General features: G+C 45.5%; 2 long non-coding RNA genes across 2 annotated transcripts; one reads left to right on the top strand and one right to left on the bottom strand.

The window, feature by feature from the left end:
• Positions 1–24,582: 24,582 nt before the first annotated feature.
• LOC131403267 (uncharacterized) lies at positions 24,583–25,700 on the bottom strand. The gene is made up of 3 exons (XR_009219351.1): positions 25,550–25,700; positions 25,080–25,183; positions 24,583–24,594 (listed from the first exon to the last, which is right to left on the bottom strand). It is a non-coding gene; the product is annotated as an uncharacterized LOC131403267 (long non-coding RNA).
• A 16,879-nt stretch (positions 25,701–42,579) lies between these two features.
• On the top strand, positions 42,580–46,968 carry LOC131403270 (uncharacterized). The gene is made up of 3 exons (XR_009219355.1): positions 42,580–42,924; positions 44,820–44,997; positions 46,856–46,968. It is a non-coding gene; the product is annotated as an uncharacterized LOC131403270 (long non-coding RNA).
• Positions 46,969–72,089: the final 25,121 nt, after the last annotated feature.

Genomic DNA, 72,089 nt, shown 5'->3' with positions numbered 1-72,089 from the left:
AACAACCGCTGCCTACGGCAGATTGGCACCATTCCTCAGAAGCAGGATGTAAAGAGAGTGAAAGGAAGAAAATGTAAAAGAAGATACATTATCCTTGATACCCCCAAGCCAGGTCTGTATCTCATCTAAGCTTGATTCCGGGAGGGCCTCATTACTCTTTATTTTTATTTTGACAGAAGCATTTCATGTGGGAAAATCACATTTTAGATTCACCTCAGCTGAACTTATATTTGTTGAGCACCCAGCTTCTCACAGCCTTTCAAATAGTCACATAGGATCCATTTGCCTGCAGAGAAGGCAGACGTGCCTGTTACAGTGAGATCTTGTGTTAACTATCACATAAGCAACCACAGAAATTACTCAAGGGCTCGGTTAGATGCTATGGTCATCATTACCTACTCATAAAAAGACTTCCAGAAGCCAAACACAGAGTTCAAAAACGTCATTTCAGCTCATGTTGAGTCTATAGAGCATTTTTATATTCTTTAAGATAAAGAAACAATAATTTAAACTACAATATTTTTGCTGATGTAGATTTTAATTTTGATACCATTATATGGCAGATGTTTTAGTCTGCACAAAATGCCCTGTCATTTCCCATGAACGCTGAAGATGGGTCAAGTTTGTTTGCAAACTGGCTGCTGGCTCATGGACAAAAATGAGCCAGCTGTAACACTTCCATCACGTAATCCTAAATGTGAAAAACTGTCCCTCACCATAAGAAGAAATCAAGTGCTGTGGGTGCTCTCTAAGTCTTTCAGCAGCGGTTTTGTTCCCAATCTTAAGTAAAGCATAAATCACACGTTGACGACTTCACAGTTGTGACAGGTTGGTAAGTCGACGTTCTTGTGTATAGTCGGCAAATGGAAACATCATACAAATATTAATGCTTAGAAAATAAAGAACTAAGTTCCTTAAAATGACATTAAAGGGTCTTCAGAATCTGACCTGAATTTACTGTCATGACAGTGTCTCTAACCCCACCCTTGAGTCTTATCAGAATATTCACCGTTTCCACACAGGCCATAAGCAGCATCTTTGCCTCCATCTATGCTGAGATAGGTTCTGCCACCTACCACAGTCCATCACTGAAATCCCACCCATTTCAAATAAACCCTAATCATTGTCCTCTGGCCCCATTCTCTACCTATGTTTCCATATGACTCTGCTTATGCAATTATCATGATATTCATCACACTAACTTAAACTGGCTTGCATACTGAAACTCCTGGTGAACCATAAGCTTCATGAAAATAGGTGTCACATCACAGCCAATTCTTTTTAAATTGACTAAGCCTATTCATGAACCTCCTGCTTGTGTGTCAGGCACTGTGGCTGGTACTAAAGGTACAACAGTAAAGGGCAGGGTCTCTGGTTTCAGGAAGCCCACATTTTAATATAAAAGATAGATAGGAAAACAAATACTATAAAGCTGTGATAACATTATGCATAAGAGGCATAAAAAATAATCAGCCTCCATTTACCTAAGGAAGTGAACCCTGAACTAATATCAAAGTGAACCCTTCTTAAATATCAAAGAGGAATTTTTCAAGCTGAGATATGCCAGAGGTTGTTGCAGGTGAAGAAAACTTGTGTAACCACGTTAAAGCAAAAGTGTACATGCTGAGGCTAGACGAGATGATTAAAGTACAAGAGATACAGATGCTGTATGAGTGACAGATGTAAACTAGGTTAGAAAGGACTTAAGTTTTATTCTGAAAAAACTTGGGAACTTTGTAGAGTTTTAAGTGGGTTAAATATTTTTTCTAGCCATGGGGAGGATGGATTTCAGTAGGACAACACTACAGACAGAGATCACTCAGGAGGTTGTTGAAAGGACTCAAGAGAGAAGGAATCAGAGCTGCAGTGGGGCATCCAAGGGGAAGATATGGAAGCACACTTGGAGACATATATGAGAAACATAGCAAATACTTGTTGAACAAGTGCACGAATGAACGAAGGCGAGGATTCTACCTCCAGGATGGCAGCACGAGGAGCTCCATGGACACATTCCTGAGCAAAACAATCATAACTGTTGAAATTATTTGAAAAAACTACAATTTAAAGTCTTTGGAAATGTCCCCAAAGGTACACAGCAAATGCAAGAACATTTGCTTAACAAAACCTGCTAGATCTCAGCAGGAACAGTGAGAGTGCTTGATACACGAGCCACAGCTCACCATCCCATCTCAGCATGACAGAAACTCCACTCTGCATGTATGTGGCCAGAAAGACAGGGCTCCCAGTCAAGGGCTACAGATCTCCTGGGGGGAGGAGGCCACATACACCAACATACAGAAGGAGAGAAAAGGAAGGAAATACGTGAAGAAATAATGTTTGAAAACTTCCCATATTTGATAAAAAATATTAATCTAAATATCCAAGTAGCTCAACAAACTCCAAACAGAATAAATGCAATGCAAAGAGACCCACACTGAGACACATCATAATAAAAAGGTGAAGGTCAAGATGAAATGTTGAAAGCAGAAAGAGAAAAATGACTCAGTCTGTACAAGGGACCCAGATAAGATTAACAGCTGACTTCTCATGAGAAACTGTGGAGTTCAAAAGCCAGTCAGATGATATATTCAAAGAGCTGAAAGAAAGAAAAAAAAATTGTCAACCAAGAATCTTATATCCAGCAAAATTGTCTCTCAAAATGGAAAGTAAAATTAAAATATTCATTCACAGATAAACAAAAACCAAGAGAATTGTTGCTGGCAGACCCACTTGATAAGAAATGTTGTTTAATCTGAATGCAAGTAATGCCTGGTAGTAACTCAATAAACACAAAGAAACAAGAACCAGTTAAGGGACTTTTGTAAATATAAAAGATAATATAAATGCATATTTCTTCTTTATTCTCTTATCTGACTTAAATTTAAATTGCATGAAACAGCATGTAAATGATTTTATTGTTGGTCCTATAGCATATAGAAATGTAATATATTTGACAATAATAGCACCAAGGAGGTGGGTGGGATCAAAGTTGTAAATAAGGAGGAAGGAAATGACACCAGATGCTAACTTGTATCCAAGGGAATAAATGAAGAGAACCAGAACTGTTAAATTACAAGGTTAATGTAACAAACCCTGCAAATATACATTTGCTCTCCTCTCTTCTCTCAGCTTCTATAAATGATATAAAATTGCATAAAGTAATAATTATAACAATATATTGTTGGGTTTGTAATATACATAAATGTCATACGTATAACAATGATAGCTTGAGAGGGAAAAAGGAGCTAGAGCTACAAAGGAATAACATTTTTATATCTCACTGGTATTAAATTAGTATAGATCTCAAGTAGATTCTGATAAGTTAAGACATATGTGGTGAGCTCCAGAGCCACCACTATGAAAATTAGTCAAGAAATATAGTGAAAAATCATTAAAGAAATTAAAATGTTACAAGAGAACAGTTTAACGATGCAAATGAAAGTAGTAATGGAGGAACAAAAATACTATAGACATATATGAAACAAAAGTAAAGTATCAGACATAAACCCAACTCTATCAATAATAACATTAAATGTGAGTGAATTAAATAATCCAATCAAAAAGCAAAGATTGTCAGACTAGATAAAGAAAACAAGACCCACTCTATGCTGTCTACAGGAGACATACTTTGATTTCACAGATAGAAATAGGTTGAATTCAAAGAATGGAAAAAAGATAAATCATTCAAAAACAACCTTAAGAAAGCTGGAATGGTATACTAACAATGGTATACTAGACAAACTAGACTTTAAAACAACAAAAAAAGTTACTAGGGATAAAAGGGACATTTTGTAATGATCAAAGAGTTAATCTATCACTAAACAATAACAATAATAAACATATGTACCTACAGTAGACAAATTACTGACCTGCTAAAGATAACCGTACCATAATTTCCACAACTTGGAAATGTTTTACATTACACAGCCAAGGAGATTTTGCAGGTGTGATTTAGTTAGGGATCTTGAGATAGAGAATATCTTGGATTACCCAATGTAATCACAAGGGTCTTTGTGAGTGAGAAGCAGATTTGGAGTCAGACAGTGAGAGACTGGAAGATGTCATGCCACTGGCTTTGAAGATGGAGGTTGATGCCATGAGAGAAGGAATGCGGGAAGCGTCTATAAACTAGAAAATGTAATGAAATTGATTCTACCCTAGAGTCTGCAGAAAAAACACAACCCTGCCAACAACTGGATGTTAGGACTTTTGCTCTCAATAACTAAGATAATATATTTGCATTGTTTTAAAACTCTGAGTTTCTGGTAATGTGTTACAGCAGCAATAGGAAACTAATATAGATTTTGATACCAGAAGTGGAGAACTACTGTAAGAAATACTGGCTTTGAAATTGGGAAGCGGGCAGAGGAACGAAAAATTTTATGGAACATCATAGAAAAGGGCTAGATTGCTGGAGGAGATCATTAATAGAACTACAGAAGTTAAAGACTCTACTGGTAAGGACTCAGAAGGCAGTGAGTAGCATGGGAGAGGAAGCATATATCACCTTAGAGAATAACTAAATCACCATAAACTGATTGTAGGTGGAAATATGCACATTAGAAATGATCCTGACGAGGGCTCAGAAGGAAGTGAGGAGAATGGTAGCGGAAAACGGAAAACTATATAGCACTAGAGAATAACTAAATCTTCATAAACAGACTGTAGGAGAAATGTGGACATTCAAAGCATAGCTGGTGAGGGCTCAGGGGGAAATGGGGAACATGTTATTGGAAACTGGAAGAAAGGAAAACCTTGTAATACAGTGGCAGAGAGCTGAGCTGAATTGTGTCCTACAGTTACATGGGAAGCAGACTTGTAGGTGATGAACTTGAGTATTTGCCTTAGGAGATTTCCTAAAAAAGCGTGGAAGATGCAGCTGGTTTTCCCTTGCTACTTAGAGTAAAATGTGCAAAAACAAACAAACAAAAAAGATAGATCACTATTTGGCAAAAAGGAACCAGGATTTAATGATTTGGGAAATTTTCAACCCATCCAGATTGCAAAAGACTCTAAAATTTGCAGATTCACACTTAGGAAAGTGTGCTATGGAGAGAATGTCAAGGGTGTGGCTGAACAACGCTCCAATATAGGCCTAAAGCAAGGTTAACATGAGGGAAGCCATATTGTAACTTAGAATAACCTCTAACCAACCCTCCCAGCTGTATATGGTTTAACTTACACATAGCCTAGGTGATAAATAGCTACTCTTCAGGAAATATACACACTCTGCAGATTATAATCCTGGCTGATGCATTGTGATACATGACAACTTTGTTCTGTTGAGCTTCTTAGGAATATGGTGACCTCCTCAGAGAAGAACATCTATGCTGCCATCCACCACGATGACAACTGAAAGACCTGGTGTGGCGCCTCTGGTCGCTGATGCCAGACGGTCAACATACCTGAGCCCCTCCTTCATAGCCCACTAGCCCTATATAACGGCTTGAACTGGGTGCTTGTTTAAGATGTTCTTTGGGACATGAGTCCACCATCTTCCAATTTTGCTGGCTAATCTAATAAATCCCTTTCTCGACCACCGACTTATCTTGCAATTGATTGACGTTAGTGTTGTGGTGAGCAGAATGACCCCTTGCTCGGTTACACTTCTGCTAGTGCCTCAAAAGGATGAAAATGTCAGAGTATTCAATTTCACAGACAGGTCTTTGAAGCGATGAAGTGTGTGACTCATGGATCTCGTCAGCCATCTCAGCAGAAACTGAAGATAGAGATGGGGTTATCAGGAAAGTTCTGTACAGGAAGGTCTGTATAAAAAAGTGCATTTATGTAACATTCACAGGAGACCCACAAGGTCCTCAAAGATGTTACACCTGTGAAAAACTGAAGGCTTGGACTAAAAAGAACAGAGAGAAGATGAATAAAAGAAGGCTCTCAGACTTCCAACATCCACAATCAGAAAACAGGCTGATAAAACTACTCAGCTGAAACACGTGAAGGCAGCCTTTAGGAACTAGAAAAGGCAACAAAATAAATTCTTCTTCAGGACCTCCAGAGGAAACGCAGCCCTGTTGACACTTTAATTTTATGACTTCTGATTTGCAAAACTGTAAGATAGTAAATTCACACTGTTTTAAGGCACTAAGTGCTTGGTAATTTTAGCAGCAATATAGGAAGCTAATACAGCATCTACAATGTTGCTCCAAAACACACAAAGCAAAAATTGACAAAACTGAAGGTAGAAATAGACAATTCAACAGTAATAGTTGGATACTTCAATACTTCATTTTAAATATGAACAGAACTACAAGACAGAAGATTAGTAAGGCAGTAGAAACTTTGAACCACACTATAAACCAACAAGATCTAACAGACATCTAAAAAACACTTGACTCAACAACAGCAGAGTAGACATTCTTCTCAAGTGCACATGGAACATACTCTAGAAGAGACCATATGCTAGGCCATACAACAAGTGTGATGTTGTGATATAATAAGAAATGTATATTTGGTCTTTGTCCTTGGTTCCTGGCACAGAGCTTCTAAAATCTTTGTAATTTCCAAACTGGTAACAGTAACAGGAGCATATTTTGTTATAATATTTTGTTTTTATTCCCAGCTCCTGGCTAGCTCCAGACTGATAAAGGTGAAAGCAGCACCTTTTGTTATTCATACAAAGCCCCTTTCCAGCACCTCTGAGTTTCTGTTAATGAGGTGACTTTTGGAAAGCCCTAAGGATGGGGGCCTGGTTGCCAGGGAAACTAATTATGTGATTAAAGAGTTGGAACTTCAGGTCCACCCTCAACCTCTGGGGAGGGGAGAGGAGCTGGAGATTGAGTGAGTTACCAATGTCCAATGATGTAATGAATCATGGGTATATAATGGAGCCTCAACAAAAACCCTAAATGAAGACATTCAGAGAGCTCCTGGATTGCTAACACATAGAAGTTCTGAGAGGGTGATTTGCCTGCCATGGAAACTCCATGCCCCTTCCCTCCTTTTCCCTATGCAACTCTTGATCTGGTTACATTCTCAGTAAAAATCCTTTATAATAAACTGGTAAATGTAAGTAAGTATTGCCCTGAGTTCTGTGAGCTGTTTCAGCAAATTATTGACCCCAAGAAGGGAGTTGTGGAATCCCCAATTTATAGGCAGTCAGTCAGAAGTACAGGTGACAACCTGGAACTTGTGATTGGCATCTGAAGTCAAGGCAACTGAGCCCTTAACCTATGGAGTCTGTATCAACTCCATGCAGTTACTGTCAAAATTGAGTTAACTTGTAGTACAACCAGTTAGTGTCCTCCAAGAATTGGAGAATTGCTTGGTATAAAACCCCACACACATTTGGCTTCAGAAGTGTTGTTGTGAGTAGAGAGAAACAGGAAATTTTCCTTTTTTGTTTTTGGTGTGGATGATTGGCCCTGACCTAACACTTGTTGCCAATCTTCCTCTTTTTGCTTGAGGAAGATTATTGCTGACTAACATCTGTGCTAATCTTCCTCTATTTTGTATATGGGACACCGCCACAGTATGGCTTAATGAGCAGTGTGTAGGTCCGTGCCCAGGATGCAAACCCCAGCTGGCCGAAGCAGAGCACGCAAACTAGGCCACTGAGCTGGCCCCAAGAAGTTATCCTTTTAACAAGCCTCAATAAGCTTAAAAGGATTGAAATTATAGAAAGTGTCATCTCCAACAAAAATGGAATTATATTAGAAATCAGTAACAAAAGAAATTTTTGAAATTCACAAATATGTGAAAATTAAACAACCTACTCCTAACTGAGCAATGGATCAAAGAAAAAAATCACAGGGGAAATTTAAAATATTTTGAAATAAGTAAAAATGAAGACACAACCTAAAACAACTTATGAGACTCAGCAAAAGCAGTGCACATAGGGAAATTCATAGCTACTCTTAAAAAAGAAAAAAGAGAGCCTGGCCCCGTGACATAGTGGTTAAGTGTGCGTGCTCTACTGCTGGCGGCCTGGGTTCGGATACTGGGCGTGCACTGATGCACCGCTTGTCAGGCCGTGCTGTGGCGGCATCCCATATAAAGTGGAGGAAGACAGGCACAGATGTTAGCCCAGCGCCAGTCTTCCTCAGCAAAAAGAGGAGGATTGGCATGGATGTTAGCTCAGGGCTAATATTCCTTACAAGAAAAAAAAGAAAAAAGATCTCAAATCAGTAACCTAACCTTCCAACTGGACAAAGTAGACCAAAATAAACCTAAAACATGCAGAGGGAGGAAGTAACAAATATTAGGATGGAAATAAATGAAATAGAGAATAGCAAAACAATAGAGAAAAATCAGTGAATCCAAAGGTTTGTTCTTCGAAAATATCAGGAAAATCAAGAAACCTGTAGCTAGACTGACCAAGAAAAGAAAAGCCTTAAATTGCTAAAATCATGAATGAAAATGGAAACAGATCTAGAAAACTTACAAGAATAAAAATGATAACAAGAGGATACTATGTACATGTGATATAAGCTAATTAGACCACTCAGATGAAATGACCAAATACCTATAAAGACACAAACTACAAAAACTTATTCAAGAAGAAACAGAAAATTTGAATAATCCTATAACAAGCAAAGAGATTAAATTAGTAATAAAAAAACTACCTACAAAGAAAAACTCAGGCCTAGATGACATCTACCAAACATTTAAAGAAGAATTAATACCAATTCTTCACAAACTCTTCCAAAAAATAAAAGAGAGAGGACTACTACTCAACTTCTTCCTAAGACCAGTATTACCCTAATATCAAAACCAGGCAAAGACATTGCAAAAAAGAAAACCACAGATCAATATTTCTTATGAATATAGATGTAAAAGTTCACAGAAAATAGGACTAGAAAACTGAATCAGGCAAGGTATAAGAAAAATTATATGCCACAACCAAGTGGGATCAATTCTAGGAATGCAAGATTAGTTCAACATCTGAAAATTAATTAATGTCATACATCATACCAATAAAATAGAATAAAAAATAAAAACCATGTTATCATTGCAATAGATGCGGAAAAAGCATTTGACAAAATCCAACATTCTTTCATGATTTAAAAAAAAAACAAAACTCAGAAAACTGGGAATAGAAAGAAATGACCTCAGCCTCATAAAAGGCATCCAGGAAAACCCCAGAGCTGACAGCTTCCTTGATGGTGAAAGTGGAAGTTTACCCTCTAGGACCAGGAACAAGACATGGGCATCTGCTACATCACTCCCATTTTTGTACTAGAGATTACAGCCAGGGTGATCAAACAATACTTTTAGTGGTTTCCTAGGCCTGCAGAGATGGCAGGGGGTGGGGAAGGGAGATGATAGCTAAAGAGTATGGGGTTTCTCCATCAACAAAACGAAAAGACAACCTAACAATTGGGAGAAGATATTTGCAAACCATACATCTGATAAGGGCTTAATCTCCAAAATATATAAAGAACTCATGCATCTCAACAATAAAAAAACTACCAACCCAATTAAAAAATGGGCAAAAGACCTGAACAGACATTTCTCCAAAGAAGATATACAGATGGCCAACAGACACATGAAAAGATGTTCAAAATCACTAACTATCAGGGAAATGCAAATCAAAACTACAATGAGATATCACCTCACGCCCGTCAGAATGGCTATAATTAACAAGACAGGAAACAATATGTGTCGGAGAGGATGTGGAGAAAAGGGAACTCTCATACACTGCTGGTGGGAGTGCAAACTGGTGCAGCCACTATGGAAAACAGTATGGAGATTCCTCAAAAAATCAAGGATAGAACTACCATATGATCCAGCTATTCCACTGCTGGGTATTTATCCAAAGAACTTGAAAACACCAATTTGCAAAGGTACATGCATCCCTGTGTTCATTGCAGCGTTATTCACAATAGCCAAGACTTGGAAGCAACCTAAGTGCCCATCAAAGGACAAATGGATAAAGAAGATGTGGTATATATACACAATGGAATACTACTCAGCCATAAGAAACGATGAAATCCAGGCATTTGTGACAACATGGATGGACATTGAGGGTATAATGCAAAGTGAAATAAGTCAGAGGGACAAGGTCAAATACCGTATGATTTCCTTCATTAAGTAGTAGATAATAACAACAATAAACAAACACATAGGGACAGAGATTGGATTGGTGGTTACCAGAGGGGAAGGGGGGAGGGAGGAGGGTGAAAGGGATAATTCGGTACATGTGTGTGGTGATGGGTTGTAATTAGTATTTTGGTGGGGAACATGATGTAGTCCATGCAGAAATAGAAGTACAATGATGTACACCTGAAATTTTTACAATGTTATAAACCAATTAAAAAAAAAAAAAAGAGTATGGGGTTTCTTTTTGTAGTGAGGAAAATGTTCTAAAATTGACTGTGGTGATGGTCACACAATTCTTTGAGTGTACTAAAAACAATTGAGTCACACACTTTAAATGGGTGAATTGTATGAATTATATGTCAATAAAACTGTTTAAAAGTGCATATGAATCCTCATAGATTTAAATGATAACCTAGCCAAAGCTAATTCATTTAATGCTATTCATTTAATTCTATTCCCATAAAGGATGTAGATCAAAACACTAAAATAAACAGACGGTTAGATGCACCCCTTGCTAATTACCTCTTAATATGGCAGGCTTCTGTTTCCCTCGCGTTCTGATCTTACATAGTGAGAGGGCACATGTGTGCCTTTGGGGGTGTGTGGTGGAGGGTACAAGATGATTGGTGATTCGTGTTCCACAGCAAGCCACAGAACAACTGGCCCTGTGGGATGGTGGCAGGCCCAGACACTGGGGCTTGTTTCCTAGGTGTTAATATTTGTTACAACTTTCAATAAGGTATCTTCTTGTTTTAAGACCTACTGTCTTCTCACTTAAAGAGGTTTCACAGAAGGACAAAGTGTACAAATGGACAGTCTTGCTGTCTGTATGGATTCCACACTCACCAGAATAGGCTGGCTTGGAAAACAGGCCGATGCAGTTCCTCCATGGCTGCAGAGTTGTCCTGCTGACCCAACTCCTGATGTGCAGACAGCCCGTGAATTGCTAGAAAATGCAGTGACTTCTGCCTCTGATTCCCCTTTTATGGAGGAAGGAAGTGGATAATTCAATCAGTGGATAATCCAGAGGAGACATCCTGTCTCTTATCAATGGGATTTCAGAGATTCCTAAAGCTTTATACCTAAACACAAAAATGTTGGGTGATTGACACTGTCAGATACTGTTGATAGATGAAAAAATTTACTACAATTGTGTGGGGAGGTGGTATTTGCAGTTTCTATTTCCTTTTTCTTCCACTATGGATACCTTCTGTAAAAATAGGAATGGAAGTTTATATGTACAAAAATGTCCATACAACTTATGTTTTAATAGGAAAAATAGAGACTGTGTAAACGTTTAACAATAAAAGAATGTCCAAAATATTTATTAACACGTCTCTAGAATATATCACACGTCTCATGTAATTACTCTTTCCCTTCCCTTTAACCTAAATAATTAATGTTCCTTTACTCTCTTTACTTCACTGATGTTGATTTAACTCTTTTATTATTCCATTATTTCCTCTATAAACTTATTACTTGAAATCATATAGAAGTCTTTGTTTAATTGCACTAATGGTTAAATCCTGAATCTTTAATACAGTCTAATACAAATAATTACTTTTACCACCTCCCCCAAATGCTAATACCTTCAACAGTTTCAATTCTATTTTTAAGCTTCCTGACATTTGTATTACTGTTTTTATGCATTTTATACTACATATATTTTAAACTCCATGAGAGATTTCTAGAATTACTTCACAAAATAAAATTCATTTATATTTATTTATAAATTATAAATTATCCTTTCCTTTCCTCTTCAGTCCTTTCTGCATTCCTGGTTTTCAACCTGGGATTATATTCCTTTCGGTGTGATAACTCACTCCAGTATTTTATCTAATTCAAGGCTACTAACAACGAAAAGTTTCACTTTAAGTTTTTCTAGAACTTCTTTATTTGGGGCACTACTGCTGCTGGGTGTAGAATTCTGGTTTGACGTGAGATTTCATTTAGCATTTTAAAAATGCTGCTCTGTTGATGTCTATCTTATTTTCTTTATGGTTAGAAGTCACCAATTGGCCTTTTTCTTGCTTATTTGGCATCTATAATCCCTAAAACCCTTTACATTAACTTTGGCTTTTAGACCATAGTTTAGTTCATTAATATTTCCTGTGTAGTCACTCTGCTTAGGGAATGCTGAATTAATTGAATCTGTGGATTGATGTCTTTCATCGACTTGGAACATGCTTGTGTATTTTCACTTCTGACATCAATTCCTCCCCATGTTCTCTCAACTCCCCTTTTAATCACACCCCATGTGTTTTCTAATTCTACCCTGAATTTTCCAATGTCATTGACCCTATGATTTTCTTGGGAGATTTGCTCTTGAACTGTCTTCCATTTTAGTAAACCAGCCTTTTGCTGAAATCAATGTCTTCTTAATTCCTTAAATTCTTAATTTGACTTCTAACATAAACACAATATATAACTTGAATTTTTTTTAAAAAAGAGCTAGCAGAGCAGTTTGACAATAAGGAGAAAATGATTTACTTTTGATACAATAAAACTCAAATAGATAGGAGAAAATTATAAATTGGATCATATTAAGATATATGAGGAGCCAGTATTCATTAAAACTCACCAGTAAGACAGAGTGGGTGGAAAACCTGAGTATCTTGTTCTTTGTACTGATGTGGACTACATTTTGAAATGATAATATTTAGATTTCTTGGGTTAAATAAAAATGTTATAAAATCCAGTTTCATCTGTTTGTATTTACTTTCTTTAACATGTCTTCTGGAAAATTGAAATGACATAGGTCATGTTGTGATATCTCTGTAGGTCTTGGTTGGATAGAGGCATGATGTGATGGTTAATTTTAGGTGTCAACTTGACTAGACTCAGGATTGCCCAGATAGACTGTGAAGCATTATTTCTGGGTGTGCTTGTGAGGATGTTTCTGGAAGAGATTAGCATTTGACTCCATAGTCTACATAAACAAACCCACCATCACTAGTGTGGGGGAGCATCATCTGATCTGTTGAGGGCTCAATAGAACAAAAAGCAAAGAAAGGCTGAATCCATTGTCTCTTCCTGACTTGGGATGTCCTTCTTTTCCTGCACTTGGACATCAGAGGTCCTGGTTGTCAGGCCTTCAGACTTTGACTGAATTATATCACTGGTTTCTCTTGTTCTCCAGCTTGCAGATGGCAGATTGTGGGACTTCTCAACCTCCATAACCTTGTGAGCCAATTCCTACAATAAATCTCCACTTCTATATGTTTATATATATTCTATGGTTCTATTTCTCTAGAGAATCCTGACTAATACACATGGATAACAAAGTGCATATTAAGTGAACATGGAGGAACTTTCCTAAGGCATAGGAGGCTCCCCCAAGCCCCAGGAGGAAGCAACTCATCCCATCCAGGCAGCAGGCATGAGCACGTTCACACACACACACACACAAACCCAAGTAATTTGAAAATGTGCTCAAGCTCAAACTCTCACTCTCTGCCTTATTGTTCATCACAGCAGTGATTTCTACATGGCATGTTATACATCCTTTGCCATTTATTATCTATTTCCTCCCACTAAGACTAAATCAAGCAGGCACAGTCAGTCTGTTTAGTTATTTTGTAGATCACAGGTTTTATACCAGAGCTTTGCGTGTAGTAAACGCTCTAAAAATCGAATGACCAAATAGTTTTCCCTCCAAACTGGAACATATCAGGGAATGAAAAGGGTAGTGCTAATAATTATGATAAGACAACAGAAGAAATATGTGGTGAAGACAGAAATAGAGGTTTTAAAATTAAGATGAACTAATCACTTTTGCATTTTAAACAGGTCATTGTGACTAGAATCTCATGATTGGATTACGAGGAGAAAGGATTTGGAATCTTAAGCTACTCTTGCTAATTTATTGCAGTGTACCACTCTAAATGTGGTATCTTTGCACAAGAGTAGTTAAGTTGAGGGGCCGGCCCCGTGGCTTAGCGGTTAAGTGCTGGCACTCTGCTGCTGGTGGCTGGGGTTCGGATCCTGGGTGCACACCAATGTACCGCTTTTCTGGCCATGCTGAGGCCGTGTCCCACATACAGCAACTAGAAGGATGTGCAACTATGACATACAACTATCTGCTGGGGCTTTGAGGAAAAAAACGAGGAGGAGTGGCAATAGATGTCAGCTCAGAGCTGGTCTTCCTCAGCAAAAAGAGGAGGATTAGCATGGATGATAGCTCAGGGCTGATCTTTCTCGGAAAAAATAAAAAAACAGTAGTTACGTGGATGGAATTAAAATATTTCATGAAGAAATGTTTTAGTGTTTGAATTTTACATGTATATAAATATAAAATATATATTGTACACATAACATATGTGAGCCCTTTCTGTGTACAAAGCCATATGTGAACACTATAGTGGGAAAAGTTGGAAAATCCATATTAGTCTTGTCTTCATGGAATATCTAATTTAGTGAGAACGAATTAAATCTTGAAAGAAATAGATAATAATGCACATATAACTAAAATAGAAAGAAAATCAACACAGAGGTAAAATGGAGTTTTGTAATTTAGGTTACTAGAGCAGGAGACATCCCTGTGTGGAAATGATATTTTGTATGAGATCTGAAAGGTGATTAGAAATAAATTAGAAGTGGATAACCTGTAGGTAGCTTCAGAAGGGTGCATGGATGGTTCATTGATTGGTGAGTTTGGGGTGGCAGGCTGTGCAGAGTGACACCCAGGGGTAGACAGCTTATTACCACAAATAAGTGAGTTTGGGGACACTGAGAGAGAAGCAAATTATTTGAGGATGTGATTTGTTGAAGTTGGGACCTGGTCATTGTGAGTTGAGTCATCACTGATGTGGTGAGTGGGCAGGTAGATAAATGGGTCTGGGGGTCAGAGTTAGGTCTCTGTTGATTATTTGGACATGTTTGGCTCATTAGTGGTATTTGAAGCCAGGGAAATGTATGGGTTTTGCCCAAGAAGGAGGGTGCAGATGGGGAACAGGTGTCAGAGCAGGGCTCACTTCCAGGAATCATCCATCGTTGTGGGGTGGTCATAAAGGTAAGCAAGGATGTTGCTCAGGAAGTTTAGACAGGCAAGAACAGGACAGTGTAGGGTGGTGGATCCCAAAGACAAATCAGCTTTTAAAAGGACATTGCTGTCCTCAATGTCACCTGCTACTGCAGAGCATGTCAGACAAATCATGAAAAGTCCCCAGTTGATTAGAAAGAGACACGGCTTGTGAGGTTAGCAAGAGAAGCATCCACAGAATGGGGATGGGATTGGGTGGGCACTGTGGAAACAGAGGCATTGGGATATATGTGAACTTTTTGCAATGTATGCCTGGCAGGAGGAGGAAAGTAGGGGCGTGGAGGGTGAGGACTATTAGGAATTCTGGATGAGAGATTCGTTTGTAGATGGTAGAGATTTGTGCATATTTGAAACTTGAGGGATGATTCCAGTAGGGAAGTTATGGAAAGCACAACAAATATTGAGGGCATAATGTCATTGAAATGGAAGGATAAGATAAAAATCAGAGTGGTTTCAGCCAAAAAATCAATTTCTTTGGATATAACAACAGAAAGGGTGTGATAAATGAATTCCTTATGAGGAATATTTGTAGATCTGATGACTAGAGAGTGAAATAGTTCTTGTCTGGTGGTTTACAATTTATCTGTGAAATATGGAGGATGTCGGAATATAGAGATTTATGGAACTCAAGAAATGGAAAGAATTGAGCAGGGCATTCAGGAAGCATTAGAGCATGCATATAAGTCCATTGGTTGCTGTTGATTCTCTGTTGGGATCCACAGGTTTCTGGTGCATTCTCTCTTCAGTGCAAGTGTCAACATGGCATGGCAGGTATTTGAAATCATCTTAAGTGTGCAGGGTGGATATGATGGCAATAAGTAATCTTGGAGTATGGTCAGTGGATGACTGAAATGATGCACTGTGAATCTGAGGTTACTAGAAAGGAGTATGAGAAGAAAAAGAGTGGTTTGTGAAGATATTCCTACTGGAGTAATCTAGTTTATTGAAGAATGATTATTTAGAGTGGATTTATTTGTGTAAAAACTGGAAATGTGGAAATTTGTGGTGGGAATATGGTGTTTGTGAATTACTGATTTGTGAGCAGGAGAATTTTGGGTGAAGATAGGATCGGGGTGTGGAAGTGGATGACTAATAATGGAATAGTGAATAATTTCATTAGAGATGAGGCACTAAAAGGATCTATGGAGTCCTTGGAAGTCGTGTGTCCCAATAACAGTTGGCTGTGGGGAACCAGCATGTGTGAATTTGACCATGACAGAGAGAGGAGGAGAGGAACATCCTGAAGCAAGATGGCGGAGGGAAGTTGGTCTGGATTTGACACTAGATAATGACCTGGCTATTTCTGTCCTTGTCTCACCTCAGCTTGATGGTGTCACTGAATCCTGTTCTCCACATGTGGTCCCTGTACCAGCAGGATCAACATCACCTCTTAGAAATGAAAAGTCTCCATTCCTTCCCTAGACCTACTTGGGTTGAGGTCCAGCACTCTGAGTTTTAAAAACCGTCCAATGATTGTGATGCACAGTGTGAATTGAGACGCATGTGTCCAGGGAGAGAAGGAGGGTGGAATATCTATGTGAGCTGAGAACGATCTCCATGGATGGTAATCTTCATCCTCCATTTTGTTCAAATTTCAGATTTTATTTTGTTTTGAAAGAGAAAGCTCAAAAAACATGCCCCAACTTCATAGTGGAAACAGTAAGACCGTGAAACTAAACCCAATCAGAAAACTGAAGTTCTACGCACCCTGAAGCCTAAGCAGCTGTATATTCCAGAGGCCAGTTACTGGACTAACTGCCCATCCTGGCGGTGAGGTCAGATGCAGTCAGTGGGAGGAGACCTTGAAGAAGCCGCAGAAAGTCTGTGGATACAGTAGACTGCAGGGACTCCAGGCCTGCAGCAGTGAAGGAGAACTCTTACGTTCTTTGGAGTCGCAAATACCTTCTAAACGGTCGCACAGACTGGCCCATGTGAATCTCTGGACCATGCTGGGGCCGAGGGATCTGCACACCAGCCCTGAGCCCACCCGGGCCACTGTCCATATTGGGCAGAGATGAGTCCAGGGATGGGTCTGGGTCGCTCACAGCCCCTCTGCAGGCAACAGGCATCTTCTAGAGATATCAGTGGACAGACACAGAAAGTGAAGAAAAGCATGGGACAGACTGACGGTGACCTCGAGGACAGACGAGATTGCCGGGGAGGCAGAGAGAGCAAGGAGCCAAGAAAGGCATCCTGAAAACATAGTGAGGAAAGCAACATCAGTTCTAAAGAAAAGGAGAGTGGTGCCGATGAGAAATTCCCCATGAGACAGGCTTGACTCTCACAGCATCTCTTTGTAACGGCCATCATGATCTTGACCTTTCATGGTAAACCTCAATTATTATTTACCATGAGTTTTCTCCTTTTTATATTAAAATTGATAGGAGAATTGAAGCTGAGGAATTAGTGTTTTGAAGTTACATTTGTATTTTCTAGAACTTACACTCAATGAAGACATGATACCTACTTGAACAAGATTTGTCTGTTAATTTATATTAAATCCGATTCCATAAATTTTATTGTGATTTTGCTTTTTTTTTTTTTTTGCTGAGGAAGATTCACCGTGAGCTAACATCTGTTGCCAATCTTCCTCTACTTTGTGTGTGGGTCACCGTCACGGCATGGCTGCTAATGAGTATTGTAGGTCCGTGCCTGGTAACTGAACCTGGGCCACCAAAGCAGAACATGTCAAACTTAACCACCTGGCCAGGGGCCAGCACTATGATTGTGCATCTAATTATAACATAAAATCCATCAATCTTCTCTTCATGGTCACATGGTAATTCAGACATAGGTGATTTCAATATCATGAATTAAGTATCTCTTATCTGTTACCTGGCAAACTTGTGCAGCTTTGATTTTGGAATATTAAAAATGAGCATACCCCCGGGGGCATTATTCTCCACTTAAGAGAAGCTTGCAGCAGGCTCATTGCCTTCCTTCCCACACTAGATCCAGAGTCGTGGAAATGTGTTCGCCTTGCACACAGCACAGAGCACAAAGGAATTACTCCACAAACACGTGATAAGTGAATAACTGGTGGGATCATCAGGTCATTCACAGAAGCCAGACTGAGAGAGAGCTTCCTTAGGTCAGGAAGGAGAAGCATTCCTTTATATTTGTGAGGTTTTAATTTGTAACGTTGTAATATGAAAAACAACTATACTACATTTATCAAAATTGTGTTCTGAAGGTTTTCAAAAATCTCTAAATCTCGGAAGAGAAAAATCAATCTCTGTGAATCTGTTACTTGCTTCAAAGATTGTCAACTCGTATACCATCTGGCTTTGTTTATCCTCACACCAAGTCCCCAAGAATTAACCAGAAGAGATGGCTGAGAGCACATCATTTCAGCTGTAAATATTTCCGTTTCTCTTACAGATGAGGGATTTTGGAACACAAACACAATAATATTATCACACACAAAAATAAAAATGTCATTCGGATAATCAACTGTCCAGTCAGTATCCCAAGTCTCCCAGTTTTGTCAAGGTTATTTCCTGGTTTTACATTTTATTTGAGTCTGGATCGTCATGAAACCCTTCTTTTGCAATTGGTTGATCTGTTTCTGAAGTCACTTTTAATCTCTTAGTAGTTCATGCATCTTGGGATTTGGGTGGGATATGAGTGTGTGTGTTTGTGTGTCTACACCGATGCGTGAACTCTTTCTTTCCTGGATGGCAGTGTCCTGAAAGGAAGGACCTGGGCTGTGGGAAACAGGATTTCTACTCTGCTTCAGGCTGAACTGAAAAGGCATCCGTGGGTGACACTTGCAGCCTTCAGAAAGGAGGGGGAAGAAGTACCAAGGAATTCAAGACAATGGCCCTTGTCTTACAGGGTATTTCCAGGGCATGATGTTCAAAATGCCAGGTGCTAAGACTTTAGCTCCACGTTATTGGGTGGATTCTCAGCATGAGCTCTGAGCTGTGTCTGTTCACCACCCACGTGGGGAGCATTTCAGTATTTTAATTGGTAAGGTTGTGTCTGTTGTGTCTGTGGTGTCTGAGATTGGTGGCATTCCCCTTCTGGACCCACTTCTATACCTGCCCCTCTCCTGCCTCATCTTTCAAAACTCCCAACAGGAAAGTTTCACATCCCTGTAACACAAATCCACATATCCTCAGCACAGACTGGGGAAAAGAACACAGCAGTCCCAGGGACTAAGTGCTCTATTCGCACCGGCCCAGTTGCCACTTTGGGACAAGTCAGTAACAACACGACTGAGTATGTAAACGAGTGATTGTCTAAGACCATGGACCTCAGAACCACATGGGCCCAGATGTCACCCAGGGCAGCAAGGGACGGTGTGGGTCATTCAGTGGACAGGATTAAGGTCTATTGTCCTGGCAAACCAGAGCTCACCCCTGATCCATCAGGCCCAGCCAGGGAGGAATGGCCACGATGTACCTGACAGAGAGGCTGGGGGCCTTCTAGGGAATTTCTGCCCAAAAAGAATCATACAAGGAAGTGCGGGGATGCTGGAAATCCTAGTTCACAGGGAGCAGTGAGGTTTACGGAACAAAGTCCTGTTGTAGCTTTAAAAGCTGCATCATGAATCTTTCCCTCTGGATATGAAACAAGCGGGAAAAGGAGTTCCTAGGGCGTGGGCCAGGATCCCAGGTTTCCAGTCTAGGCGAAGGGTGAACAGGGAGGACTAGAGGCGGCCTGATGGGGATGTCCTGTCGGCCCTTAGTCCATCTGCACATGGTGTTCCTTTGGCCTAGTCTCTTCCACATGCAAACTTTTATCTTTTTACATTTTTCCTCATTCAGTGTTGATGCAAATCCAGAGACTGGTTAGAAAACGGCAATTTCCAATATCTGATCAAAGAAACATCAACAAGAGAAGCAAAAAACATTCCTTCTTCCTGGAAAGCTGTAGAAAGACAGCCGCTGTCCTAGGGAAGGACATGGTCCTGGTAAGTACTATTTGAAAGACACCCACATTTCAGTGGTTGTTGCTCTGCCTGGGAAAGTTCCTCCAACCTCTAGATCCAGGGAGATCTGAGGGGCTGTCTCTGCTCCTGGCCCAGGTGAACCACACTGAAATGCACCTGTCCTCTGAGGAAGGGGGACTTAAGGGTTTCATTCAGTAGCCAGGGAGGAGGCTGGCCCTCCTCCCTTCTCCCACATACAATAAGCTGTGACCATACACAAGATCTTCATTCAAGGAGGAAAGTGAGATTCTGTGTCTCATTTACATGAGCATAAGAAGTGAAAGAACCACACCACAACACCCAGGCTGTGAAAGAAACAGGATATAATGTAAGAGTCAAATCTACCATTTACTATTAAAGAAATAATATCACTCCTCCCCAATGGGTTAACAGTGGCTGGCGTCGTGATGTCAGGGAGAGGGAGGGGGTGGTGCCCTCCCTCTTGGGATTTAGGGGAAACCAGGGAAAGTCTTAGGATGTCCTTGTTCACTCAGGGTGGGAAGAGCTGGCCCGGTGCACCCCGAGGGTCCCAGTGGCCCTGCTGGTCAGGAGGAGCTGCACTTGTGGTCTCCAGAGTGTGACGGCTCATCACCAAGGGCATGGTGGCTGAAGAGAAGAAACAGACTATTTTGGGGATCCTTCCTGAGATTCATGGCACAACTCCCTGTTCCCCTGCACTCTGATCCAAACCCTGTACCGAGTGCTCAGTCCATCAACAGCACCTCGTTTGTCCCTGATGCAGGAGGCATCATTTAGCATCACCCATTTCAGAGGATGCAACTGAATCCCAGAGAGGAGAGGGGAGCGGCCTGTCCCAGGCCTGCTCAGCAGTGGAGCTGGGATCGAGGCCCATGCTTAGCCCGAAGATGTACTGAGCCCCTGGATTCAGTTGCTTCTGGTCCCAACACTCACTTGGCCCTGAACTGGAGGATGTCCGGTTCCTCGTTCTCCTGAAGAGCCGCATTTTGCTCGCCTTCTGGTGTGCGGGCTCCAGCTGGCAGGAGACCCAGTAGCTACAGGACAGAGTGGACCTGTGAGCTACCAGGAGCCACACCTCAGGTGCCCCTCCCAGAGCCTGCCAGCAGCTGAGTCCCAGTGCCCCATAGGTCACCACGCTACGAGTTCTGAGACTGATCAGCGATCCAGGCCACAGGCTCTGGAGCTGGCCATCAGAGAGAGTCTGGCCTGCCCTCACCCAACTCCTGTCCCCCTCACCTCTCATGGACACTGATGGGCTCCATGGCCTGGAACCAGGCCCCAAATCGCTCGTCGGGCTCCAGGTCATATCCATTTGCAGGCTGCTGGAGCAGCTGGATCCTCCTGATGAGTTTGTATTTCTGGGAGGAAGGACAGGATGCAGACAGGGCTTGGGTGGGGAACGCTGCGAGGGACTTGTGCAGAGTGAGGATCTGGTCTGGGGTCTGTGCTCACTCGGGACCCCTCCTTCCTTCCCTCTCCATTCAGGACTTGCCTGTCCTCACAGTTGGCTTGAATTAGTTCCTCATCCAGGAAGGTGTCCTTGATGCCAGCCCCTCCCGCACCCGCCAACGTGATGGGATGCCCAGCTTTGTGGATCTGACTCTCCCGATAAATGTAAGACCCAAGGGATGAGGACAGAGAAAGTCTTGCCAGGCGAGGTCTCTGATTTCCACATCCCCACCCTCCCCATAGCTGCTCACGTCACACCATTTCTGAAAGTTGACCCGATTTCCCTGGAAGGGAGACAGCCAATGTCCATCAGAAACAGCCTCCTAAGCCCAGAACCAACCCCCATCACACCCCTTCTCAGGCTGCAGGAATGTCAGGGCCCAGCAGAGGGCAGACCTTCCACAAAGAGAACTTGACACTGGGCCAGGCTCTGGGCTCCAGAGCAGGAGGGACAGGGGAGCTGAGGCCAGAGACCTTCTGTAGCACACCCTCTCTGATGACAGACGGGGAGACTGAGGCCTCAGGGAGCAAGGGACAGCTGGAACACAGAAGTGCTTCCTCACTTGCAGGGGCTGATGGCACTCCCCCAGGGGCAGGGCCCGAGGGGGAGGCTGAATCCATCTCAGACACAGCCTCCTGCAGCTCTGCAGGCAGGCAGCTATGAGCTTCACCAGCCCAGGTAGACTGGTGGGGGGCTTATGCGGAGCGTCTATTCACACATTGCTAAGATGGGCCTGACTCCCCAACTCCCAGGGGTGGCCATGGGGCTCTCATGAGAGGAGGTTTGCCAGGTACTGAGAGCTCAGGTCCCAGTGCAGGGCTCTCGCCTCTCAAACCTCAGGATCCTGCTCTCTGGCCTCACCTCCAGGCTCACTCACTTCCAGATCATCCTCCATCCCAATGTCCAGCAGCTTCAGGTGATAGAGGAACGTGCCCAGGAAGGGGACGACACCCTGTGAAATCAGGGTGGGAGTGGTGAGATGAGTCTCACCTCTCAGGTGCCCCCATGGACCCTCCCCCAAATCCCTTCACCCCAGCCTCCTGCCCACCACAGACTCCCACAGAGAACAGCCTAGGACCCTCAGCGGCCTCCCCCCAGTTGCCCCCTCCAGGACCACCCAACTTCCCCAGTCACCTCCCAGGGGCGGCTTTTGGCAAATCCCAGGGTATGTGGTCCCTGCCCCTCCCCTCCCTAACCCATCCTGGGCCCAGCCCTTCCAGGCCTCCTCCTGGTCACTTCCAGGGCAGGCCTTTCAGGCTCTTGGGCTCCTGGAGCTGGGCTGGAGGAGGAGGGACCCATCTCTTAGGGAGGCCTCCAGCCATGAGGTGAGTGACCCCTCCTCTGACACCTAGACCCTCCCCCTCAGGCCACCTCACCTGCTGCTGTCTCTCCTGGGCTTCCTGGGGGTCCATCTGCAGGGTGGTCCTCACAGATGACACCTCCTGCAGGGTCAAGGACAGGCTCAGGGAGGCCATGTTCCCTTCCCCATGTCTCCCAGGCCCCTGAACTTGGACCCTGGCCATCTGGTGTCTATGGCTGCTCCCATTCCAGGGTGCCCTGATTCTAGATCGCTCCCAGCTCCAACACTCCCTTCTCTGTGCCCTCAGGCCTGCCCAGGCCCCTAAGCCTCTCTCCTCATCAGGAAAGTGTGAGGAGGACTCCCCATGCATCCCAGGGTCCCCTGAGGACTCAGTATCATCTGACTGTCACCAGTGCTGTCCCCTCCCCCCTCGAGGAGGAGGAGCACAAAGCTCCTGCACATTCCTCTCCCCCTTGTACCTCATCAACCCTGTGAGGCCTGCTCCACAGATCATCTCCCTCCATTTCCCAGATGAGGAGACTGAGGCCCACAGAGGGGCAGTGACTGGCTCAGGGGCCCACAGAGGAGACCGCTCCCCCTCCCAGCCAGAGGCCCTGGCCCCTGGCCTTCACTCCTCCTCCAGACACACCTCGGACCAATGTCCTGTCCTCTGGACTCTCGGGGTGTGTTGAGGCCCTCGGTCAACCTGAGCCATGGATGGAGAGGCACAAGGTGTCTTGGGGTCCCATGCAAGTGGCTGCTGTGTTTTCCAGCCCCCTGGGATTCTCTGACACCAGGCTGGACCTGAGGCCATGCCAAAGTCCTCAGCTCCCTAGGATGCCCTCAGGATTGTCCCTGTACAGAACTCCTCCTTCACTCACTCAGGAAGGGAACCCCCGTGTGCCACATCTGAGTGACAGTGTAGGAGTTGACCACGGCACTGTGTAATGGTGACATTTGCATCCTTTTTCACTTGGAAACTTCTAATGTCCCTTCTCTTTTCTCAGGTCTCATGTTTGAAGTCTGTGGTCTGAGCCTTTGCACAATCCTTAGGCCCCTCCTGCCAGGGCCTCGATGGAGGCCATTAAGTATCTGTCAGGAAGGTCCATTAAGAATCTGTAGGTTCCTCGATAATTCTCATTGCCATCTGGGGCGTATCCTTGTCGACAAGGCACTGGGGGAGACTCACTGGTTTGTCAGCAGTGACCACTATGGGGCTAGAGTGCACAGTCCCAGAGAGCACACAGTTCTGTCCCAGATCCACCATTTGGCCCAAGGCTGTGCAGCCCCTGTGTCCACAAGGCCTGTGTGACCTCACAGTGCCCATCCCTGGGACAGGCAGAATGTCCTCCCCTGTGAGGTGCAGTGAAGACAGAAGGAGGAGCAGGGGCCTGGCTTCCTGAGGACAGACTGGGCTGCTTTAGGAAGAAAGGAACCCCCACCCACTCCATCCACCCGCCAGCCTGGAGGATGATGAGGGCCAGCTGATGGGTCCGCATGGAAGCCAGACACCTGCTCATTCTGCCAGCACCTCACCTCTTGGAACAGTCCAGGCGACACCACTGTATCCCGTGACCAAGGCCTCCTGCCCCAAACAGTCCCCACCTGCCCCTGCAGCTCACACCCCCCGCTTCCTGTCCAGCTGGACAAGGCAGACCGTTATTTCTCGGGGAACCTTAAGTGAAAAACTTACCAAAGCACATCCTGCCTGGTCCCTCCCCACCTCACCTCCCGTCCTTCCAGTTCTCCAGCCTCCACTCACCTCCTTGAGAAGCTTCCTGCTCTCCCGGTGGCATGTTTGGAGGACGTTTTTAAGCATTTGACAGTTCTTCCTGAGGAGGGAAAAAAGGAAAGAATCACTGTGGAGTGGTTTGAGGGTAAACTCCTTTTGTTTGAAAACCCAGAAGATCCAGACAGCCTGGGTGAGCATTTTCACTGTGTCCTCTGAGCCCTGAGGTGTCTGGGACTGGGGAGGGGGCTCTCCTATTGTCACCTGGGGCCTCCATTCTCTTATTTTCTCAGCAGATGTGTTTTAAACAGTCTTAATTTCATGTGGACAGAGAGTTCTGTTGCTGCAAACACTTGAAAATCTTCAATTTGGTTCAAGCCATGATCTGTCACTTAGGGAAACTGATTCCTGAAGCAGAACCACTGGCCTAAGTTTTCAGAAAGACTTCCAGCCTGCCAACCAGGTCAGACCCTATCCCCAGGGTTTGCTGTCTCCCAGGAGGTCCCAACTGATTGAAGGGCAATGCCAGCCCTGTGGGGGGTGTCTGGTCCACCCAGGTGGTGCTCGCATGGAGAGAGGCCTACCCACCTGGACACCTGTCTCCACGTCTCTTTTAAACGTTGAATGGAGGGGCCCTGCAGAGCCCAGAGGATCGCATGGAGAGAGGAAAGGTTCCTCAGGCCCTGGCATTCCTGAGGAAGGAAAGAGAATGAGCTGTGAGGAGGAGCTGGAGCCCTGCTTCCTCTGGCTTCTGTCGCCTCATTGACGTCTCCTATCGTGGATGAGACAGCAGCTCAGGGACCCGGGAAATGCACAGCTGGAACCTGATGAGGAATACTTCCAGGGAGGAGGATTTCAGCTCAAGCCAAGGAAGGAACCCAGGAAGGGATGAGCTTCCCAGCACAGGGACCAGGAGTCAGGTCATCGAGGCCTGGCAGGAGGGTCCTGAGGATTGTGCAAAAGCTCAGACCACGGACTTCAAACATGAGAGCTGAGAAAGGAGAAGGGGCAGTTCCCCCGACTCCAGAGAGGGGCTTCCAGGGCCTCCCACATCTTACCTTGGCCACCTGGATCCAGAGCTCCACCACCCTGGCCCTGTCCTGGGCCATCATGCTCGGGTCCCCAATGCAGGTGGTGATGACACATTCGACCACTCTGTTAAAGTGCGTCGTGGTGGCATGGATGCTGGGTGCCAGGTGCTCATTGCCCCTGTTGTCACACTGGGACCAGATGGAGTCAAGGAAGTCCTGGGGCCTCACTGTCTTGAAGAGCTCCTGGGGAGGACAGGGAGTGTCACCCAGCCCTGCCACAGCCCAGCTCAGCATCTGCAGCCCCAGTCCCAGGCCAGGTCAGTGGTGAGAGCTGGAGCTCAGGAAGCTGAGAATGCGGCCTGAGGCTTGTGGGAGTCCCTGGGTGTTGCCTGTGTCCCCTGAGGGCACCCAGCACAGGATGACCCAGGAACCGATACTGTGGCACAGGGAAGTGGCATTTGCTCGCCGCCCAGTCTCACTTCCTCCAAGCACCAGAACTCAGCTCCTTCCTGACCATCTCTAGGGGCATCTTCCACCCATTCTGACCATCCTGGGGTCTGACTCCTCTTTCAGATGCACATTCCCCCAAGGCAGCAACAACCACGGGCTTTGTTTGTCTGCCTTGTAGTCATGTACACATTAAGTGCCTAATTAGCGTTGAGGCTGTTGAGGCCTCCTGGGCAAATGAGTGAACTACCCAAGGACGAGACAGCACTTCAGTGTGCTCCCCTCCGCCACCAAAGCGCAGACTCTGCCCAACTTCCTCTCTGCTCCACCTCATCCACCTGCACAGCCACTCTGCATGGCAGCTGCTCTCAAAGTCCATCCCTACTGTCCACATGAGGACAGCCAAGGCTTGGGAGTTAAGAAGGCTGCTCAGGTCACATGAGGGTAAGTGGGGAAGCAAGAGGTTGCACCGAGATCATGGGATTCTGGATGAGGAAATGGCAGGTCTGGGGCAGCTGATGGCACAGGGAAGGCCGGCCCCACCTGCCCTGAGAGCCCCGCTGCTCACCACATCCATCAGTGTCAACTGCTCTGCCACCAGCCGGGGAGGGAACTCCAAGAAGTCAGGCTTCTCCTTCCTCAGCAGGTTCTTGGTGGTCACGTCCCAGGGGCAGGCGGGCTCTGGGGCTGGATCTGGCTCTGCTGTTATCTCTCCAGGTGGAGGGAGGATTCTCCCTGGAGCCAATGGTCCAGCTGGCTCCAGCTCAGGAGCTGGCACTGGGGCTGGAGCTGATGGTGGTGGTGGCTCTGGCCCTGGAGGGACTGATGGAGGTGACACTGGCTCCAGCTCTAGCACAGGTGGTGGAACTAGAGCTGGAGCTGGATCTAGCCGTGGAGCTGGCCCTTGCTCTGCCTCTGGAGCTGGAGGGAGCTCTGGAGATGGTACTACAGCAGGAGAAAGAAACAGTGTCACTCAAGTAGCTGACTTCCCCTGTGCCTGTCAAAGCCAGGAAAGACCCCACTGCCTTGAAGTGAACCAAGCCTCCGAACACTCTGCAAATTGTCATCCCAGACTGCAGTCACCTCACCTTCCAGCTCTTCCTCAATGGGCCTTGGATGCTCCAGCTGGACCTGGAGAAGGTAGGCGTGGCCCTGCAGCCCCGAGCCAGGCAAGCTGAGATGCAGAGAGGCTAGCTTCATGCTGAAGCAGGGATAGTGCAGGAGCTCCCAGAAATCCTGCCCTGGGTCCAGGCAGGTTCCCACCAGAGAAGAGATGGCACTGGGGGAGGCAATTGGGCAACAGAGTCAGAGGCCTGGCCTTTCCCTCCACACTTCTCACCCAAGACACCCTGGCTTGGGTCTGGGCCCTATGCCTGCCCCTCTCCTTCCAGGTGAGAGCCACATGGCAGCCCTGACCCCTGTGAGGCTATCCTGGCAGTGGCAGGCCTGCTTATCCAGCATGTTGACACAGAGTCTGTTGTGACTCTCTTCCCACTGACACTCTTCTCCTGAAGGTCTGGGACACAGCCAGTTGCACTTGTGCAACTGGATTGAGCACTGAGACAGATTTGTGAGCAGGTTGCTCACACACCTCCTGTTCTGGGCCTGGAGGCGGTGGTGAGAAGAGGTAGATGTGGAGAAGGGGAGGCAGATTAAAATGGGTCTGTGGTGGGAATGAGTTTCTAGGGGAGAACTCAGCCCAGCCACCCCTCTGGTTCCCAGGGGTCCTGGCACCCATCCATAGCTCTTTGACTCCTGTCCTCCTGCAGTGCAAGCCACCGGGCCTCTGCCTTCCCATGGGAATCAAAAGATGCGTGAGATGCGGCTTCTGACAGGCTCCCCTCAGCCACAGCCTCCATCTCTCCCCCCACAGCTTGTTCTTTAGAGACAGGAGGCCGTCCTTCTGGACCCAAAGACCACTCACTTTTTTAGGTGGTCCTGTGCTCTGCCCTCCTGGCTGGAATAAGGGGAGATGCCTCCAGATGTAAAGGAGGCTCTGAGGGCATCCCTTGGGATGGACGGGGGATGACAAGACCTGCGAATGATGTCTAATGTCAACGTCTGACTCTCAGACGGAAATTGAGGCCACGCATTGTGTCTCCTTCATTCACTGAGTTTACTGTCTCCAAATGTCCTGCATGCAGTAGGTGCTTAAGCTACATGGTTGAATGAATGTAGTCCACCCAGAACCATCCCAGACACCTGAGTGGGCCTAGGGCCTCTCTGCTGCCCCAGAGATCCTTGATTGGCTAACCCAGGAAAAGGACCAGGACCAGCTGAATGGAATCTCCAACTCCTTGACAGGGTGGTTTCCATGTGCTTTTCCAAATTCAGAAAGGCCGCATCTCAGAGATGGGTGAGGCAGACTACTTCTGATGGGGAAGAGAGAAATAAACACCATGAACAACCACAGCACGTCCACAGCCCTCTCTGCAGAGCCAGGCACCATGTAAGCACCCGCCATGGCTGATCCCATGAGTTCCTACAAGATCCCCGTGAAATTTATCCTTTCCCACCCTACTTTTCTAGGAGGAAACTGAGGCTCAGAGAGATTTGGTGACACTCCCAGGACACATAGCTGGCAGGGGGCAGAGTCACCACTGTGCTGAGGTGGGAGTGGCCACTCACCTAGTAAACAGCTGGTCCTTGACTTGGTGGGATGTGTCTAAGGCCGAGTAGTTGTCCATGAAGGTGGTGAAGCTAGAGATGTTCCTCCTCAGGAAAGCTGGTGCAATGGACTCTGTCAGCTTCTCCATCATGCCTGTCTGGAGGGCCCGCATCCTGCAGGCCTCATTGAAATTCAAAGTGGACTCATCCTCACACTGAGGGAGAAGAGAAGGTACATACACTCAATGACATCATGGTGAACCAGCGGGAGGATTGAGGTGACTTTCTACCCTCCTGTGTAGCTGGTGGGAAGGAGTGGAGGTCCAGATTCCTTTGGGAGTGGGACTGTGGAGCACTCTAATGAGAAAACCCTGGGGGGTTCCAGGGGAGACTCAGATTTGAGTCTGCATTCTAGTAGTGCCTTGGTCATCTCAGAGTCCTGAGTATGAAGACCCCTCTGCCCCCACACTCACCTCAGACCAGCCCTCTTCATTGAGGGACTGGTGCACCTGTGTCCTCTCCAGGGAGATGGCGAACTGGAAACCATCTACCAGCTCCTCAACCATCACTTGGGTGCAGCTCTGCAGTGATAGTGCCCAGAAGTCAGGCCAGGAGGCATCAGGGGCCTGCCTGGACTTCGCCACAGAGGGAAACCCCACCACAGTTCAGACACAGAGGGGCATCTGCATATTCTCCATCAGGGAAGGAATGTGAACACCTCGATGGCCTGGGATTCACATGTGGGTAGAAGAGCTTGGTCCCCAGCACTCACCATCCTCTCCTGCAGCCAAGATCTTCAGTGTGAACATGACACACAACCAGATCTCCACCATTTAGCTACCTGCTCCTGCTCAGGGTGGTTCCTCCTCATACTACCTTCTCTAACTCCACCTCCCACATACACACATACACACACAAACACACACACACACAATGAGGGTCAAGGGGTGTGGGGCTGTCCATTTGGGATCACACTTGTGGCCTGACTTAGAGTGGCCTGCCCTGGGCTACGCTGTTACCTGATGGTTCCTCCTGCCAAAAGGCCACAGACATTCGAGGTGAGGGCTGAGCCAATGTCTAAAGCCACTTAATATGCTCTCATTCTTGGCTTTCCGGGGGCCAGAGCCTCGGAAAGTCACGGGACAACACGAGAACATCCTGCTGTGTCGAGTGTCTCCACTCAAATGAACTGGACAGGAGGCTGTGGTTACAGTGTGGGTGCGTGGTAACCAGAGTTCTAAGTTCTGTTGGGGGCTGTCACCAAGGAAGTGAGGTCACTTCTTCAAGGTTCTATTACTTGGCCCCTTCCTTCAATCAGACCCACCCAAAGCCCCCGCTAGGGTGTTGGCTGCTCTCCCTCCTTGCCCATGTCATCTCCATCACTGTACACAAATATCCATCACCACCCTCCCCACAGCTCCTTGGGAGTGGAACCAGTGGCCAGCTTTGAGGAGACAGAGCTGAAGTCACACCTCTTTTATCCTACCAGTTCTGTGTCCTGGAAAAGCCACTGTGCCTCTCAAGATCTCCCCAGTCTCCTAACCTGCACAATGGGGATGGTGCTAAAAACAGCTTTCTAGGAACATCGTGAGGTGTATATGAGATAATACCTACAACACCTGTGGATTGGTGTCACATGTGTCTAATGCTGAACCTCCCATCTATGTCAGTTCCATCTGTGCAGCCTCCACAAACCCCCACTCCATACTTCTTGTCACACATCATTGGCCTGAATTTGGTCTGGTCACTCTTATCTGCAAGAAGGGTTAGGAATTTTATCTTTCAGTTTGTTGAATTGCCACCCAAAATAAAACTGATTCTCTGTTCTGAATATTAAGGGAGAAGGTGAACAGTGGAAACTACCCGTGCTCTCTCCCTACACTAACCTTCAAGTTGAAGGGGAGGAAATGACCTTTTCAGATGAATCAAGCATGTATTTACCTACCACAGGCTCTCTTTTCTTGTTGTTTATTCATCCACAGAGAACAAGAAGTCTTGCTTCCAAACCAGAATGTATGAGACGTCCACTGCCCTCTGTTCCCAGCAGAATGACCAGAACCAATTTGTTGGCTTTTATTTGCCTGGCCCTTGTAAGTAGATCTGAGAAAATTCTTTCTATGTCCTTCATAGAGTGGGTCTGGAGAGTCTGAGGTTGTAGAGAATTGTAGGCAAATAGCAGGCTCCTGGAAAACTGAGTCAAATTGGAATCAAATTGGAGAGTGATATCAGCATCATGGTGGAATAAGACACCTCCTGTTTTTCTGCTCCTGCACTAACAATGCTTTGGCATCCATCCATAGACAAAAGTGCCTTTGTGGGAGAAGTGGGATCCAGCACCATATGCCAAGGGACCCAGAGGGAGTCTCACCCAGCCATGCAGCTGGTAATAGGCAGACAGACCTCGGTCCCAGCTCTGGACCCTGCAGTGGCCCGTGAACCAGCTCAAGCTCCTTTCAGCTGCTGCATGGAAACCCCTGAAAACACTGTCTTAGATCATGACACACAGAGGAGAGGGCCTTTGTGGAAGTCCAGGTTTCAAGAAGAGAAGTTCCAGCCCTCTGTTGGAGCACAAAAATATGAGTGTGGATGGGTTGAAGAGTTTGGGGGCATTGGCAGCTAGGTACTCTTAAAGGGCTTTAAAGGATGTGGATCCTGTAACTGCACTGAGCACTCCATCAAGACGTCTCCCATGACTTGTGGGGTATGCCTCACCCATGGATCTCCCCAGCTGGCCCTTAGGCACCCCCAGTGCTCTGCGTGCCTCACATACACACGCCTCCACCCTAGGGCTTCTTCCCTGTGTATGCTCCCAACAGTGGTGGTTAGAGTGAATTTTGGAGGACAGCTAGTGAGCACGTGCAGAAACTTGGTCCAAATCCGCAGGCCAGAGAGAGACCACAAACTTGAGGTTTCACACAACCTCTGGAATACAAAAGGGAAGCTGCCAGCGCCCAACCTATTACATCACAGCATCAAGAGAATGCATACAAGCTGGAGAATTCTGCCATTAATGAACAAATTAAAAATGCTGGGATTATACTGGTATAACACATTAAAATACAAATGTATTATTGAAACTATATTAAGTTTAAAAAAATGACATTTCAAATGTTGGAAAAATTAAGTTTGAGAAACCTTGTAGGTGGTCAGTAAACATCTGTCCCTCCCTCCCTCTCCAGAGCAGCCGTATGTATATGTATAGATACACACACACACACATATATATATACCCCCATAAGTTCTATATATAGAGAGAAGCATATGTGCGTGTGTGTCCACAAACACTCATACATATATATAATGCATGTACCTATGTATATCACATACATGTATGTATACATGATAGAATACTCACATGCACATGTGTATATCTCTACAATTTCACCTTCAATAAGGTAAATTTCCGGTTTGTATCGACTCTAAATAATTCTGCATTTTAACTTGTTAGTTCTGTTTCGGTTTTTTTTCCCCAAACTTTCTGGTTAGTCCTCTGGGCACTTCTCAATTGGATAACTGTTGTGTTTTTCATTCGTTGTTGTGCTTTCATTTTCTCTTTTTAGTAAACATATTTGTTGAAATATGACATACAATCCGAATAGAGCACAAACCCAAGTGTAAAGATTGATAAGTTATCAAAAAGTGTACACATGTGTTAACACCACCCAGGCCAACAAACAGAACATGACCAGTTCTGTTTATAGTAGATTATACATGATATATATAATAGATAATAACCGCAGTTACCCAGATTATGATTTCTCCTTTTTCAGGAAGTAGCACACTGAATGGCAATGCTTAAAGCAAATTTGGTCATGATGTGGCCTGCTTCAAATATATAGCTGGATTTGGAAGGTTAATTTTTTTTAGGAATACATGAGTTTAGTTCCAGAAAAAAAGAGGCTTGTAAATTTCCTTTCCTGTAATGACCTTGTAAGATTTTTGTAGCAAAGTTAAGCTATTCTCATAAAATAAATCAAAAAGTTTTTCCCATTTTTCCTGTTCTGTGGAAGAGCTAGAGTCAATGTGCATTATTTCTCTCCTGAATGTTTGGTGGAATTTGCCAGCAGCGGTGTTGGCCACGATGAAATGTGGGAATGTTTTAAACTATGGATTCAGTTTCTTCTTTAGATATGGGACTATTCAGATTTCTCATGTCTTCTTGGAGACAGTTTTGGTAACTTTCATTTTCCTGGCAATTTGTGAATTTAATCTAAATGTTCAAATGTATTGACATGTTATTTATAATGACAGGTGTGTTGTCAGGGAAGGTCTGGGGTGAGTCTCCTGGGGGCAGAAGTCAAGCTCAACTCATGTATCCCCGCAGCTTTAGGCACCTGGATGCTGGAGGGAGAGCTTGTTCCACATTGCAGGACGAGAGGCTGAATGCTTTTCTTTTCGCCCTCTGCTCTCCATTAACACCAGCTCAGGAGACCTTGTTCCTGGCCAAGTTGGCGTGCAGGCAACGACCCATGTAAATTCTTCCAGGCCTGGTGGATATTTGGAATTTTTTTCTCAAATGTTCTCTTGAAACCACATGGCCACATTTGTACAATATTCTCTCTTTATTTTCTATTTGAGTCAGTTTTGGTAATCACATTTTCAATTTTTAAACTGTACAAGGCTGTGTCTCTCAGACTCCTAAGTGTTTTCAGTTTTAACTCCTTCAAACTTCTCCCAGATGTTCCTGCCTTACGGTGATTCCTTCTTCATGGGAGCTCTGAAGCTCTTCCTAGCTCCCTGGTTGTTGACAGTGGCAGATACACGAGTTTCATGGGGCAGAAGTTTAGGCAGTTTGATTGCCAGCCTTCTGTTGTACCATTCTCAACCCACAGACACCCTGCTTCTCTGCTTGTCCCAGAGCCTTCAGTTGTAATTACTCTTCCTCCCCAGGGCTATCTCCAATCTCATGTTGATATTATTGCTGTTCTCTGAAGCATTTGATGATGTGTTCAAATGAACAAGCATTTTGGATCCTGAACCAAAGAACCATTTACAAAACGCACTCTGAATGTGATCTGCTTTTCCATTCATTAAACTTTTCTCATAAACTTAATCACTTTTCTCCATGTGTGTGGAATTCAATAAGGATGTTCCAGAGCCCAGGTGATGTTACTTGTTTTAGCTATAAATTCTAAGGCTTCAGGAGAGCTGTTGCCACAGATGGAATGAGTTGGCTTGGCATTCTTCCTTAATTAAGTGATTACATTGGATTTGAAGATGATTGTGGTTTGAGTCTTTTCCCTAAGGAGCCCCATCTGTCTCAGCAGGTTTCAGTACAAGAACTATAAGTATGTTGTGGCCTTGGTTTTTGCCATTGAGGAAATCAACAGAAACCACCATTTTTTACCCAACATATCTTTGGGAGTTGATCTCTATAATGTCCTGCACTATGAACAGAGGACACTGGAGAGTTCACTCACTTGGCTCTCAGGGCTGGGCAACGACATCCCAAATTACACCTGTAGGAGAGAGAGCAAGTCTCTAGCAGCCCTTACTGGAACAACATGTGCAATTTCTTCCCAGATTGGAACACTGCAGGAACTGTACAAATTTCCACAGGTAAGGCTGTGTGGGATGGGGAGACATGAAACCATGTCTACTTTGATGCCATTCTCAGGTGCCTGAAAAGGAAGAAAGGAGGAGACTGTGTTTATGCATCTCTCACAGGATGTAATCTCCAAGGACGAGTGTATAGAGTCTTAGTGAGGTATGCACATTTCCTTTATTTGGTATCCCTAAACTCTATGATTTCATCCATGTCCATTGATAACAAGGTTCCAGGGACCATCTGCTCTTGGCTAGATTGGGTCCCAAGCCTGAGTCAACAAGCCATTTGCATGAACAACCTCTGCAGTGATGCAAATGAACTGCATCAGAGGAGGCAAAGTCAGATGTAAGGTGAAGGTGACAGACAGGGCCCATGCCACTCAGGGCTCAGACAAGAACAATCCAGCATCAATGCCTCCAAAGTGCAAGATAGGGAGGGACAGACTCACACACCCAGGGCCCAGGGCAGCCACAGAACATTCTGTGTGTGACCCATGCATGGCTGCACACCAATCATGAGTGCAGAAACACCACAAACCCATGAGTCCCTGCCTGGGGAATCAATAGTCATGCTGAATTTATAAGATTCCAAATCAGTAACTCAAGATCAATGCAGAAATCAAGTTGCATTTTGATTTTCTAAAAATTGACCTCCTTTCCTTTTCCTCAGTTCTTTTAACCATGTTTATTCCGGGATCAATATGTTGTGATGATCCACTTCTGCACCCTCAACATTGGTTTCCTCCATTATTAATGCTGTTGTGAGAAATTCCTCCCTTTCCTCACCCTAAAGCAGAGGATACTAGCTGGAAGGAGCCCCTGTATTCCCCATCACCCCAAACATATGACTAAGACAAAGGTCACACTTACACACCTCTATGGCCCTGGAGCAAAGGGGATTTTAGGGCAGTGAAACCATAGTTCTATATGATTCTGTAATGGCAGATACATATTACTATGCATTTGTCAAAACCTGTAGAATGTGCAACACAAAGAGTGACCCTAATTCCAACTATGGACTTTCATTAATTATAGTGTATCTGGACTGGTTCAGGAATTATAACAAATGTACCACACTAAAGTTAATAATTTTTAGTTAATAATGTTACAGTAATAATGTTATATAAGTTATATAGATTACTAATGAGATGTTAATAATAGGGAAACTATGTTGGGGGGGATTAGGGTATATATAGGAACTCTCTAGAATTTCCACTTAATTTTTCTGTAAACCTAAAACGATAAACCTATAACTGTAAAACGTTATAAGAAATAAAATCTATTTTTTTAAACCATATTTTCCTATCTGGTAGACTCTAGCTGCATGTCACCATTGAGCATTTAAAATGGGGCTAGTCCAAATTGAGATGTGCTGTAAGTGTAAAATACACAATGGGTTTCAAACCTTTTATATAAAAATATGAATGTATAATACCTCAATGATAATTATATATTAACTACATGTTGAGATGATAATTCTTTGGAGATGTTGGGTTAAATAAAATATATTAAGATAAAAAAATGAAAGGCTTACATGGCTACTGACTTGGGAATTGCAAGATGCACAACTACACACACACACGAGACTCTGGCTGAGGCAGAGTCTTCTAGGTTTTGCAACCGCCTCATAAACTTATGGTCTCCCACACTCAAACCCACCTCTCCTGACTTGGAGCAAGGCTATTGCTATGGGTTGAATTGTGTCTCCCAAAAGATATGTTGATGTTCTAATCCCTGGAAGCTATGAATGTGACCTTATTTGGAAAGAGGGTCTTTGCAGATGTGATCAAGTTAAGATGAGGTCATTAGTGTGGACTCTAATCCAATATGACTGGTTGGAGAGGAAACAGCATTTGATGACAGAGGCAGAGATTGGACTGATTCAGCTGCAGCCAATGAACACCAATGATTAGCGGCCACCACCGCAAGCTGGGGGAGTCAAGGAAGGGCCTGCTGCTACTTTGATATCAGATTTCTAGGCCTCAGAACTGGGAGAGATTGAATTTCTTTTGTTTTAAGTCACCCACTTTGTGCTATTTTGTTACAGCAGCCCTGGAAAGTCATACAAGTATAAATGGCAGAGCTCATGTCACACAGGAAACATAAAACAGAGGCAGAAAAAGGGGGATTTATTCTCTTCCTTCCAGGTTGGAGTGGTTTCCAGAAAAACTGGTTGCTGTAGCAGAGGTCCCTGGTGTCACTGTGGTTTTTCTGGGGCCACAGGAGCTGGTGAAGCTGTTTGGCTGTTTGAGGAGACAGAGATAGTGGTATGCGGAGCTCTAACTATTATGCTGGAAATTTTGGAGATATGTGTGATTCAAGAGTCCTTAACTGGGGAAAAGGTCGTCACAAGGTTATTGGAATCAGGTCCGACTTGCCCTTCCCCACTGTTGTCTGAGAAAAATGGGACCTTGTCCGATTCATGATGAACCAAAGAAGAACTTCCATGTAAGCTGATTTATAATATTGAAAATTTTCCAAACTCTTAAGTGTCTGTTGATAGGATGCTGGTTAAAGCTATTATAATAAATTCAAATTAAGTACTCTAGACATTAAAAATCAAATCAGAGTCTATTTTTTGAGCAAAAACTAAGTTTAGCTATTATAGGATACCAACGTTGTGAAATGAAATTTTTATGTTTATCTACATAAGAGGAAAATTGGCTGGAAGACAAAGCACCAAAATATTAATAGGGAATATCTTTGAAAGATGAACTTACAGTTGACTCAGTTTTCATTTTTGTCTCTCTTTGCTTACCTGATTTTCTGCTAAAATGATCATGCAATTTTGGTAATAAGGAAAATTGTGTATTGTTTTACATGACTAGACCATCATCGCTGAAGATTCTATGAAACAGGTGGGAGAAATAAGGGATCAGGTGTGTCTCTGACTTTTGTCAGGAAACAGCGCTCAAATCTCTGGCTACAAGAGGAGTGCTGCTTTTCTGGGGTAAGGGCTTAAACAGCTTATTCCCTCTCCAAGGAGAAAATGATCTAACGTGCAGTTCAAGCCTGCAGATAAACTGCTGAACCTAAAAGACAGTTGTCTTCAGATCACTGTTATCATCTCATCTTCTTTTAGTCTGCTAAGCTGCAGCATCGCCTTATCCATCCCGTGTCATCCATGCGCCCCTGTTGTTGATGGTGGTGGTGGTTGTGTGTGTGTGTATGTGTTTGTGTCGAGGTAAAGGTGAGGGGAGGGAAAAGGTCAAGGAAATAATAATGGCAAAGATGGCATCATACAATTGAGACTTCACAAGTACTAGCCACCAGACTTAATCTTACATGCACCTTAAAATCCTGTGTCATTAAAATGTGACATTGGTGACAATCCCAAATAAATAAGAATACACCTCTAATTGTTGACTCTGTTTCACTCTTGAGTTTCTGTCCAACTTTCGTGTTTTGCTTTTTTTTTTGGCAATACTTTATTTTCTAAAGAATGAAACTCCTAGGAAACAGTCCCTTAATAAACATCGAATCTGATTCCCAAGGGCCAATTATCCACTCTTATAATGGTCTCTCCACGATCAAAAATGTGAAAGGCCGTTGGCTAGAGTGGAAATCTTGGAGTTATGCCAGTGGCACACTGTATTTCCCTAACTGAACTTCTGCACCTGGTATGGCGGAAACTAAGAGACAGTACTGAACTCTGCAATGTGCAGGATGGCAAAAAAGGTCAGCCCCAGGCCGACTCCAAGACCCAGAAGGCATTTGTGGATGCCAGCTATTAACCTAAATTATCTTTGTTCTCTCTCAGGACTCTACTGCTTTCTTGCTTTCATTGAGATTCAAAAGTGTTCAACCCAATGTTTGTTGCTGGTGAAGGAAGTGGTTAGTACCTCTTGCAGTTCTACAGCACTGGGTTTTCAACACAGTCCCTGTGTGTGATTTTATATTATCCTACAACCATTTGGAGGTAAGAAAGACAAACGTTGTCCTCAACCTGTTTCCGATGGAGAAAGTGTGGCATAGAGATGGTGAGTGAGCTTCTTAAGTAATGAAGAGAATATCATACAAAGAATGGAGGCCAATGCTATTTGATCTACAGGTAGACAATGGTGAGTTTGAACCTCTGCTCCCATAGATACCAACAGATGACCTTGGGAGAATATAGAACCTCTCTAGGTTGCTTCTTCCTCAACTTGAAATGGGAATGATAATATTTACATGATATGGCTATTTTGAGAAAATGCAATAAAATAAATAGAACATCTGAATGACATTTTGTGGGATGCCTTATGTGTGATAAATGCTTAGTAGTGATAGGCATTATTCTAATCAAATCTTCATTTAACTAGATTCTTAATGGCAAAATGAGATAAGGCAGATTGCTTCACTCCTTTATTAATAAATAACTTTATTACAAAATAATGCAAAATGGCATTTTGTCCATTGTTTCCATTATGTAAAAATCATGACCCTTCAAGTGCTTCTGATACTCACTCTTTATAACCAGAAGAGAGGAATCTCACTGTTTCCTCACTTCCTGCGGCCACAGAGGGGCAGCTACAATAGGTAACATTTTTGCAATATTTTGCAGAATATATATGGCTCTTTTGTCTACTTGAATATACTTCTTTTTTTCCCTAAAAATAACACCTTAATCAAATGAGCATGTATAGGTTTTCATTGGAAAGTAAATCTACGATACTTGCATTTGAGTATTCCATTACTCGCTAAAATGGAAGCTGATTTAGATTCAGAAAGGATATGGATTTATAGCTGTTAAGGAAGATAAGAGGGTGCAAAATATTTGTACATAATTTGAAAATTACATGGAATCTAAAGACCAGAATTATCCATCAGTAGTTTCTCCTGGGAAAACCTAAAATGAGACCCCATTACAACTGCTGTTGTGTGTCCACAATGATGCGCGTGCACATTGAAACATGGTGCTGTAATAGCCTCCATGAAGGTTTTTCCCTAGTATGCCAGACTCTATCCGTCCTGCAATCTACCAGCTGGGAGACCAGGGGCAAGCCTTCTTTGGACCTCATTTTCCTGGTCACTAAAATGGCTTTAAGAGTTACTGTATGAAGAGGCCTGCTTCAATGATTAAGTAAGATAACTCCAGTAAACTGCCTATTTCAGTACTCGCCAGAATAAGTGCACAATAAGTGTTGTTTCTATTTCCTCCGACTCAAACACTGATCATAATGTTGGAAATAAGATGACTTCTCTATTGCACACCAGCAATGAAGAACACTTCTTCAGAGGCCTGCAGAAGCAATGCATTAGTGAGTTCAGGACTCAGGGCTTACATAGGGGCTCAATGGATTCAGATCATTTCATCCTTTCCCCAGGTGGTTGGTCAAAGTGAAATGTCAGAAATCATACAAAATGGTATTCAAAGTGGTGTTTCTTCTTCAGTTTAAGATGGTATGTCTTTTATTTCTTTTCAAAAATACTATTTGGAAGAAAAAGTGAAAATGAGGTGAATTTTCTTGTCTTTCTCAGTAATAAAGTCCAAGGACAAAATGTATAGGTGTGAAGAGGGAGGAAAAAAGGAAGAAGACCAGAAAAATAAAAAGGAAAATAAAAGGAAGAGAAAAGAATTAAAAGATATTATATGGAGTGATTTTATTCAAATGAGTACATAATCTCCCAGGTGAACAATTTAGATGCATGTTTTGGCACACATTTTTAAAAATTTTTATTTACTTTATCATATGTTAGAGGATGAATCTCTTTCTTTATAATTTTATCTCATTTGGATTAAATACAAAAGTTTCAATATCACAACTAATGAAATTAAAAGTAATTTAAAAATTAAATCTTATACAAATAAATCTGCCCCCTGAATCATAGCCATCTGCTTCCAGAGATGATGGAGAAAGGGTGTGAGATAGGACAATGGATAAGAAGATATGAAAGGGACTTGGATCTTGGGAAAAGGAGAGGAGATGGAGGGGATTAGAGAGAAAGCTTCATGAGGAGAGAGAAAATGAGTCATAGGTTTCGTGAGGTGATAAAGAAGGAAGAACTAGAAATAGAACTGGTGTTGAAAACAATCTGAGGTGTAAGAAGTCCAATATGAACCTGGGAATTTTGGCTGATGGAAAACCATGGCTTTAAATAGTGACAGGGTGACTCATGACACCTCACTGAGTTGATGTAAAAGAATGAAATAAAGGTCAAGAAATTCTAAATCAAGTCTTCTTAAAAATTCTTAGGGTTTTCATCAGAGAACTCTTTTATTCTAGAAGCAGCTGAGATGCAGAGGTTCTCAAGCCTGAGCATCATCGTCATCCCCTGGGGAGCTTGTTCAAACAGATTCCTAGCCCAGGACCCAGACTTAGATTCAGTAGGGCTGAGGTGGAGCCAGGAAATTTGCATTTTTAACAAGCTCCCGGGTGATGCTGTTGCTGCTGGTCCAGAGACCACACCTTGAGTAGGACAGTTCAAGAGGATTGCTCCCATGTTTTCCAAAAGAATTTGAGTCCCTGCTGAAAGAAAAAATTTTTTTTCTAATAACATAAGCTAGCAACACCAATCATGTTCATTGATCATCCATTGAACAAATGTTTACAAAGTGAGTACCACTTGCCGAGTGTCACACTCAGCACATAAAAGGATTCAAGTAACCAAGACTCAAGTTGACTTGAGGCAGCCCAGGGTCTAAACAGAGTTCCTATCCTCTCCTCCACTCTAACGGTTGTTGTGACTGTGAAAATGTCTCCACTACTTGTCCCCCAAATGCAACGTGCAATAACATCACAAAGGGTTATGAATCTACCACTGACACAGGATTTATATCATGTCCTGGAAGGGAGAATTTTACAAACGGCACAGAAGATTGCAACGGTAAGTCCAAATAGAGTAACAGCCTTCAAAAATCAGAACAGAGTTAGTTGCGGCAAAATTGAACCAGTTCCTTAGAACATGACGTGAAATTCTAGAGAAAACCTACCGAAGTGAGCAAAGATGCCAGGAAGAAAACAGGTCATAGAACCGAAATGTGACACCAGGCCTACAATTGATTTTTCTCTTTTATTGGTTGCTTTAAAAAAATAACAGTGAATGTTGAAAGTAGTCCACACCTTAGAGTCTTAACTCATTCTGCAATAACAGCCTAATAGACCAGGGTTTTCAATCAAAGCCCAAGGCCATCCATAGTTGGAAACGTTACTAAGCAGATAGAGAAGCCTGTGCACATTATCAAATTAAAACCCAGGAAACAAATGGGAATCGTAACAGCATAAGAGTTGACTTTTCCCATTTATCCAGTCCCTGTCCTAGATGTGGACATTGTATGAACAGGTTAGTCTTCTATTCCCATTTTGATTCTCTCTATGATACTGGAGAATTATTGCCTCTGTGAACAGCAGGCTGTTACTGCTAAGAATTCTCCCAAAGAACATACACTCAGATAATTTTTAAGCTCTTAATATCTTAGGAAAATCTCTTATCTCTTCAGTCCAGCTGTCCTTATCAGTGGCTCCCAAACCTGTATGCTGAGTGAAATCACCCAGCGTTTTTCTGATAACATCAGATACTGAGTTCCAACTTCTCTGAAATTTGTTTTACTGGGTCTGAGATTTACTTTGGGATTTATATTTTCAACAATTATCTCTAAATATTTCTGATGCTGTCAGTCCACAGAAACGTCTTGGGCAGCACTGCCAATGGATAGGTGGAGCGTATACATTCAGCTGGTTTGATTATGAACTCTTTGCTCCATTCCACAGATGAGGATGAATGCCACTGACTGACCACCCCAAAATTATTGGACCTATCCAATTGGAAGCTACCTTCGTACCCCTCAACCTGGTTTGGCTCCAAGTAAGGGAAAGTCAAACTTCACACGTGAAGAGGAAGAATGCACGGGTAAGTATTGATAAAGCCCAGTGCCTGCGGACCACCAGGAATGCATATGACGTCCACAGTGTTAGGTTTATTAATGTGCTGCAGCAAAGTGCACCTCCCATTGGGAAGCTTCGATGTCTCAGTAAGAAGATGCTAGAAGGGGCTTATTGAAGGGTCTGGCCTCATGCCACGTGGCTTTGAGGAAAGCTAAGGAAGCAAGGGTATCTTCTGTAAATGGTCCTGTCAGGAAATGAGTGCAAGTTGATAACTGGATATTTTCACTTTCAGGTAGGAGAAGAGACTAATGAAGTTGGGTAAGAGTTGTCTTTGCTTCAGAAGCAGAAGCATCCGTGTCAGCCAGGAGAGTGGAATGTTTGGGAATTTGTCAGGAATGCAAATTTTCAGGCCCTAGCCCAGACCTACTGAATTGAAATCTGTGGGGATGGGACCCAGCAGCGTGTTTGAACAAGCCCTCCAGGCAGTGCTGATGCACACCAGAGTTTGAGAACCACTGCCTTAGCCCAACCTACAACAGTAGTCAAAAAAGGTGGCAGGGGACACGCCATAAAAATCATGTCAAGAATTCTTGTCCACCAATGCTGGTGATAGGTTACACTGTTTTATATAATAAAACAGGGACCGTGGCTAGTATAGGGAATAGTCTATAGAGATGGTATAAGGAGTTTGAGAGAAATATTCAGGAACATTTGAAGGTAAACATTCTTCATTAATGCTACTCTGTTTCCCTGGGTCTCCAAAACATTTTTTTTTTTTTTTAGAAAACTTGATCCTGTCTCACGTTTAGATACTTGATGCTACAGGAATGTGAGAAGAAAAATGGGGAGACGTTTTTTCATCTTGTAAGGTCAAATAGTTCCTGACCTTGAGGAAGTAACTCTCTCCAGCTTCTCTTCTATTTTTCATTCTTAGAAATCAACCCTAATTCTTCTCAACTTGGCAAAAATAAATTTTCCAGAGACTGTGAAGTCCAGGTGAGTTTCATACCGTCATCATCTTGTGAACTGGGCATGAGAAGGGGCAGACATAGAATATGCTTAAGACTCTCGCAACATTTTTCAATATGTTGTGTGGTAGATATTTTTCCAAATACGAACCTAAATGTACCAGCTCTATTTATTCATTAGATACCCGCTAATTTAAAATGCTACTTTTCAAAATGCAATGTGATAACTAAAACATGGTGAGGTGTGTATAGAAATTCTGTGTACTATTTTGCAATTTTTTTGTGAATTGGGTGGGGAAGTGACCATTAGCCCTATTGCAGCTCCGGAGCTGGGCATCCCACACACATGAATTTAGTTCTTATACTCTCTGCTCTGTTCGTTTCACCTATTTTCTTATTTCCCTAACAGGAACAACATTTTTAATTAATGCAGCTTTATCTCTTTTAATAACTCATGGGTCATGGCATTAAAAATTTTCCTTTTTTTCTGAATCTCTGTTGAGCATGCCTTTCTTTAATACTAAGTGTGTTGAATGCCAGAAAATATCCCTCAAGTGGTCAATTCAGATACTAAATCTCTTATAACTGATTTTGATTTTTACATATTGACTTGTTCTGAGAAAACTACTGGCAAATTGTACTCACCATCTATAAATGCATAATTAGCTTTAAGTCAACATCATGGTCACATGAACTATCAGCCACTCAAAGTCTTGTCTGCCCAAGTTAGATACACATATTTCTATGAAGCCCAGATCTCTGTGGTATAAAGAAAATGCCCAAATTGCCATTCCAGTGTGTGCTTTACTAGCTGAATTTCACAAATTATCAGAATAACAATAAATGGATTTGCTCTGACTTAGTGAGGCTCTCAAATAGGCGTGGAAATGGGAATGCAACACTCTCTTTAAAGGTTTGAAATCCTTTCTAATATTTTAATATCTTTTCATGCTTGGTGATTCTCAAACTTGACCATACATTAGAAACACTTGGAAGGCTGTACAAAATGTACTTATACCTGGGTCTCTGATGAATCAGAATCTCTGAGGTTAGAGCCCTATTGTCTATATAGTTTAACTTGTCAAATGATTCTAATATACAAGGGTGGTTGAGAACCATCACAAATGGCTCCCAGGGTTTCGTCTCAATCATCTGGCTGGCAGGCCAGATCACTGGAATCCTAGTTCATTTTCGAAGGAAAAGGGAGCACATACAGAATAAGTATCGAAATCACTAGGAGAACGGGAGGTTCGGAGAGATTTTAATAGTTAAAACTATTTCCAAAAGAGGGCCTGTGAGTCTGCACTGAGGATACTATGCTTCTCTCTCCTTCCACCCACCTCCTAAAAGTTCCTCAGTCTAGAAGCCCACAGACGTATATGTATTTGGCTTAATTCAGTAGGTAAACAGGTGAAAACAGATGTTCTTTTCTGGCCCAATACATGAAGTCTCTGATATTTCACCAGATTCTTTTACCATATTGATTAACTCCATTCATTTTACTATTTTTTAATATAGTTGTTGTTTTACTCAATTGGTTAACAATGAATATTTACGGTAAGAGAATAGCAGACAGCAGAAGAGGGAGAACGTGAACAAGAAAAGCAACACATACATGAAAAATAATGACAGAAAGGACAGAATGTGGGACAGGAAGGCAGAGCTGTATTCATCCATAGTTTTTCGAGAAGCGACCCGATAACAGGAGAACAGTTACTTCCTACTAGGTTTGAACAATTGCGTTGATTTCCCAAGCATTCTGTTGCAATGCACCTATCATCTCGATATGTAGGAAGACAAACATCCCCAAGGAAGGTGTTTCTTTAGTTCCAAATCTCTAGAGAAAGGTCTTGGGCACAGAATATTCAGTTTCAGGCATCTCTTTCCATTTTCCTTAGTGACATTTTCTATATTTTATGGCAGGGGATAGCTAATTCTTTTGATCTCCTCGCAAACGTTACTGCCTATGGAACTGCCGGAAACAAAGAAGAAACGGCTGTGGTGCTAACTCTGCGTCTTCAGGGTGTTCAATCAGCAGCATACGGTGCAGCTCAGAAACAAAGCACAGAGCGGAAACGGAGGGTAGAGACACAGTTTATGGGTAAGCCCACACCAGTCACTCTTCCTCACAAGGCATCTGCTTGGATGAATGTGTTTCAAAATGGGTTGTCTCTGCAAAAAAAATTCATGGACCACAATGAAAATAAGACCCTTTCAGAACCTACACAGGCCAGGAGTCATGAAGTTTCCACAGAGTGTTATTGAATAAAGTAACTTGTGTCCTAGAATAATGCAATCATGGGTGGAAAGAGTGCGACTGGTCACTCTCAGTCTAACCACATATCTGACATTCTTTTTGGGTATTTTCCAGGTTTGTATTTCAATGGGCACCCTCAGCTGCTAAGCTGGAGGACTTATAACTTATCTAGTGCATGGTTTCTTGACTTTGGCAATATTGGTATTTGGGGCTGGTTCATTCATTGTTGTGGGGACTGCCTTGTCTATTATAAAATGATTAGCAGCAAACCTGGTATCCAGATGCCAGAACCTCACCCTGACATCATGACAAACTAAAATATCACCAGATATTACCAAATGTCCCCTGGCGGGTACAAATCACCCCTGGTTCAGAAACACTGATGTGGAGAAATAAGATGTAAGTACATGAAATAGTAACCATACATGGCAGACATAATCAGTGTAAAATGACTATATTTCCCAGAGATTGGAAATCTTACTTTCAGGCAGGTTTGCCAAAGAAACGCTTTAAAGAGGTAAGAATCAAGGATGTGGTCAAGAAGGGAGAAGAGAAGGAAATACCATAAAAAATAAACTGACCCATCATGCAGTGATTGATGGAAGGATATCTGCATAAATAAGTGATGAAAGCAATATAGCAAAATGTTAGCAATTGTAGAATGTGGGTGGTGGGTATTTGGGTGTTTAGTGTGCAATCTGCTTGACCATTTGTGATAAATTGTTGGGAAGATATTTTTTTAAATAAGGCAAAATACCAGTGAAAGAAAGCCAATTGTAAACGTTACTGCCCTCAAGGCATGATGACATGTGACTGTAAGATAAGTGCACAAATAACAACTCCTTGACTGCAAGTCTAAAGCATTCTAGAACTAGGACTATACCACTGTACCATATTTCCAAGGTCAAGCACATAGTTCAAGAGCTTTCACCAACTTTAACCAATTTGGTCCTCATGACAGTCCTGTAGAGTGAGCAAGGAAGGTGCCGCATTTTATGGATGAGGGAATGAATTCAAAGAGGTTGAGATTTAATCACTATGTGATATATGAATAAAAAGGCAAATTATGATTATTAATAATTCAATCCATTTTATTGCAAAGTAGTTTTCTGTTATATGACCATACCACAGTTTATCTCTTCTATTGATGGACTCCTGAGCTGTTTTCAATTTTGGCACTATTGTGAATGAAACTCCTACAAGCATTCTTGTACAAGGCTTTTTGTGGACCTAAATTTTTGTTGCTCTTGGATGTATACCTAGGAGTGGAATTGCTGGGTTTCAGTTAAGAAACTGCCTAACAGTTTTTCAAAGTGATTGTACCATTTTACACACCAAAATATGAGAGTTCCAGTTGTTTCTCATCTTCACCAACACTTGGTGTTGTCGGTCTTTTTCATTTTAACCATCCTACTGGGTGTGTGGAAGTATCTCATGGGGTTAATTTGCATTTTACTGATGACTTATGATGTTGAGAACTTTTTCATGTGTTCACTGGCCATTTCTTCTTTGTTCACTGTCTACTCAAGTTTTTTGTCCTTTTAAAAAAGTTGGATTGTCTGTTTATTATTGAGTTGTAGAAGTTCTTTATATATTCTTGACACAAGTCTTTTGTCAGATACATGTGTTGAGAATATTTTCCCCAATCTGTAGCTTGCCTATTCATTTTCTTGATGAGTAAGTGTTGAATCCTGGATCCTAGGAAAGAGCTTGCAAATGGATCAACTCTCCCTTATTCAACTTATGTTCCAGTCCTCTTGATCAAGCACCCTAGACTCCAGTCTCACACACGCTCTCCTGACTTATGCTGGTCCATGCTGGGTAGGTTTTGTAGCTCCCTGGGGCATAGTCCCTTTGCTCCCTTGTCAGCCTCAATGTGTCAGCAGCTGGGTTATGTTGTGACTTACTCCTAATTTTGAGATTAAATCACAGTTGTAGGGATTAAAGTCCTGGTGGCCAGGAAGGGCAGATCCTGAATATCCACACCCCACTGAGATGGAGGTGGGTGGGTGAACATTGTCTTGTGGGGAAGCAGCCTCTGCATCATCTCCAAGCAAGTGGGAGACAGGAGGTTAGTGCATAATGGAAAGGAGTGGGCTACCTTTGGAGGCTCAGAGGGTTCAGGGGAATCTGGGGATTCAGGATCTTCAGGGACATCAATCTAGATAACTCCATCCATCTTTTTCCCAACCGGGCCCTGACCTTGGTACAGCAGACCTACCTTTGTTGGGAATTTATCCCTCTTTGGAGTTTGGCTGTTCTGACCATTGAGTCTTGGGCCTGGTCCCCAGTTTCTCTGCCTTCCCACAGAGGAGATGAGAGCCTGTTTGTATACTGCCAAGGTGGCTATGGTGGTTTTAAGATATGTCCACAAATTCTTTGATATTCTTCCCTTCGAAAGGTGGAGCCTAATTCCCCTCTCCTTGAGTGTGGGCAAAACTTGACTACTCACTCCTAACAAATAGAAGAAAGTGCAAGTGATGTTGTACATTTCAGAAACTGGGTCAGAAAAGGCACTGAGGTGTCTTCCTTGCTCTCTCTTGGATTTCTTGCTCAGGAGGAAGTCAGATGACATGTCATGAGGAAACTCAGGCAACAGATGGAGAAATCCTTGAGGTGAAGAACCGAGGCCTCATGCCAACAGCCACATGAGTGATTTTAGAAGCAGATCCTTCAGCCTCAATCAAGTCTTCAGATGACTGTAGCCTCAGCTGATATCTTTTATTGTTGTTGTTGTGTGTGTTGATTGTGGAGTGTTGGTTAGAAGTAAGCTTGTTTTACTAATAGAGGCAATTCTCACTTTAAAGAACATTTTTTTGATGCACAGATAAAAGGAGGGCATGTTGGGAGAATAAAAAAATAGTAGATTAAATATAGACTTTGAAATACTGGACACCAGAGATGTTCTAGAATGATAAACTCAAAGATGATGGTACATTGTACAATAAAACAGGGGCCAGCAAACCATGGCCTTTGGGTTGACAACCTGTTTTTTTTAAAATAAACTCCAGATGTTACAATGTTATTACGGTGGTAGAGTTTTTATTTTATAACTTTTTTGAGATATATGTCACATACCATACGATTCACCCACTTAAAGTACACAGTGCAGTAGTTTTTAGTATATTTACAGTTTTATAACCATCACTACAGTCTAATTTTAGAACATTTTCAACACCGCAAAATGAAACCCCGAGCACATTAGCATCTCTCCCCATTCCTGCTCCATCACTTGACCCAGCCCCAAGCAACCACTGTTCCGTCTCTAAGGATTTACTATTCTAGACCTCTGCTCATTGAGTTCTGCAGATCTTCCAAGTGTTGACACATTTCATTATACGAAAACAAAACAAAACAAAACACCATACAGTGCTTAACACTACCCCCGACCTATCAGAAAAGTCTTACATAGTGGAAAGCTGTCAAGCTCTTTGTATCAAGTGTAAGTTTTCCATAATTTTGGCTGAGAGCTTGAATTTTGTCATTGTCAACAAATACTGTCAGTTGTTTTCCTTGAAGTGATAGGCTCTTGGAGGTAATTTTTGAGAAAATGTGTGCCAAATACCCAAAACTGAATAACCTCAGTTTGTCAGTCGTTCTTTTAAGTAAAAATGACGTTCTATCAAGAGTGGCTAGGTCAGCTCAGATTGTCACACAAGTGCTTCTCCTCAAGACAGCCATTGTCCTTCAGTGCGTAACAGAAGTGCTTCCCGCCTACTTCCCATTTCATCACATACTACGTATTATATCAAAATATTAAAAAGAGGTATATTCAAGGTCAAGATTTAATAAAGTTAATAACATACGGGCCGGCCCTGTAGCATAGCGGTTAAGTGCGCGTGCTCCGCTGCTGGCGGCCCGGGTTCAGATCCCGGGCGCGCACTGAGGCACCGCTTCTCCGGCCATGCTGAGGCCGGGTCCCACATACAGCAACTAGAAGGATGTGCAACTATGACATACAACTATCTACTGGGGCATTGGGGGAAAAATAAATAAAATTTTTAAAAAAATAATATTACTGCTCCATCAAGAACGTTGCTTAGGGGCCGGCCCCGGGCGCAAGCGGTTAAGTGAGCGCGCTCCGCTGCGGCGGCCCGGGGTTCGCCAGTTTGGATCCTGGCACACACCGACGCACTGCTTGTCGAGCCATGCTGTGGCAGCATCCCATATAAAGTAGAGGAAGATAGACATGGATGTTAGCCCGGGGCTGATCTTCCTCACAACAAAAAAGGAATGTTCTTTAGTAAAACTGGCTTTTTTTTTTTTTTTCCAGCGTGAGGTCATGCCTGTGAAGACTACGATGACTCTAATATAGTTTGGTGCAACCACCTTGATTTGTGCTGAGGCGTCATCTCTCTTCAGTCATATCTGCTCCCCTCCACCTGGGGGCAGATGACCTCTGTCCCAGCTTCCAGTGGGACAGATAAGTTTTGCCTGTTTCTGAACTTCATATAAATGGAATCATAGAGCATATACTTTTTCGTGCCCGGCTTCTTTCACACAACATTATGTTTGTGAGATTCATACGTGTGTATGGCTACGGTTTGTTCTCATTGCTATTTGTATTTTCCTTGTAGAAATATCTGTCCCTTCTGTTGTAGATAGATATTTGGGTTATGCTCCTGTTTTTGTTTTTGACTCGTGTGAGTAGTGCTGCTCTGAGTACTGTACCTGTCTTTGATGAACATATGTGCATGTTTCTCTTGGTATTTACCTAGGAGTAGAATTGCTAGGTTGTCAAGTATGTGTATTTCAGCTTAGCAACTGCTGCTGGTTGGTTTTCTATGATGTTATGTTTTTGAAATCATGAAATTAGATTGGACAAACAACTGTGATTTATATATAACAAAATAAAAGATGGGAAAATGTGTACTAGATTGGAGAGGCAGTTTGGGGCCACACTCTTCGGAGCCTGAATGCCATGTGAAGGCAGAGTGGGCCGGGTGGTACAGTGAAGATGGGGCTAGGTTGAATCCAATCCTTACATTCTGTGTTACCTTGGCCAAATTACTTAACCTTCTTCAACATTAGTTTCCTCCTCAGTAAAACGGGGATAGTACCCACCTAAAAGTGTTGTTTAGAAGATGAAATAAATAATGTATGAAAACTGCTTAGAAGAGGGCTTGGTACTTAAGACATCCCCCAAAGTATTAGTTTCTTTCCTCCCAAAGGATTTTATTTGGAAATATTAGGAGATATTGATAATATTTGAGCAGGAAGATACATCATTAACTGTTCTATCCTTTAAAGTGTTTAATAAACTAAAGGTAAGTCTGAGACTGAAGTGTTGGAGTTGCAATCCCCTAGTTTTCTGCTGGCGGGTATATTTTATGCCTGGCACAGAATGGGAGTGAGTGCATTTTGAGCTTCATTCTCAAGATATTGTTCTACGGAATGCACAGACCTGCCCATAGATCTACAGGGTTTTGAAGAGTAGAAATAACTTATTGTCATCACATAGCAAAAGCATTTTGGCGTTCTTCTTTCTGTAGCATCTGCCCCAGAGGATGAAGACCTAAAAGGTAAAGAGGAGAGACCAAGATGCAAATAATCGGTCTTTGTCTCAGCTGTAAAGAGGTGACCATTGCTGTCACAGCCAAAGAAAGGCAAGGCCAAAGGAGCTGAAGTCCCAAAGTCTTAGGACCTAATAGCATGAGCAGTGACGTCAGATATAAGGAGAAGGTAAGGAACAGCATCAGATGAACCTGACTGGAACAAAGGGAGGTGGCCTGGAGATGCTGGTGTTTTGTCTGGATGTAAGGGAGGAGGGAGCAGAGTGGAGGGCACCTCCTGCTTTCCCAGTGGACACAGGCTGAGTAAAGACTTGTCTTCTTCAGTCTCATCATAAATGTGTCAGCCTGTGATTTAGTTATCTGTGGTCTCTTCCAATTAAACAAGATATGTGCAGCCATGACCATCCTGGAGATGCTCATCCAGAAACTGTTGTTGGAGGATAACTGTTCACAAAGCTTATGTAAAAAAAAATGAGAGCTCCCTATAGGGAGGCTGAGGGGATTAGTGACAGCTTCCTCTCATCCTTCAGTCTCACACCATGCCAGAATAATCTTCCTAAAGTACCACATTGATCATGGGAAGCCCTACATCGAATGCTTAAGTGGCTCTCATTGCCTATAAAATCAGTCAGACTTCTCACCCTGGCATTCGTGGTCCTCGCTGAGCTGACTTCATTCTCTTGTGAGCCTTCTTTCTGATGACTCAGTAAACCATACTTTCTTCTTTAGCAAAACTAGTTTACTTGAGCTTTTCTGACTTTTTAATTCTTTGTGCTTTTATAAATCCTCCTCATTCTTCAGGGGCCAATTCAAATTTATTTTCTGTCTTCCCTGAAGTTTTTTCTTTCCAGTCCAGCTTCCAGTATTTTCCTTCCTGTGAATTTCTGTAGCAAATAATTTGTTCATATTTAATTTGGCAACTAATCTTGTGCCATCTTGTGATGATATTTTATGGTGGACTGTTGTTTACACCTTTTTCTCTTTGCTTACATTTTCATTGTTTTATTTTTTTCTCCAACCAATTCATGAGCTCCTTAAGCCAGAGTCCCTGTTATCAAGTTACTTTTTAAAAGAATGAGGTTACTTTTTATGTCTCACTATATCAAGCTAATGATTTACAAGTAATAGGCCCTTAATGAGAGTTTCTGTGTGTGTGTGTGTGATTATATGTGTCTTTTGACAGTAAAAATGAAGATAAATAAAACTATATGCCAGAAAACATCAAGGATATCTTACAAAACCAAAGATTTTCATAAGAAAAACAGAACTGAATTTTCCTGGAGCCAGACATGATGAGATGTTGCACAGAACTGAGGATGCCACGTCTACTGTGCAGAGACTGGATTGTTGGAGGCAAGTGTGGAAGCAGAGAGATGAGTGAAGAGGCTGTTTCACTCATCCAGGGGAGAGAGAATTGTAGCATATGCCACTGTGTTAGCAGCGGAACTGCAGAGAAGTTGATAGACTTGATGTGTAATTTTTGACAATACAAGTGATAGAACTTGTTGATAGATTAAATGTTTGGGGAGAGGTAAAATCAAGGAGATGAGAGAAAAATCAGGGATGACTTTTGGAGGTGGTCAACGTTGTAGAAAGAAAAGTAGGAAAGTGTCGGGTCATGAAAGTTGAATATAGCCAGGAAATCAGCTAAGATGAAGAGAAGAGCATCTATTGGATTTAGCAACGTGGAGCCCAGTGGCGATCTTAGCAGAAGATTTTGGGTGTGTTGTAGGAACAGAATTCACATCACTGTGTGTTGAATAGTGAATGAAGACTGGGAGGGGAAGAAGTGTAGACATGGTGATGAGAGTCTTTGGAGAAGCTTGTCAGTGAAGGAGAGCAGAGAGAGAGCCATCACTGAAGGAAGCCAGAAGGTCAAGGAAGCAGGAGATAAGACAGGCTTACTAAGCAAGTCGGTATTCTGTGTCAAGGACCCCTTGTGGGCAGTGTCAGCAGAAACATGTGGACTGATGATGAGTAACGATGGTTTCTCCACCTTTGTCCTCCATGCAGATACATACCATGGCTCCACAGAAGCCCCCAGTTGAGGACACGGTCCCAGGGCCAGGGTGGACTCAGCCTCTGAATTGAAGGAGATTATTTCTGACACCTAGAGAATGGGGGATCCTAATAGACTTTAAGGTCCCAAAGGAAAAAGGCAATGGCATGGTTTGCCACCTGAGCGTGTGCACTGAAATTTGAAACCATTACACTTCTGTGGTGTTCCCAGTGGTATTCTTCTGTTATTTCTGCTGCCTGGACTCCTCCCCAACTTACATCGCCCCATCTCCACTTTCTGTCATTCAAGAGTCAGCTCAGTGGCCCCAACTTCTGGGGTGAGAGTACCCCTCCATGCTCCGATGGCACCTGGGTGCCCACTTCCATCTGACTTACTGTGTTGGGTTGGGATGGCACCCACCTGTCTCCCGGTGTGCATTCTCTTTCTCTCTATGCCCCATCACGAGCCTGAAACCTGGAAGCAGAGCAGCTGAAACACAGTTGACATCTGGCAGTTAGGAAGGAGCCCAAACTCCCGAGTCATATTTGAGCGCCACCATTTCTTGACTGTGTGGCCTCAAGCACATTATTTAACTTCTGTGTTTTGTTCTTCATCTGTAAAATGGGGGATACTAAAAGCACTTACCTCATAACACTGTTGTGAGGATTAAATGAAATAATACCTATAAAGCAGTAACAGTACCAGGCATATAGTAAGCGCTCAATAAATGTTGCTATCATTATTAAGACATGGTAGATACTGATACATTTTTTATTGAAAGAATAAGTGAGTAAAGGGAAGAATAAAATCTGATGTGAAAGGAACCACAACATGTGTCAGCCTGTTTTTCAATGCCTCTTCTGCCAGGCCAACTCTTGAGTCTATCTCTGGTGAATTGCATAAGTTCTCTGAGCCAATTTTCAGGCCATGTACAAGGAGGAGTGAGGACAGACAAGCAGTGGTTTCCTGGGGGTGCCTGGAACCTGACAGAGCCGTCTGGCCAGTCTGATCAATGAGGATCAAAGGAAGGCTGCCTCTCCATGAGAAGGACAGTATTACTCATGACCTCTCCCTGCTCTCTCACTCCTGGTACCTCCCAAATTAAGTATCTACGTACAAGACCTTGTCTCCAGCTCTGCCTTTACTGATAAAGCTGAGACACAGATTGATAAAGGAGAAGTATGTAAATATGATTGTGTTAATCAGCGTTCTCCAGAGAAACAGAACCACTAGGAGACATAGGAGTGCCATGATCTTCCGTCTGCAAGCTGGAGACTCAGGAAGGCTGGCGGTGTAGTTCCAGTCTGAGTCCACAGGCCTGAGAATCAGGAACAACAATGGTATAAGTTCCAGTTCAAGGGCGGGAGAAGACTGATGTCCCAGATCAAACCTTCAGGCAGAGAGAGAGAGAGAGAGAGAGAGAGACAGAGAATTCAACTTTCCTCGGCATTTTTGTTCTATTCAGGCCCTCAGTGGGTTGGATGAGGCCCACACACAACAGGGAGGGCAATCTGCTTTACTCAGCCCACTAGTTCAACTGCTCATCTCTTCCAGAAACACTTTTACAGACACCCTCAGAAATAACGTTTAGCCAGCGATCTGGGCACCTCATGACCTGGTCAAGTTGACCTATTTAACAGCCTAACTAATGATCACAATTATTAATATAGTTATGGGATATTTACGTATTTATGAAATGTGTATACCACTTTCAACTGTTCTTTGATAAGCAGGACTGTCTTCTGATATGAGTTTATGGCCTTTCTGATTTCTTGGTTTTAAATAGCTGTTCTTTTACAAACTGGCAATGATGATAGATAGTAGTCTCTTAAAAAATCTTGACTTGTCAAAATTAAAAAATCCATAACCCTACTTGGGTCTCTTGTATTTCTAAAACATTTAACTTTGAAGGGATATCCAAAAGACAGAACTCTTGGTTTGAGATTTGGGGGCCAAAGGGTATGGTGATGGACCCTGTGATGAGAAGCAGAGCCATGAGGTGGTGATGCTGGCCCGTCAATTTTGTGGCTCTTGTTCGTGGAGAACCAGGCTAAAACAGCTTCAAAGCTGGTTTTGGCCAATGAAGAGGTAGATTTAGAGTGACAACTGGGCTTTTCCGTTTTATTTTCAAGACCTGGTTGGTTTTATATCTTGGCTGTATCCTGGCAAATACTTGCACTTTTGTCCCAAGGTTTGCATGGCAAAGATGGTCCTACAGCAAAATATCAGCTCCCCTAATGTATGAAAAATGTCTGCTCATGTTAGCCAAGCTCAATTGTCCCCCACCTATGCTGACATTTTCCTGTGGACGTTCTGATTTCTTAGTTACTTTGGGGTAGCTGAAATTCTCTAGTAGGAAAGAATGAACTTAATTAGTCTTATGTATTTTAATTTTTCATTATACAAATAATATATGAAGCAGTACCTTTGTAAAACATTAATTAATTAAAAGTTATATATGGATCAAGCTAAAGGCTCCTTTAACCACAGCCCCACATATATCTGTCGCTGTAGAAAAAATATTCTTTTCTTTTTGTTTTGTGTGTTTAAAGAAAATGGTATAATACGCACCTCATTCTGCAGCCTCCTCTTTTCACCCAAAACTATATGGGAGATACTTCTGTAACAATTTGCTTGGATCTACTCCATTCTTTGTCACTCTGACATGTTACTATGAATAAACTACGTCTTGTTGAACCATTCTTCTTTTGGTGCACGTTTGGGTTGTCGCCATTTTTTGCTATTACAATATTATGAAGAATATTCTTATACATGTTTCTTTTTGCATCTGTGTGAAGGTATCTCCTGGGCAGATACTAATAAACAGAACTGCTGAGTCATAGAAAATGCTCATTTGAGAAATTCAACAGGTATTTTCAATTTGTTCTCCAAAAGTTGTGCTTCAGTACCGTATGAGTGGATTCATTTTTCCATGTAACCAACACCTGAAACAAACTTTGTAAATGTTTGTCAATCTGATATCTAAGGCATGTCTCTTTGTTGATTTATTTTGTATTTCTGTCATCTCTGGGAAGGTTGAACACTTCTTGGTTACTGGCATTTCATATTTCCTCCACTGAGAATTGTTTGGCTGTTCGTGTCCTTTGCCACACTTCCACTGGATGGTTTGTCTCTCATTAGTTTACAGGAGTTCTTCATATAGTCTGCAGAGAAACCCTTGATTACATGTTGGAGTGTTTTCTTCTGTTTTTTTACTTAATTTACGGTGCCTTTGGTCTTACAAAGCTGTATTTTGCTGTAGTTAGTTTTATGAATCTTGTCGACTAGAGTTCTGCTTTCTGAGTCTCGTTTAGCAAGACTGTCTATTATCCAAGATATAAAGATGTTCTATAATCTTTTTAAAACAATCTAATACTTTTAATATTCATTCAACTTTTATTGTTTATTATATTTAGATTTGGAGTTGATTTTTAAGGAGTGGTGTGAGACCAAATAGAATATTTATTAATATTTTGTCAAATGAATATCTGATTGTCCCAAAATAATTTATTGGCTATTACCAGACTGTATTAACATACATAGTGAATAGTTATGTCAAGTGCTGGTAGATCAAGTAAATCACAGACTGACAAATGACTGTAGGATTTAGCAATGTGGTGGTCACTTGTGACCGTGGAAAAAAGAGTTGTAGTGGGGTGTTGGGGGTTCATTGGAATGGGTTCAAGAGAGAATGAGAGAAATCAGAGATGGTGAGTACACACAGCCATTCCTGAGGTCAATCAGTTGTTCTTTTAAACCAATCAGAAGATGTTTTTGACATTTTTAACAAATGGCTCAAAACCATGAAACTCTTCATGTAGATTTTAAAGCAGATGAGAAAGCCTTCCATGTTGAAGTTCTGAAGTATGAGTTTCACACACTCATTGTTTTTGGCAACAGAACAGAGTCAATTCTCCTTATTCAGTAATTTGATATTCGTGAATTCACCTAGTCATTAACATTTACAGGTGAATCCAAACCCAACACACACTGTGTTTTCCCTGGTAATTCCTGGACGGGTGCAGAGTGGCAGAAAGTGGGAGTTGCCTGAGGCGCACATTCCCAGCTGAGGTAGAACAAGGTGACACTCTTGTTTCAGCTCTCAGGTCAACAAGTGTCCTTTTCCTGGTCTATTAAATGGTACGTTTTTCACCTTTTTTGCTTCTTGCTGCTGTTTTTCCTCTTTGTAATGATCCGCAAACATAGTGCTGAAGTGCTGTGTAGTGTTCCTAAGAACAGGAAGCCTGTGATGGGCCATATGTAGAAAACACTTGTGTTAGATGAGCTTCCTTCAGGCATGGGTTATGGATAGTGATATTGGCTGGGAGTTCAAATAATGCGTCTACAGTCTATACTAAATAAGGTCTTTTCAAAAGAGACAAACATAAAACAAGGCTATGCGTTGACAGGTTCCCAAACATGTCACGACCAAAGACTGCAGAAACCTAACCTTGTCCTTCCCCTAGGAGCCCTGGTTCAGTCTGGCTCATGCAGTGTTTGCTAAAAATTAATAGAATGTAACTCTTCCAAATAGGGAGGATCAATGGTAACATGATGGAGATATTTTCAAACCTCTCTTTTAAAAATGATGTCTAAAAAGCAGGTAGTTTCTCAACTAATGGTTGACTTGTCATCTTTACTTTGAAAGGACAGAGTTTTTAACAGCATCTGCTCAGAAGCATATCTTTGATAGACACATAAAAAAATCTCAGCAAATTGGAGACAACTGTTTTTTGCAAGACAAAATGTGTATAGAATACATATATTAACTTCAAGACAGTAGTTACCTTTGGGGAGGAAAGAGAGAGGAAGGAGAATGGTGTCTTCCACTGTGTAATATTTCTTAAAAAACGACATCAATAAGGTGTGCTCTGTTAAATCTCAGCAAAGAGTAAATGGTTTCTGTTATCCTATTCTCCTTCTAAGTATATTTAAAATAAATATGTAACTGGAACTGAGATGAAATAACACTAATGTAATAGATGCTATTTGCTGGAGTGCTCCCACCATCTGATGGACAGCTCATGACGGGTTGGTGATGTCACTGACATCATCTAAAGGTCAGGACACGTTGTTTACCAGCTGTGGAGCTAGAGAAGGCTCGGTCACCAGCAGCAGAGCCAGAGTTACCTCAACCTACAAAGTTAGAGCCACATAGAAGCAGATGCTGCTCCAGCTGTGGACTAGTGAGAGCTCTGGCAGCAGCTCCAGAGCTCAGTTGCAGCCAGCTCCAGAACGAGAGCTCCTCCAGCTCCCACACTTGACCAGTTCCAGAGCCGCAGCCATTCCCATCACTAGCTCCCGCACCAAATCTGTCAATAAGGCAGAGCTAGAGTCAGTCTCAGGACCGGAGCCAATTCTAGAAGCAGGTCAGGCACCATCGCCTGAGACAGACCCAGCTCTAGCCCCAGCTCAGGTCCAGCTCCTGAGCCATTGCACAGCCAGAGCTGGTGGGATCTCCAGCATCAGCCACAGCAGTGGCTCCGGCACTAGGGCAGCTGCAGCACCACCCACATCGCCAGCAACTAAGGCCCGGCCGGCTCCAGCCCCCACCCAGAGATGTCTTTCCCTTTTCTATGTTTTATGATTTCTTATGTTTTATGTGTTCCAATTTAGATTCAATAAAGTTTAATGTCTTCATCACTTCAAGTTGTACAATTCAGGGCCGGCCATTAACTACATCCTCTATGCTGTGTACCGTCACCGTTATCTAGTTCCAGATCATTGCTTCACCCCACCAGAACCCCTGTACCCATGAAGCAGCCATGCCCCCATATCCACTCCCCCACCCCCTGACAAGCACTGATCTGCTTCCTGTCTCTGTGCATTTCCCTGTCCCTGGTGTGGCTGTCCTGAGCACAGCCAACCCTCCTTTGGCCCCTCCCCCCCATGCTGAAGACCCCTGAGGATGCCAATGTGTTCAGTGCCATGAACCCGATGCCTAGTATGACTTTGACCTGAGGAAGCCCACCGTCACCAAGGGGGTGAGGTCAGGCATGGAGCCAGCTCAACCCTGCTTCACATGAAGAAGAGGGACTTGATATTGCCAAGGCCACCTTCTCCTCAGTCCCTAGTGCTGTTTAGCCACAGGGCCACCCTCCCCAGGGTCTGGCTAGCTGGGGAGATGAGCACGTACAGACTAGAGTGACAAAAACCAGGTGGCCATCTTTTCTGTCCAACCAGCTGGCCCAGGCTACCCAGGAGCAGTTTCACCCTGAACCTCTCGTGCTGCAGGCCTGATGCCTGCCAGTCAGCAGGCTGTCCTGGCCTCCCGTGGACCACTGGGAGCCTTAGGTGCCTTCTGCCCTCTAGGGTCCAAAGGACTAGCTGATCTTTGCCAAGGAGTGCTGCCCATGGGCATGAAGCCCTGCCTGCCACTGAGGCACTGCCCTCTGTGCACCTCCCTCACACCTTCCCAGGTGCGGGTCACTTGCATCTGTGACTTCAGGTGTCCCAGAGTCCCCACTCACCCAGGGGGCGTGACCTCTGCAAATGCAGCCCTTCCGTCCAGCCTCCAAGCCAACAGGCCCCAACACAGGCTTCAGGACCAGGCACAGCTCCCACTCCAAGTGCTGGGACACCTCAGGTGGGGCCAGGACCTCAGTGGCAGGGACATTGTCCAATGCTCAGCGAGCACTTGGCTGGTTCCTCCAGCTCCAAGGTAGAGGAGAGCAACATGAGTTTTGACCCAGAGTCCCCTGACGGCAAGGAAAAGAATGTGGCTGCCCTCCCCATTCTCCCTGACAGCCCACTCCCAGTCCCTTCTTGCCCGGGACCAGTGTTCCCCAGCGACACCTACAAAGGGGCCAAGAAGCCCAGGAGCTGGATGCCGGCCTGGGGTGTCCTGCCGGGTCCAGAGACTCTGCTGATCATGCCACCCCCCCACAGTTATGGAAATCAACCGCCCCCTGGTCCCCGATGGTCTCTGGTTTCATCTTGGCCTCCAGCAGCACTTCCTCCTCCTCAGCCTCCACCACACCCATGGCAGCTTTGGTCACACACAAGCGTCGTGTCTCAGGCTCTTCAACCATAGCTCCTCGCTGGCCCTCTCCATCCACACGGTGGGCGATGCTGCATCATCCCTGTCCACCTGGAGTAAACAACAGCAACGTGGACAGGAGCGTCTTGTTTAGCCCACTGGTGGGACGTGCCCTTGGTCCCGTCACTCAGAGCTCTCTGAGCACAGACCTGTCGTGAATGGCTACTTTGACAAGAAGCCCTCTCTGGGCCCTCCAGGCAGCAGGCCCAGCCCAGGCAGGAGGTAGGCGACCGCCACAGTGCCCACTGTACACGGGAGGAAATGGAGGCAGCCTTCTCATCCTGTTGGTTCTTGGGGATCTGGGCTTGAGTGGAGGTGGATAAGGTGCCCACCGAGCTCCCTCCAAATCTAGGATCTAACCGCCTGAGGCTCTGATGAGACTGCTCGTTCAAGTCCAACCAACCTGTAGTGAAGCCCGACTCCTTGCCTGAGTCACGGCCCTGTGTGATCTGGTCCAGACACCGTCCCCAGAGTGCACCCCTCAGCGCACCCCACCCTCCCTAAAGCCTTCCTCCCCAAGGACCCTGCCAAGCCCCTGCCCCCTTCAGAGATCCTAGCCTGCAGTGCCCCTCCCCCGAGCCCCCATCCAGGATGGACTCACCTCTGTGCTGGGCTCACAGGCCACCTCCTCAGGCTCCTGTGCTAGCAGAGCCTTTAGGGTCAGATTGACCTGGGGTCAAACCCACAGCTGGGTCACCTCACAGCCCTGTGACAGGCAAGGTCATGTGGTGTCTTCTCGGAGCCTCAGTTTCCTCCATGAAAAATGGGGTCAGTGACTCTGACCTCAGGAGGGTGTGTTGGGATTCAAGCAGGGAGACGAAGCTGCCCAAAGTGCTTGGACTCAGGAGGTCGCCTGGCTGGGGGAGCCCCAACGCAGGGCAAGGCCTCGATGGTCAATGCTGGGCTCAATGCTGGTGAAAATCAGGGATTTCTAGTCCCCTGTTCACGTCTGGACTTGGTCACTTAGAGCAGAGTGACCTTGAATGCTGGGACCACTGGTCATCTGTAAAATGGGGTGCAATCACTCAGCACCCAGTGGGCTCCCTAATAACAGTAACTCCCTCCAATAGTTGCCCAGCTGGGCTCCCTTCAGCTCCTCCTACACCCGCCAGGGCTGCAGGCAGGGACTGGCTGGACCTCATGTGGTAGGGAGGGGGTGTAGAGGAGGAGGGAAAAGGGCAGCCTGGCCTTCTCCCTGCCCAGGGTCTGTGTCCACCACTGTCTTCGTGTCCGCAGGACCAGCCATGCATGGAGCTGGACCCTGGGATGGAGTCTGTGGACCAGGACAGTGAGGTTGGTGTATATTCAGTGACCCTCACGTCCCCAGATGTCCAACCTACCCAACTGTGCACCGTGTGGCCCACCTGGCTTCTGTGGCGTGTTCCTGCGACGTAGGGGATGTGAGGGTCACCGAGCAGTTGGCTGGGGAGGGGACAGACGAAAGCAGCCATGTCAAGGGACCGTTGTGTTACACGTGTGTGCTGCGAGCTGTGTCACCCAGAAGTGCTGTCTGCAGGGCCCCTCTGTGTGCCTGAGCATGGACAGGAGGCCTGGTTGCCGCACAGAGAGAGGCCTGTGAGACCGTGAGGGTATCCCTGCCACACTCATGTGGGCAGAGATCTCGGGCCATGTCCATGCTCATCGGGGCTGATGTTGCTCCGTGTCCAACCCTCACAGGACAGTTGGGAAACTGAGGCCAGGAGAAGCAGGGACAGGCCCTGGGGTCACAAGGTGGGCAGAGTCCAGAGGGGAAGAGAGCATTCCAAGCTCTTAGGCCAGCCTCAGCACTTCCAAGGGGTTTGCTTTGGGAATGAGAGCCCCTAATACCCTGGGGGACCCCTGCCAACGCCCTCCCATGTAGGGCCCTTTGCTATACGCATCCCCACGTGGACACACTCACACACACAAGCATACACACACACTCTGAATGCCCAGCCCGGTCTCAGAAGGGAAGTGCTCACTGGGGAGGTGACAGGAGGAAGGAAGAAAGAGGTTGGAGGCAGCTCTGCCATGGGGCATGGGCATCCGGTCCCCTAACAACATGCCCAGGCCCATAGCATGAAGGGGAGAGATGCCAGACTGGTGGGCAGGGGGTCCCCAAGGTACACAGGGGGATGCAGGGGTTGGGGCCATCCCTAGAGCAGCCTGTAGAGAACCAGGTCTGGCGTCCTGTGGCCACCACTCTGGGCACCGGGAACTAGGATGTGACCCCCTAGGGGGGAGGGGATACAGCAGAGAAGGCTAGATCTTACGCCTCTGTAAATTGGGGTTCATAGATGGGGTGACTCTAAGGGTCCCACAGGCTTGTAGAAGAGTCTATTGACCTTCGTTCTCCATCCATGACCCACTGTTCTCTGAGTCCTTGTAAAATGCATTCCATTCCCTCGAGGTCTTGCTGAGCAGAAGGCAGCCTGAGAGCTTGGGGACTGGGGGCCCGGGCAGTGCAGAACATGGCAGAGCACTGGTCGACTTGTCTGGGGACCAGGGACAAGGCCATCCTTGTCGGAGCCTCGGGGTCCTCCTTTGGATGTGAGGTGGAGTCATTGCCCTGGCTGGGGCGAGGAGGCCTTGTGAGTCAACGGGACACGCCAGGGCCAGTGGAGGGAAAGCGGGGAGCAAGAGAGGCTTCTGAGGTCCCTCACGTCCCTCCTGGAGCCCACAGGTCCTGCTCCTTTGCGTCCTCGGCCCTGGTGGAACCACTGCCTTGAGGACCCCAAACAAAGAAATGTGTGTGTTTTGCTTTCTGCTTTCCTGCCTGGGGCTGCAAGGCTGGGGCTGACCACCAGGGGTGTCCTGTGTCCACTCATGCTCAATGCAGCAAGTGGAGCAGGGAAGGGACGCCCAGGGCTCGTTCTGGGTGTTCCCCTGTCCAAAGCAACAGGCACCTTTGATTACTGGCATCCATGTCCACAATGGGAGCTGCTCAGAGGTGGGAGGGGACCCTGAGATCCTTTCATGATTCTTTCAGCTACTGTGGCCCCAGCACTCACCCTGAGCAGGGCCCATGTTAGTCCTGAGGGCAGTGCTGAAAGCACCCACATGGTCTCTGTCCTCCAGGAGCTCACAGCCTGGAGGTGGAAAGGACAAAATCATGAACAAATCCATGTGAAAAAGAAGAGAAGGTGCTACAGAGCAATGAAGCAGGGTGCTGGAGGAGGGAGGGCCTGGAGCCCCTAGGTGGGTGTAAATGGCCTCCCTGGGGACATTTGTGCCCTGAGCAGAAGGACAAGAGGAGCCAGCCCTGCATCTGTCTGCAAACAGCGTGCTGGGGGGAAGCTCAAAGGCACAGAGACTTGGAGGCAGAAGAGGATTTGACGAGAGAGGAGGTGAGAAAAGAGCCAGTGTGGCTAGAGTGAGCTGGGGAGGAGAGAAGTGAGGGAGAGAGGATGGCAGGGCCAGACCCAGGCCTGGAAGGAGGTACTAGCTGTCTATGCTGGGTGACAGCATTAGCCTCACTTAGCACTTACGAGACCTATCATTGAGCATCTGACAGTGTCTCTACCAGGGTCCAGGCTCAGGTCAGCTGGGAGGCTCCCCGTCAAGGTCTAGCAGGAGGCTGGGGCTGTGTTCTCAACTGAAGCTCGATAGAGGCAGGAGCCATCTCGGAGATCATTCACAAGTATCGGGGCAGTGGTAGGATTCAGTTTGGATGGGGGGGTTTCAGGACTTTTCTGTCTGTGGGCCGGGACCCTCTGCCAGTTCTTTGCATTAGTGGGTGTCATAGGGAAGGAAGCTCATAATATCTGATATGGCTTCTCCTGAATAGTGGATCAGAGAGACAGAAAGAGGGAGAGAAAGAGAGACAGTGACACACAGAGATAGAAAGATGGGGAGGAGAGACAAAGAGAGTAGACACAGACAGAGACAGGGAGACAGAGAGAGAGACAGAGAGACAGGGAGAGACCAAGAGAGATACAGACAGCCAGAGACACAGAGACAGAGAGAGACAAAGACAGAGAGAGAGAGACAGAGACAGAGAGAGAGAATGAACACAGGAGAGACAGAACCACACAGAAGTCACAGACTTTTCATTAAGCTGACCGTGGAAGTGACATCTCATCACTCGGCCCTATTCTATTGGTTAGAAGCCAGCCGCAAAGTCCATTCTCATAGAGGAGCGGGGATTACATAGGATGTGTGCCTAGGAAGTGGGAACGCTGGGAGCCGTTGTGGGGGCTGCCCACCACATAGGCTGAGATGACCACCACTCAGGCACTTGGACCTGAGTCTAAACATAACAGGAGGCCCTGGAGGGTTGCGAGCCAGAAGGAGATGATGTCTGAACGTCATTTCATTTCAACCCTCCCTAGGAACACTGGGAAACAGGCAAGAGGGGAAGTGCCTCTCCCAGACGCCCAGCAGACCCAAGCCTCTTTGCGTTGTATTCTCTGCCACAGCCAGCCCTTTCTGTAATCCTTGCACTGCCAAGTCTGTGCAGGAGCTACGTGTGGGAGCAGCCCACGGGATTCACAGCCTCTGAAGGGATCTCTAGGTCTATACACCTGATGACATCCCTAGGAAGTAGATGCTAGAATGACCCCCACTACACAGAGAGGGACATGAACACAGGAGAGACCCTGAGAGGGGAGGCCCTGAGAGGCGCAGGGTTGTCCAGGGTGACATCACTGGCAAGAAGCAGGAGCGGGACTGAATTCAACTCTGTGTCCTCAAAGCTGGGGCCCTGGTTGCGTCCAGACCTCCCCAGAGGCTGTGGGGTGGACTGTGTCGGTGTGACTGTGTCTGGACAGGGTATGGAGATGGAGAGTGAGTAGTCAGCAGCCCGGGGGGCCCTTAAGAAGGTCTTGTGTGAGGAGGAAGCTTAGGTAAGGGGATCCCAGGAAGTGACCTCACAGAGCCCAATAGAACTTGGAACCCTGGTAACTAGGCACCCACATCCTAAACACAGCCCCCAAGCGAGCTCACTTCTCTAGCACTTGTCTAGAAGGAGCAACATGTTTAGTTGCTGCTTCCCAATGACCAGGGGCCGGAGCCCCAGGAAAGCCCCCAAAGACCGATGCAGATGCTGGTGCCCCTCTCGCGGCCGACGGCTCTGGTCGTTTACCCGGAGGGACGGAAAGGTAACACCGGGAGGCCCAGGGAAGGCCATTCCAAACCAGGCTACCACTGTGGTCCCATCTGGGCAGCCCTACATCCCCTCCCCATGTGTGCCTGGAAGGGCGGGTTCATGTGGGTAGACCACCGTGAGCAGGAGCAGTCGGTGAGGTGTTAGAAGCCTTGGGGGGTCGGTCAGGTTCAAAGCCCAGGTCAAGGCCGGCTGGGTGGGATGTGGAGTGCGGGGTGGTGCCCTTCTGCCTGAGGTTTATCCCAAGCCCCTGAGGTGTAGGTCTTTCCTCAGGGGTGGAATAATGTGCAGACACAGGTGTGTGCCTGATCTGGGAGAATTAGGTCCAGAGGGCAGAAGCAGCAGCAAGGACAGCTGGGCAGGGCTCTGATGCCTCTGGGACGGAGCCAGTCACTGTCTTTGCAGAGCTCCACGAAGAAGATCAGCGTGGAGCGGGCGGAAGGGGATATTCCATCCATCTCCCCGATGGAGGCGCCGGTATCCCACAGGCCTGGACCAGCAGCTACCGGGAGACGGTCTGCAGTGACAGTGATAAAACCCTCAGAGCCACCAGAAGACCCAGCTTCAATCCCGGGAGAACCATCACACCCACCATGTCCTGCAGCAGCGCAGGAGGCAGCTGAGGCCCCAGCATCCGTGCAGGGAGCGCCATCCCCTGCACAGTCTCCTGTAGCAGACCAGGAGGCAGAAGAGGCCCAAACCTCTGTGCAGGGAGGGCCATCCCCTGCACAGCCTCCTGCAGGAGACGAGGAGGCAGCTGAGATCCCTGCCTCCGTGCTGGGACAGACATCTCCTGCACAGACTCCTGCAGGACTCCAAGAGGCAGCTGAGGCCTCAGCCTCCGTGCAGGGAGAGCCATCCCCTGCACAGGCTCCTACAGGAGAACAGGAGGCAGCTGAGGCCCCAGCCTCTGTGCAGGGAGAGCCATCCCCTGCACAGGCTCCTGCAGGAGAACAGGAGGAAGCTGAGGCCCCAGCCTCTGTGCAGGGAGAGCCATCCCCTGCACTGTCTCCGGCAGGAGACCAGGAGGCAGCTGAGGCCCCAGCCTCTGTGCAGGGAGAGCCATCCCCTGCACAGGCTCCTGTAGGAGAACAGGAGGCAGCTGAGGGCCCAGCCTCTGTGCAGGGAGAGCCATCCCCTGCACAGGCTCCTGCAGGAGAACAGGAGGCAGCTGAGGGCCCAGCCTCCGTGCAGGGAGAGCCATCCCCTGCACTCTCTCCGGCAGGAGAACAGGAGGCAGCTGAGGGCCCAGCCTCTGTGCAGGGAGAGCCATCCCCTGCACAGGCTCCTGCAGGAGAACAGGAGGCAGCTGAGAGCCCAGCCTCCGTGCAGGGAGAGCCATCCCCTGCACAGTCTCCTGCAGGAGACCAGGAGGCAGCTGAGAGCCCAGCCTCCGTGCAGGGAGAGCCATCCCCTGCACAGTCTCCTGCAGGAGACCAGGAGGCAGCTGAGGGCCCAGCCTCTGTGCAGGGAGAGCCATCCCCTGCACAGCCTCCAGCAGGAGAACAGGAGGCAGCTGAGGGCCCAGCCTCTGTGCAGGGAGAGCCAAGCCCTGCACAGGCTCAGGGAGGAGAACGAGAGGCAGCTGAGGCCCCAGCCTCTGTGCAGGGAGAGCCATCCCTTGCACAGGCTCCTGCAGGAGAACAGGAGGCAGCTGAGGGCCCAGCCTCCGTGCAGGGAGAGCCATCCCCTGCACTCTCTCCGGCAGGAGAACAGGAGGCAGCTGAGGGCCCAGCCTCTGTGCAGGGAGAGCCATCCCCTGCACAGGCTCCTGCAGGAGAACAGGAGGCAGCTGAGAGCCCAGCCTCCGTGCAGGGAGAGCCATCCCCTGCACAGTCTCCTGCAGGAGACCAGGAGGCAGCTGAGAGCCCAGCCTCCGTGCAGGGAGAGCCATCCCCTGCACAGTCTCCTGCAGGAGACCAGGAGGCAGCTGAGGGCCCAGCCTCTGTGCAGGGAGAGCCATCCCCTGCACAGCCTCCAGCAGGAGAACAGGAGGCAGCTGAGGGCCCAGCCTCTGTGCAGGGAGAGCCAAGCCCTGCACAGGCTCAGGGAGGAGAACGAGAGGCAGCTGAGGCCCCAGCCTCTGTGCAGGGAGAGCCATCCCTTGCACAGGCGCCTGCAGGAGACAGGGAGGCAGCTGAGGCCAATCTCTGCCGCCTGGGAGAGCTGGCTCAGGAACCTCCCTCATTAGCACCTCCAGTCCCACCTGTTCCACCTACTCCCTTACCACAAATATCCTTCCCCATCCTCCTAATTGTGTTTCTCTATTTCTTGGTTTCTTTCATTGATTTTTTTTTTATTGTTTATATCTTGATTATTTAAAATAAATTTCACTTTCATCTTTTAACAGTTTAATGTTTTTCATTTTAAATTGTACACTTCATGAGCATTAAGTACATTCACAATGCTGTGCAGCCATCACCACTGTATGGGTTTAGAATATTTCATTCTCCAAAAGAACACCCTGTTCTAAAAGCACTCACTCCCACTTTCTCCCTCAGGCCCTGGCAACCCCTAATCTGTTTTCTGTCACTGTTTCCTTTTTTTTTTAAAATCTGTTCAGGATGTTTCCTATAAGTGAAATCATGCCATAGGTGGCCATGTGTTTTCTGCCCATTTATTTTCACACGGCCTGATAGGTTTTCCTTTTCTGTTTTTATTTGAAATAGAATTTCTCTAATTTGATAGGAAAATCCCAGATGGAGTCTAGATTTGATGTATCAAAGAAAGCCCTTTTGGTAAATATGTGCATAATCTTGGGGTACAGACTGCTGTTCTACGTGGGACACCAGAGCCAGAAGCCACACACGAAACGCGTTGCTCTTCCTGCGGCCTAAACAAAAACAAGAAAGGGTAGAAAGCTGGAAAGACAAACCAAGAGGCAGCTGAGGCCTCAGCCTCCAAGCAAGGAGAGCCATCCCCTGCACTGGCTCCTGCAGGAGAACAGGAGGCAGCTGAGGCCCCAACCTCCGTGCAGGGAGAGCCATCTCCTGCATAGGCTCCTGCAGGAGACTAGGAGGCAGCTGAGGCCCCAGCCTCTGTGCAGGGAGAGCCATGCCCTGCACAGGCTCCTGCAGGAGAACGAGAGTCAGCAGAGAGCCCAGCCTCTGTGCAGGCAGAGCCATCCCTTGCACAGGCTCCTGCAGGAGACAGGGAGGCAGCTGAGGCTACAGCCTCTGTGCAGGGAGAGCCATCCCCTGCACAGGCTCCTGCAGGAGATCAGGAGGCAGCTGAGGGCCCAGCCTCTGTGCAGGGAGAGTCAAGCCCTGCACAGGCGCCTGCATGAGACAGAGAGGCAGCTGAGGCCAAATTCTGAGGCCTGTGAGAGCTGGCTCGGGAACCTCCCTCATTAGCACCTCCAGTCCCACCTGTTCCACCTGCTCCCTTACCACAAATTTCCTTCTCCATCCTCCTAATTGTGTTTCTCTATTTCATGCTTCCTTTCATTGCTTTTTTTTATTGTTTATATCTTGATTATTTAAAATAAATTTCACTTTCGTCTTTTAACACTTTACTGTTTTTCATTTTAAATTGTACACTTCCTGAGCATTAAGTACATTCACAATGCTGTGCAGCCATCACCGCTGTATGCGTTTAGAATATTTCATTCTCCAAAAGAACACCCTGTTCTAAAAGCACTCATTCCCACTTTCTCCCTCAGGCCCTGGCAACCCCTAATCTCTTTTCTGTCACTGTTTTGTTTTTTTTTAATCTGTTCTGCATGTTTCTTATAAGTGAAATCATGCCGTAGGTGGCCATGTGTGTCTGCCCATTTCTTTTCAAACGGCCTGATAGGTTTTCCTTTTCTGTTTTTATTTGAAATAGAATTTCTCTAATTTGATAGGAAAATCCCAGATGGAGTCTAGATTTGATGTATCAAAGAAAGCCCTTCCGGTAAATATGTGCATAATCTTGGGGTACAGACTGCTATTCTACTTGGGACAACAGAGCCAGAAGCCACACACGAAACGCATTGCTCTTCCTGCGGCCAAAACAAAAACAAGAAAGGGTAGAAAGCTGGAAAGACAAACCACAAACCGGAATGTATTCCTCATGACACAAGGCCAGGGAAAGGTTACGCATCCTTGTGGTCCAAAAAAACACTCGAAAGTCAGAGTTTTAAAAACAGATAAAGAGCAAACACATTCAACGCCAACGAGAGGTGATACACAGGGGCAGCATGTGTCAGAGATGCGCGAGCTCCCCGAGGAGGAGACGCGCACATGGAGACACTGTGGAGAGGGCACTGGGCCCCATCAGACGGGCTGGGTTCCAGTGTGGTGACGACCAGCCCTGGTGACAATGTGAGGAAGCAGAGGCCCCAGTAGACCCCTAGAGACAAGTGTGAAAGGACACTCCTCTCTGGAGACCAACCTGAAGGACCCATCGCAGTCCCCAGGGGCACGCCTGTGCTGGCGGTACTGATCCCAGGACTTCATCCCACAGAAATTCCTGCCCAACTTTTCAAAGATGTATTTTCCAGACTATTCATCACAGCACTGGTTGCAATAGCAAGCAATCGGAAGGAACACTACTGTCCATGGCGAGGCGATGGGATCCATCCGTCCCATCTGTAAGACCACTAATATGTGATATCAGCCGGGAGACATGCATCTAGGAACATGAATCTGTGTGTGAGAGAGAGACAGAGACAGACAGAGAAAGAGAGAGACAGAGCCAGAGAGATACGTACCAAATCATCCATGGGGTTCACCTCTGGGGATGGGAATTGCCACTCGCTTCTCTTCTCCTTTAGAGGCCTGCGCGATGTTTCAACTTGATAGAATGTGCCTCTATTCCTCTTATAATTCTAACAAGATTAAAATCACATGTTAATGTTATCCATTTATCACTCATCTTTGGACTGAAGTACATTATTTAGTTTTTCTTTTAAAGGTTTTTATTACAAAGACAATGTACGTTAATTACTGTAAAAGAATGAATTCTAAGGGTATTAAGAATTAAGTGGAAACTGAGGAGTGCCCTTAACAGGCAGTGTTCACCGTTTCAGTCCTTTGCCTTTGTATGCACGTGTGTGTGCACGTGTGTGCATGTGCCCATTCAGCTGTGTGCATCTGTATGCACATGGGTATGTCTATGTGCAAGTGTGTGTGGGTGTGCACTTGCGGCTATCGTGTGGGAAGGACTGCAGGGAGTGTGCTCTTCTGGAACCTGATTTCCCCAGGGCTGGACCCTGGCCAGTCAATCCTCTTCCTCCTCTGCGTCGGCCTCAGAATTGCCTAAGCGCCTCTGCTGGGCAACACGGATCATTTCTGATTTCATCGTGCTGAAAGGAACACCTGCATCCATAAATCTCTACTTCTTTAGGACCGATCCCTAGAGGCGGAGATTCTGGCTCATAATGTAAACGTGATGTTAAGGTGTTGGTCACAGTCTCTGACACTCAAGGTCTCCTTCTACCCTGTGATCTTGTTTGGGAACAGGGAGTCCAGAGACCCTGAAGCAGAGACCTGAGGGAGGGAGGGAGAAGGAGGAGCATCTAGGATGCAGGGGATGAAGGTACCTGGGGTTACCTGCCCAGCTGGAAGGCCTCGCTCCTGTTGCTTCTGTCCTTCCCACTCCCCTCACCCCTGGCCCCGCCCCTAACACACCTGACCCCGCTTTGGCCTTGCCCATGCCCCTCCTGCTCCCTAACTCACCTGAGCTGAGCAGCCTGGCCTGCCATCCAGGACAGATGATGATGAGGGTCTGGACACTCCTGCCTGCTCCCTCTCCCTCTAAGCAGAGAGCCCCATCCTCAGTCAGGAAAGTACATCTAGGTCAGTGCAGTGAGTCACAGGGACCTCCTTGAACATGCTCCCTCCAGGGGGAGTTCTCAGTTGCAACAGCAGGACCCACTTGAGCTTGTGTGAGCAGAAGTGACTCTTACAAAACAGAGTGGAGGTGTCATAGAAGGTGCCAGAAGGTCAGAGCACGGGGCTAGAGGCTTTGGAGAAGGTCATCGTGCCCAAAGCACACCTCAGTGTTTTCCAGGAGTGATGGCTGCCTCAGGCACTGTGCCAGCCCCAGCCCACATATCCAGCACATTCAGCCTCTGCGATGGAGGGGCCCTGCTCAGTGGGGATGAGGGAGAGAGCCCTGGTGACCTCGGAGAGGCACGGCCATTGGAGCCTCGGTTTCCTCCCCTGTGAAGTGGGGTGGCAGCCGACCTTTCAGGGTGGTGTCAGACAAGTTCGCTGAGGCTGCACCTGGAGTGCCCTGCACCTTCTCAGAGCTCAACAGCTGCTAGCTCTAATGAAGAGGAATCAAGAGAGGAGAGATGGGGCTGGGTCCTGGATCCCCACTTGGCTGGCTGACTGCCGTGGGACGAGATGGGCTGGAGAAAGGCATTCCAGAGGAACAGCGGAGTCGGAGCGAGTAGGGCATGCCTGGTGGGAGATCAGAGTGGGCAGAGGCGAAGGGCCCCAGGGGGCTCTGAGTGGGGTGACATCAGCAGGAACAGCTCACGGTGATGAGCACTTACCGGGGCCTCTGTTCTCCTCTTGAGCTATCTCCTTGAATCCTCCCCCCAACTCCTTGGGGGAGGAGCAATTATTGTCTTCATTTCACTGATGAGGAAACTGAGGCTCAAAGAGACTTGTCCCCTCTGTGCCCTGCAGAGTGGCAGAGCCGGGATTTGAACCCAGTGCCTCTTAGACCCCTTGGGCCTGCCTGAGAAGGGCTCCCCCATGCTAAAAGAGGGACCTCTTTTCCCTAAAGTTCTGAGAACTTTTGGTCCTGATGCCCAGAGAGACCTCACTCTGCGGGGGGGATAGGCTGGTCCTTGGTACTGGGAGAGCCCACAGCGCCCACAGCTGGCCATTCCCCGGCCACCATACCCAGCCCCAGGCAGACGGAGTGGCCCTGTCCCTTTAGTTCAGTGATGGCTGGAGGCCAGAAGGGTGCAGGCCCCAGGGAGGCCAGGACCCCTGAGCCCGAGGAGGCCACAGTGCAGGACAGTGCTTTGGAATGATCCAAAGTCAGAGAAACAGGGGTCCTAGTCCCTGCTCAGCCTCTTTCTAGCTGGTGATGCAGGTGAGGCTCTCAGCCTCGGTTTCCCCATCTGTACAATGAGGAAATAACTTGGCCTCCTGATGGGCTGTTGGGAGACTTCCCTGAGGAATTGCTTGAGCATCTCTAGCCTGGTGCCCGGAGCGTGTTAAGAGCCCCCTGCCAGGCTGTCACAGTGGTCCTCCAGGGCGCAGGGTCTGGGAAGTCCCTCCTCAGGTTCCCTTCCTGCTGCCCTGCTCCCGGGAACATTCAGCATTGTTTGAGGAGGAGCTGAAGAAGATCCAGGACCAC

This window comes from Diceros bicornis, unplaced genomic scaffold, assembly GCF_020826845.1.
Source record: "Diceros bicornis minor isolate mBicDic1 unplaced genomic scaffold, mDicBic1.mat.cur scaffold_61_ctg1, whole genome shotgun sequence".
NCBI lineage: Eukaryota > Metazoa > Chordata > Mammalia > Perissodactyla > Rhinocerotidae > Diceros > Diceros bicornis.
This window is presented reverse-complemented; position numbering and strand designations above follow the sequence as displayed.